Source organism: Lissotriton helveticus, chromosome 9, assembly GCF_964261635.1.
Source record: "Lissotriton helveticus chromosome 9, aLisHel1.1, whole genome shotgun sequence".
NCBI classification, from domain to species: Eukaryota; Metazoa; Chordata; class Amphibia; order Caudata; family Salamandridae; genus Lissotriton; species Lissotriton helveticus.
Genome location: NC_136070.1, coordinates 1086981580 through 1087053668, shown reverse-complemented (window position 1 = coordinate 1087053668; position 72089 = coordinate 1086981580).

Below are 72089 nucleotides of genomic sequence, written 5' to 3'. Positions count from 1 at the left end.
TTCTTTCCCCTGTTGATTCCTCTTGTCCTCACTCATGTATGGGCCTTTACCTTATTTGTGCTCATTCAACATTTTATTGTTTTTTTGATCTCTCCACTCATTTTCTGTTTACAGTATTGATAATAGAGATTGACAGAGCTGTCGGCAACCCAACTGGTTTTCATACTTTATCCTGGACATTGACTTATCTCTTGGTAGGTGCACTTTCTTTATTTTGGGCCCCGTATATGAAGGTACCAGGAGATTTAGAAAAGATTAGATTGTCCACCCTCTTAATCATACATCAATAAATGTGTTATACCCATCCCACAACAAACTGCATACAACAATGCATGAATTACTAAAACTGTATGTTCTCATCCTTCAACAAAGAGTTAGAATGGTCTTACAAAATATAAAGATTATATAGTTGCCCCTTTTTTATTCTGTTTTTGTTAACTTGGGGCGTCACTTACTGGTTAAATTCCAGGAATGTATCTATGTTAGGATGATTGTCTTGGAAGTGTGGATTCATTGTTTTTAATGCATGGGACTATTGTATACTCGGCTGAGTTTTGCAATGTTCCAGCTTTTAATTGTATGTGTATTTCTTTTGTCTTTTGTAAAACAGCCCTGAAGAAGTCCCGGCAGGGACGAAACGCGTCGGCTGTCCTATTCTCACTTTATTGAAAAATAAATCATCTAAACAAAACGGATTTTCTGGACATTCACATTTGTAATAATTCTTATGGATAAACCTGTTTACTTTATGGTGCACCTGTGCTTTTAATTAACTCATGTTGTAGTTCTCTTTTGAACTGACATTGTGTTGGCGGGTGTCGTTTCGGTGTGCACATGATCCCCACCCAAGGGTTGAGATAAGGGGAATTTTCTCACATAAGTGGCAAAAAAATATTTTGTATCAGGTGCATTAGTGTCAAGGTTCCGCCAGCTATCATGCTATCTAAACCAAAATGTAACCTAAATTGTGGAAACATGACTAATCCTTCGATAAATGTATTGGAAGCATCAAAGGAAGTTCATGATATCCTACTCCAAAATGAAATATCTGCAGTTAGTCCTGAGTAGAAGCATCAATCATTTAATCAATAAATCAATCAGTCAAATCATGGCAAATCACTTGTGAGGGTCTCAAGGGACTGGAGTGCTGGCTGCTGTGTGGTGATTTCCTCATTTGGACAGCCAAGTCTTCAGTTCTTTCCTGAATTGCTGTAGTGATGGGGAGGTTCTGAGGTGCAGGGGGACGTTGTTTCAGGCTTTAGCCACCAGACGAGAGAAGGAGCACCCTCTGTTGTTTGCTCCGTGGATCCGGGGGGGGTTTGCGTGGAAGAGGGAGGCAGATAGTAGGTGTCTGGTTGGTTGGTGGGAGGTCATGCGCTTGTTGATGTATGTTTGTCCAATGCTGTGCAGGACTTTGTATGCATGAGTCAACATCTTAAACTGATGTCTTGTCTTGATTGAGAGCGAGCGTAGCTTTTTAAGGTGGGGTGTGATGTTGGTTCATCTGGGGAGGTCCAGGAAGAGTCTTTCTGCTGAGTTCTGTATTGTTTGCAGTCACTTCGCTAGACATATGTGAGTCCTACATAGAGAATGTTCCCGTATACCAACCTGCTGGTCCCAAGGGCCTGTGTGACGGTCTTTCTGGTGTCATGTGGGAGCCACCTAAAAATCTTACGGAGCATGTCTAGGCTGTGGAAGCAAGCAGATGAGAAACTTTACTTGCAAGTTCAAAGATAACTCTCTGTCCAAGATGATGCCGAGGTTTTACAGAGCACCATTTGTTGTTCCATGGTGAGGTGGTTTTCCCAAAGATTAGGACTTCTATCTTGTCTGTGTTCATTTTGAGGCAGTTCTCCTTCATCCAGTCGGTGACGTTCATCATAGAGTTGTAGAAGTTGGTTCTGGTGATGGTAGGGTCCTCTGTCAGCGAGAGGATGAGCTGGGTGTTGTCATCATAGGAAATTATGTTGAGCCCGTGCGATCTGATAATGTTGGTCAGTGGCGTTATGTATGTTTTGAAGAGTGTCAGGCTGAGTGATGATCCTTGGGGGATGCCGCAGATGATCTTCTTGGGTTCAGAGGAGAGTGGTAGAGCATGTCCCTGGTTTCCGATGTGGTGGAGTCTGTTTATCAAGATGTTGTGGGAGACAGTGTTGACGAAGGTGGCAAAAAAAGGTCCAGTAGAATGAGAGCTGCTGTTTCGCTGTTCCAGGAGGCCCCTGATGTTGTCAGTGGCTGTGATCAATGCTGTCTCAGTCCTGTGGTTTGCTCAGAATACAGATTGAGAGGGGTCCAGGAGGTTGTTGTTTTACAGGTATTTGGTGAGTTGCTGGTTGATTGCCTTCTAGAGGACCTCTGCTCGAAAAGGGGGCAGGGAAATGGGTTGGTAGTTCTTGGAGTCTGCTGGGTTCGCGGATAGTTTCTTCAGGAGGGGCCTTACTTCAGCATGTTTCCAATTCTCAGTGAAAAGGATGAGTTGATGGAGGTGTTCAGGATTTTCTTGAGCTTGCTGCCAATCCTCTTGCTACCAAGGTTTAGGATGTGATGTGGGCAGGGATCAGTGGGTGCTTGTGAGTCAACAGAATTCATGGTGGCAATTGTGACTTGGTATGTGAGGAATATATGAAGTTACGATGCAAACAATTACAACGCATGCTTTTACAACACAGTTTTTACGTCGCAACTACCATTACATCACATGATTTTACAACGCATGCCATTACAATGCATTTTAAAAAACTACCATTACAACGGATTCCATTACAACGCATACCATTACAACGCATAATACTTTTATGGCAAAAGTAGGGTAAGTGTTGTATAGTGTAACGGTAAAAATTACTATTCCCACTCCAGTGAGTGCAACAGTAGGGTAAGTGTTGGATAGTGTAGGGGTGAAAATTACCATTCCTACTCCAGTGAATGCAACAGTAGGGAAAGTGTTGGGTAGTGTAGGGGTAAAATGACTATTCCCATCTACCCCAAAACCCATACCCACCCTAAAACAAAAAAATATCCATTACTTACCTTATAATGTGTTGTAATGGCATGTGTTGTAATGGTATGCATTGTAATGGCATGCGTTGTAGTGACATGCGTTGTAATGGCATACGTTGTAATGGCATGCGATGTAAAGGCAGTTGCGTGTGGGAGGCGAAGATGGCGGCTGTGTGAGACGGCCGGGACGCAGCTCGAGTGAGGAGCGGTGTGATGTAGGAACAGGGAACTAAGAAATCCCCTACCTATCTATCTATGACTCTGCCGGGTTGAAAGGAGCAAAACAAATTAATGGCAGTCTGAACCATCAAACACGAGGAGGAGAGGAAAACGCGAGTATTGCGGCGAGAAACACTAAATGAAACTGACCTGCCGTCAGCCGCTGAAGCGGCTGCTACTGGACGCGGTACAGCTGACGCGGAGGCTCAGAGGCGGTGTGGCCATTGGACTGCAGGCGGAGCTGGAGGCAACGGAGTTCGTAGAGTCAGCCCTCAGGAGTGAAACGGTGCGGGGCTTGCTGCTAAGGAGGCGCTCTCGGTCGAAACTCGATCCCCGCTTGGGTGCGAGCAGGCAAGGTCAGAGACATAAACATCGGGGGATAAGCCTCTCAAGCGGCAGGCAGGAGGAGAAGCATCACGATCTGGACGGGGCAGTGGAGCGGAAGGCGGAGGACACGGATACTGACAACAAGAGTATCCTCGGCGGTAAGGTGCTATTTGGGTCGGTGGAAAGGAGGAGGGAGATTATGGCCCCCAAGATGAATGCCAATGCCAAAGCAGCGGCCAGGAGGAGGGCTGCAGCAGAGTTAGCGGAGTCATTATTGGACACAGAAGGGAATAAGAGGAAGAAGCAAGGCTCCCCGTCGGGTAAAAAAACGGCACAGCAAGCTGCTAGTAAAGGGAATCCTGATATTTTGGGCACCACCCCAATCTCAGACATCTTTCAAAAAATGAGCAAAAATAAGGGCTCTAATGACATGAAAGTAGATAATTTCCAGGCTACTTCAGAGACAGATGAGGCGATCCCCGACCGCATAGAAGAGGGTCCTGCGGTGTTGTTGTTGAATCCCACTGCAATTGCCGAGGGAGGAGGGCAGCAAACTGAGAATTCAGTGGAGAATTCAGTGGGGGATCAGGCGGTGGATCAGGTGGTGGATCAGGCGGTGGATCAGGCGGTCAATATAAAGGAAGCCTCAACTGAGGCATTCTTCTCTGTATCTGAAGGGGGAGAATGGTCGGAGGAGGAAGGAGAGGATAGTGTGAGTCAAGATATCAGCGATCTAGACACTGACAGTGATGTGGAACCTGAGGAGAACAGTCCTCCGAGCACAGCAGTAAAAATGGTGGTGAGAACAAAAGAACATAGCCAGAAAAAAGAGCAACAAACTAATGCTACCCTAGACAGCCCAGATGGGGGGTCAGCACAGATGTCCCTCCTGGAGGTAATTCACCAGGAGATACTGGCGCACAGGGAAGAAGCGAGACAGGAGAGCCGTAAATCTCAGGCGGCCGTCAGAAAAATCCAAGGTGCGGTCAGAAAGCTGACTAAGGCTTGTGGGAATCTGGGAGAGCGAGTTACCAATTTGGAAGACAGAGTGGTTTCTACAGAAGCTGAATCAGCAGCCACGACCAGTAAAGTCGATACACAACAAAAACAGCTCATCGATATTCAGTGGAAACTCGAATCATTAGAAAATAGATCGCGTCAGAACAATCTACGCATTCTTGGAATTCCCGAAGGGGCAGAGGGGTCAGATATGAAACCTTTTGTTGTTAAGCTTTTTGAGTCTGCCTTCACGGATCTGAAAGATTGGGATTTTGGTAGGGAGATCCAGAGGGCACATCGTACCCCAGCCACCGTCTACAAAAATGCGAAAGAGGGAGACAGGCCCAGAGCTATTTTAATTTTTCTGGGCAATTTCACTCTGAGACAAGCAATCTCCGAGAGGGCAAGACCTGATAAAAAGAAAACAGTTGATGGTTATACCTTTTTTGTTCGCCCTGACTTCTGTCATATTACGGTGGAGAGGCGCTGGAGATTACGGCAGATGATTAAACCGTTTCAGGACAAGGGCATGCAGGCTTACTTGATTAACCCCGCTCAACTCAAGATAATTAAAGAGGGAAAAGCATATTACTTCTCCTCGGAGATTAAAGCTAAGGAATTCTTGATGGGGTAGATAGAGTAAAGTAGAAGTGTGCTGATCCATTAATTCTAGTTGGGAATAGGGGTCTCGAAGATATGTTGGTATTTAATTCGTATGGGGCATAAGGTTGGCACGGGTAAATATTATTCTGCTGTGAACGGATAACGATTGATATAGAATGCGTTTGAAGGTAGATAGGTGCTAAGGTGGAGGGTAATTGAAATGGAAGGGGGTTACAGTGTGTGAACTCTGGTGATAAAAGAAGAAAAGGGAAAACAATATTTTTCTAGTCTAACTGGTGAATGGGTTAAGTTTCAAGGATTCTATCTCCTCACACTGAGCTGCAACCATCACGTGCACAGACCAGTGGTCTGAGCGCCTCCAGACAAGGGGGGTGGATGAGGGTGTGCTCCACTCTGGAGCATGACAGGGGGAGGGTGAGAGGGCAAAGGGAGGAGAGGGAGGGGGAGGGGGGGGAAAGGGGGTTGAAAATTTTGAAAAATAATGAGATGGAATGGAATAGGCTCTGGATTGATATCAGCTGTTTGGTTAATAGTCAATGTAGGAAAGGTCAATACTCTAAATATGTCAGACATTAGGATTTGCACTATCAATGCAGGCGGCTTAAATGATTGGAAGAAGCGGCAGAGATTGAGTCATCTGGTTAGAATGAATAATATAGATATAGCCTGTATTCAGGAAACCCACATTCCCTGGAATAAAAGGAAAGTTCTGGAAATGTATGGGTACACCCTGATTGGATGTTCCACTCAATCATCAATGATCAGAGGAGTGGCCATATTAGCTAAAAATCATCTGGGCGGAGTGAAATGTATTAGAACAGATGGCTCAGGAAGATGGATATTAGCGGAAATGAATAGGGGGTTCACGCTGTGTGTAATATATGGTCCTAATGAGGATGACCCAAGGATCTACGATAAATTAGAAGAAGAACTGGCTAACTGGGCCACCCCTCTAATAGTATGTGGCGATATGAATATTTCTGCAGACTGGCAACAGGGTAACAAGTATACAGGTCGTAAACGTAAGGTTAATGCAGCAATATGTTCCCTGATTCAATCACATGACTTGGTAGAGGTTTGGGGAGAAAAGATGCCCGGTGATCAAGGCTATACATATTTCTCCCATCCAGCGCAAAAGTATTCTAGGTTGGATTATTTTTTTGTTACAAAGGGGGAAATTGGTAAAGTTGATATTCGTAAACTACCAAGAACAATTTCCGATCATAATCCTCTGATACTTTCGTATAATGTTCCCAATGCTCAAAGGAAAATATCTAGATGGACATTCGATAGGAAATTATTACAGGATGAAAGATTTTTAAAACACATTAAAAGTTGGACAAGGGAATTTTTCGAATGTAACAGATACAGTGCCTCCAGAAATGGAGTTTGGGAGTCTTTTAAAGCCGCATTGAGGGGCGAGACGATTAGCTGTGCAGCAAGACTCAGGAAAGAGGATAAAGGCAGGATTGACAAACTTATGGAAGATCTTGCAGAAATAGAGAGACGCCATATTGATGAAATAACATCTGGCAAAGATAGTGGGGAGACCATTAGAAATATGGCCCGGGTTAAAGGCGATGTCTTAAAAATAATTACTCAGAAAGAGATTAATGAATATCAGTCACAAAGAGCAAGGAGATATGAGACTGGGGACCAGGCGGGGAGAGCATTAGCACTCCGTATCAGGCAAGAATCGAATCGAAATAAAATAAGCAAGATTAAATATAATGGGAGAGAATATATTGACCCGAAAGATATAATAAATGTGTTCCAGGAATTTTTTCAAATACTCTATGACCAGGAGCCAGGTGTGGTACCGCTCATACAAGATCAGTTTCCTATAACACCAAGCGTGGAGGAGGGAGATAGAGCTCGATTGGAATTAGATATAACAACCGAGGAGATAAAGATTGCTCTGGATGAATTGGCATTAGGGAAGGCGGCGGGTCCAGACGGAATCCCTATAGAGGTGTACAGGGCTCTGAGTGATGAGATTCTTCCTATGTTTGAAGATCTCTTCAATGGTGTTATCTGCTCAGGTATCATTCCCGATACGTGGAAACAGACCAATATCGTGATATTTCACAAAAAGGGAAAGCCAGAGGAGAACCCGGGCTCATATCGGCCGATATCCCTAATAAACACAGACGCTAAACTTTACTCCAAAATATGGGCGAAGAGACTAGGAGGGATTATAGGTCAACTTGTTTCACCCTGGCAGCATGGGTTTGTACCAGGGCGAGGAACTACTGAACATACAGCTAGGGCTATATCATTATTCGATGCTGTCACTGCTACAGGAGGAGACATGGCTATGATTTTACTGGATGCCGAGAAGGCGTTTGACCGGGTGGTCTGGGACTTCATGTGGGAGGTGCTGGATAAAAGGGGCTTCGGTGAAAAATGTATGAAAGGTATCAAGGCAATGTATACGGATCCAGTAGCCAGAATTACTACAATGGGGATTCAATCGGAGGAGGTAGCGATTAGAAGAGGTACACGCCAGGGCTGTCCGTGTTCTCCTATACTTTTTTCATTATATATTGATCCGCTAATTCGGAAGATTCTAGCTTCAGATAGAATATCCCCTGTTATTTCTCACGGGCATACCACTAAGCTTTTGGCATATGCGGACGATCTGGCGATTGTAACAGATAGTCCGAATATGGCATTACAGGAACTAAATACTTTGGCACGGCAGTTTGGGACCTATTCAGGATATAAGCTTAATACTGAAAAAACTATAGTAATCTGCACAAAGAATATTCAGAAAAGGGATCAAAGATATGTTGACTCTGCAGTCTATTTGGGAGTAAAAATCAATGCCGATGTGGGTAAAATCATTCAGGAAAATTACATGCCGTTACTCGCATCAATGGATAAGGATTTGAGAAGAATTGATGTATTGCATCTAACTCTGATCGGCCGAGTGAACGTTCTTAAAATGACAATGTTCCCAAAATTGTTATATCTATTCCGTGCTATTCCCTTATTAATTAATGAAGGGCTGATGAAGAAAATGGAAGCAGTGTTTTCACAGTTCCTATGGCAATATGGCAAAGTGAGAAGATCGCTAGCTAGACTCTCAATATCAGTAGAGGGAGGAGGGTTATCGGCTCCTAACATAAGACTGTATCATTGGGTCTGCTTATTGTTGCACATGAAACATTTACTGTGTTATGATACCCCCGTACTGTCGCCTGGTATTCTTAGAATGCCCACAATATATGAATTAATAATTGGCGAAAGAGCAATGGGGATTTTAACTCGTGAAATTAACGTGCGGTTTTATAGGAGGAGTAAAAGCAAAGTGATGTTAAGTGTTTGGGGTGTATGGAAGTTGATGCTGAAATTTTTTAAGATCCCTAAGATCAATGGCACTACAGATCTTTGGAACTCAAGTCCATTCTTACATCTTGGACAGAACAGGAACAGCGCCCTTTGGAAGAGTCTGGGTATCCGATGTTTGGGTGACGTTATGTGTAAGGATAATCTGTTAGGGTTTGAGGTCCTGCAACAAAGATATGGGGTCCCTATGAACCACTGGATGTTGTATAAACAGTTAGAACAAACAGTTAAATCTTTAAGACCTAGGATCTCTATCCAGGAGTTAAACCCGATTCTCCAATATATAAGGAATGGAGGCAGAAAGATCAAAATTGGATATGCTCATCTCTTACAGGGCATAGAGGAGGATGTTGTACAAACAGAAAATGCTTGGGCTCTTAGAATAGGTGATCCAAATGTAGACCTGGACTACGCCCTGGCATTAAATAAGAAAGTATTAAGAGCATCCAACTTAAAAGTACAACACTACAAGACGATCTTTAATCTCTATTATACCCCCGCGAAGCTGTTTCAATGGGGTAAAAGGGATACGGATAGATGTCCAAGATGTAACCAAGGTCCGGCAGATTTATCTCATATGTTTTATTCCTGTCAAAATCTTAAACCTGTTTTAACTGAAATGGAGAAATTCTTATCGGGGCTGCTAGAGTGCCAAATCGCTCTATCCCCAACCACTATTTTAATTGGCAGGGATGAAAATCTTAAAGTCACACATGAAGCCGAAGCTTTTATCTTTTTGTGTGTTGCGGTGTTAAGAATTCTTATAGCGGCAGCTTGGAAGGATATGGTAGCCCCTTCATTTCAGATGTGGTTAGCGAGACTGCTTGGCATTCATAACATTGAGGAGTGTCTATACAATTTTAAGGGTAAAAAGAAGAAAGAATATGGTAAAAAAATTTGGGCACCACTCAGTAACTGGAGGAAAACAAGATGTTGAAAGTGAAATGTCTTTGTCCTGCATGTTTCTCCCTTTAAATTTATATGTCTGCATTTCGGTATGATATTTTCATTCAGCTGATATCTTAATTGTATTTATGATCCCAGTTTGTTTTTTGTATTCTGATCCATCTCAATAAAAAGGAAAAAAAAAAAAAAGTAAAGGCAGTTGCGTTGTAACAGTTGCGTTGTAAAAGCAGTGCGATGTAATGATTGTGTTGTGATGGATGTTTCAGGTTGTGGGAGGGTCCCAGTGGTTGAGCTTGTGATCAGGTTTTGTATTTCTGGGTGGTAACCGGCTGACACTGATGGCGGCTGTGGGTTTGAAGTTTTCATAGATGACAGAAATCTTGTCATGGAAGACATTTGCCAGGATGTCGCACAGTTCTTGGGAGGGTGTGATGTTGTTTACAGTTGCCGTGGGGTTGGAGTACTTCTTCACAAAAGGCGAAGTTCTTCCGTGTTGCGGTGGGTGTTGGCTGCTATGCAGTCTGTGAGTGCGTTCTTCTTTGTTTTTTTTATCAGGCGGTGGTACTGGTTGAGTGCTGTTTTGAAGGTGTGAAATCTCCTGATTCTTTGCTGGTGCACCACTTCCTTTCCAGTTGCCTGAATTTACATTTGGTGGATCGCAGTTCTTTGGTGAACCAGTTGGCTCTTATGGTAGGTCTTTTGGACTTGGTTGGCTAGGCGGGTGCGATTTTATTTTGTCAGCGCATTTAGAGATCTACTGGGAGAAATTCTTTGCAGCCTTGTTCGGGTCATATGTTACATCTGGGAGTTGAGAGCGTTGTACCACTGGTTTTCTGTAACCTTTTTCCAGTCTCTGTGCGTGGAGTTGGGAGGCACGACGCCTGTGTGGTAGGCCCTGAGATGGTGAAGTGAACGCTATAGTGGTTGGTCCAGGTTAGCTTTGTGACGTATTTTTAAATGACTTTGTCGCTAGATGTAAAGATGGGGTTGAGCGTGTATCCTGTGGGTGGGGTCCGTAACCAGTTATTTGAGGCCGATGCTGTTCATGCTTTCTAGGAGGTCGGTTGTGTTGGTGTTGCTGGGGTCATTGAGGTGGAGGTTGAGGTCCCCTAAAAGGATGTAGTGCTTGGAATTAATGGTGATCGGGCGGCAATGTTTGTGATGGTGTTGTAGAAGCTCGGCCACGGTCCTAGGGGTCTGTAGGCAAGGGTGCCTCTGATGGTGCTTTTTACGTGAAGTTGGAAGTTGGAAGTTGAGGTGCTCCAATATCGGGGTTGGTGTGTCCTACGAGGTTTTGCAGCGTATAGTGTCCTTTTAAATGAAAGCAATACCTCCTCTGTGTTTGTTTGTTCAGTCCATGTGTTTTATCTTGTAGCCTTCAGGGGTGGCGATGTCCGATGTGGAGCAGGGGCTTAGTCAGCTTTTTATGAGGAAGATGACCTCCAGGTGAAGGATACGATCAAGTCCCAGATCTCTGTGGCGTGCTTTCCAAGAGATCCTGCTTTGAGTAGAATGCAATGGAGTTGCGGCGTGGCGATCGTGGTCAGTGAGGTGGATTTCTTCATGTATACAGTGTCTCAGGAGTTGTTGGTTGCATCCGTACTGAAGGTGAAGCTGCAGTACTGACAGGAGATCAGTCCTTTGGTGGTGCATGGAGATGTGCGACAGCAGTGGTGGTTGTCGATGCGTCTGGGATCCAGTGCTTGGAGCTCATCGACATTAAAATTGTGGGGGGTGTAAGAACCAGGGTTCCTGGTGCTGGGCACAGTCCAAGAATGGACGGGTGCAGACCGGCTTGCCTTAGGCGCACCTTTGGCACGTCAGAGACATGACTACTGTGCATCCATGCATCAACCTCCATAAGTAGCCCTGGGAGGTAGAAGGGGCTGGCAGAGAGGCGGGAGGGCAGGGAGTGGGAAAACAGCGGGAGCAGAGCAGCAAAAACCAGCAGGTAATCAAAACAGAAATATGAAGGTAGGCAAATTCCAATGGAGTGGAAAAATAATAAGCAAACAGAAGGATACATTGCATGCAAATTACAATGGGATGGAAATAAACTGATCAGACAAAGTACAATGCAGGAAAACAAACAATGCAATCACCCGAACAGCTGATCTGATCTAGTGGGCTACAGGGCTGTGGCAGAGTCATAGTACGCATGAGCTATCGCAACAGTAGCGGGTGAGCAGCACACTCGACCCTAGAAATTAAGGGCTGCTCACTGGTGCAGCGCAGTGGCCCCCATAAGTAGTCCTGGGAGGTGGGAGGGGCTGACAGGGAGACTGGAGGCGGGAGGGCAGGGAACGGGAAAACAGCGTGAGCGGGGTGGCAAAAAGCAGCAGTCAATAAAAACAGAAATACGAATGTAGGCACATTCCAATGGCATGCAAAAAGAACAAACAAACAGAAACAGAAATAAATTGTAGGCAACTTACAATGGGGTGGAAATAAAATGAACATACAATGTACAATGCAGAAAAACCAAAAATGCAATCTCCTGAGCAGCTGGTCCGATCTAATGGGCTAGAGGATTATGGTGGAGTCACAGTACTGGTGAGCTAATGCAGCAGCAGCGGGGGAGCAACACGCTTGACCCTAGAGATCAAGGGCTACTTGAAGTAGGTTGAAGCATAAGAACGAGGAAGAGGTTAAACACAGCAAGGAAGAAGAAGAAGATATGAAAGTTTGTCACAGCCACAAATATCACTGACCTCTGACCAGTTACCAATATTATCGATACAGAGGAAAAGCCCTATAAATCCAGAGGGTTACCTCAGGGCCATCAGAAGAAGGACACAGGGTTTATTACTCCCAGGCACTGTGTTTTTGTAGGGCCATTTGCTCCTGCTGGAATATCTATTTCCGGGTTTTGAAGCGAGCTTGCCCAGCTTACTGATGACATGGCATCTAATGCAGCTAAAACACTCTGTGGTTCCAAATGCTAAGCTGCTGTGTTCTCTCTTTTCCCGGAGGATATTTATTAACTTTGCAACAGGTACCTACTCGATGTGGGCTTGAAGAAAACAGGGGCTGACCTTCTCAAAAAGCACCTGAAACCAGGGGCAATCCACACATCAAGTGCAAAGGTTCCATATGGAAAATAAATATGTCAATATTTGAAGTACATTCATTGTTTTCATTAGAACTCATTCTGCATCTGTCAAAGGAAGACGAACCACACTCATTGCACATATACAATATTTACAGCTTCAAAAGAAGGTAAGAAGGTGCTTGGTGCTCATATGTGCTCAGTGTGCATAAAAACAATACGACGAAGGAGCCAAACTAGCAGACAGTCAGTGACACTGTATATTAAGTATTTGAGGTCATTGGGTGGAGAAGATCCATGACAAGTTCAATTTCTGATATGCATCTATGGCGTTTGACCCTTTGTAATCATTGGGTTTTCATTAGGACTCCACGTTAATGGAGTAAGCAAGGAGCTGTGTACATTGGCAACTTGCTTGAATTTGAGGAGTGCTAATTAAAAGGATGGCACTAGATTGCAGGATGATTCTGAAACATGAGTCGAAGCCTATGGACTACACTTAATTGATAGTGTTAGCAATTAGGTCTCTGGACAGAGGAATGCACCCTGTCCAAATAGGGACTACAATCCTAATCAGGGTAAGCGAGATACACGCTAAAAGATATTTGTCGTATATAAAATGCTGGATAGTCATGTAGTTTGTTGATGTTCCTTTATTCAAGTAGAATAGTAATAAGATATACAGGATAAAACCCCACCAGGAACAGGATGGTCACTGCTCAGCCCACTCTCTTCAACTGTCATTCCACATACACACCAGGCACACTATCATTCTATTCACTCTGTCATCCAACATTCAACATTCTACACTGACATCACATTCATACAGGCTGAGCAGCTACAAGGAGATAATCCAATGTACAACAATATTCATACATCAAAGATCTGGCATTAGTAGGCACTTTCTCAATTATTTATTGTCTAAAGGATTAGAGTGAGGAAGATATTCTTTTCTTTAGTAGCCTGTGGCCCCATGATATCACTGCTGTTGTGCACGTGTGCGTGTGGATATCCACTCTGGTTGACATTTATGGTGGCTGATGTGTTTATAATAAGTTGGATAGTCTGTGCCCTATGCACGCGTGCGTGTTGATAGCCACATAGGATGACATTTATGATGGCTGATGTGTTAAAACTTACTGGAAGTTTGAGTCCTTTGATTGTGCCGGTTTTTGTCATGTACCGGGACATGCATCTCCACAGTAGTATTATTCTGGCGCTGTGTATTTAACTTGTATCTAACTTTTCTCCACTCTAAGATGGCGCCTGCGCTTGCTATAATGCTGAGGAGCATGCAACGGGGGTCATGTGATTAGGATACGGCAAGACACGCTTTGAGATAGAAAAATAGAAAAAAAGAAACAGATAAAGCGAAGCCTGAAAGAACCATAATATCAGAGAAAATCTTGTACAATGTATAAATAATTTCAATCATATGCAAAAAAACATATTAAGACAGTTACACTCCTACAAATTACACAACACAAGACGGCGTTTTAACCCCAGATGGTTTACGGGGTCATCATGAGGACTAGAAGCTTCAGGAGTGGGAAGCAACCACTTAGCACAAATTTCTAAACAAATTTCTAAACAATCATTGAGGACATTAATACTTTGATTATTTTCTGTGTTGATTGTCTTAGATATATTTTTCTCTGCCATTGTTCGTTTGATTGATTTTCCGATATGTCTTGTGTTGTGTCATTTGTAGGAGTGTAACTGTCTTAATATGTTTTTTTGCGTATGATTAAAATTATTTATACATTGTACAAGATTTTCTCTGATATTATGGTTCTTTCAGGCTTCGCTTTATCTGTTTCTTTTTTTCTATTTTTCTTGAATGCATAATGCACTTTTATGGGTCTTTAATCTAAGGTGTGTTTGGGTACTGTTCAAGAGCCATTGTTTGGATAATTGTTACTACAGCCCCTGGCTCTTGTACTAGGGTTGCCCCTGTGTGTTGAAAACGCTTTGAGATAGAGCGCGGTGCATTTAAATAGACGAGATCTGCCCGCGAATGGCGTGCCGGGTTGAACTACCGCTTGGAGTCCCTGGGGAGAGCAGTAAGAGTGTATTGGTTGAGAACGATGGCGGCACTAGCGCTGCAGCCCCTTCGAACAGTTATGTGGCTGTGAATGAGGGCGAAGTAGTATAAGTGCTATATCACTCGGTTACCACGTTCAGGGAATCTACAGCGGCTGGGCCATGGCTGAAGTTTAAAGTACTTAATGCCGCACAGCGAGGGTGTTGAGTGTTGTTGTAAACTAGAGTGTGTCCGCGCCTTGCGTGTTCAGCAGGCTAAACATTCGGGCATGGTTGGAAATCAAAATACCTAGAGTCGCTTAGCGAGGATGTCGAGTGTGGTTTTAAACTGAAGTATGTTCGCACCTTGTGTCCTTGGCAGACTGAACGCTGGGGCATACCTATCAGGAAGACTGAGGGCGAGTATGTTGGTGAATGCATGGCACTGATGTTGTGCTAATTTTGATGGTACAATGTAGACACACCAAATGTCTATTTCCACAGATAAAATTGTAAGCAATGATAGTCCTATATGAAGATACAGAAAGTATATGTGATATACATCCCTACGACTCGGTGGAAACTGGTATGTGGGCCCATGGCTCCCACTAGATAAATACCATGAATTTGAATACAGGACTAGTCGCTAATACCTAGCTTCTCATCCGTTTTTAATCCATACCTGTACTGAAAGTAGCCTGAAGTTGGGGGTGTTTTCTCTAACCAAAACCTTTTTTCTTCGTGTTTCTGTCAGTCACTCTTTTTGTTGTTAAATGTCCAGGGAGGTGATTGTTGACCTCGGTTGCCCTGATGAAATTGCCAATAATATATAACTGGCAATGAAACATGTTGGCCGTCCTTGAAGTGGTCTACAACATGCTTTCTTTTCAACCTTGTGCAGACTCGCAGTTCGGAATAAAAGTGATAAGGTTGTGTGTGAGTCTAGCCCAATTTTAATAGAGGCTTCTTGAGTCTCATTTTTTCACGGGGTCTTGGTTCTTCCTTTTACACTTTTTTCCTTCACTGGACACATCACACTTGTTTTCATTTGAGAAAGTTATCGAGGATGACAACAACGTGGGCAAGCTGGTGAGAACCTACCAGTAGCTCCTCTGGTGGTGCGCACGTGAGATACTTTCTCTTTTCCCTACACATTTTTTGTAGCACACATACACTTAGAGGGGGTATGTTATGTTTTTGAGTAAATTGACTGACCACGTCTCTTTCCTTTCTTTTTCTGCAAATGTTTCAAAATATTGTGGGCATGGAGGATTCGGTCGTACTGTGCTATTGAATAGCTAGCCGTGGGTAAAGATAAGAATATATTCCTCACTCTAATCCTTTAGACAATAAATAATTGAGAAACTGCCTACTAATGCCAGGTCTTTGATGTATAAATAGATGTTGATTGGAAGGTGATCTTGCCCTCTACTGCTCCTCGTTGAAAGCACATGCTAAAATATAACCTGTACTCACTCTCTGGTAGCTTGGCAGTGAGCAGTCAGGCTATAAAGTATTTGTGCAACACACACAGTAACACAAGGAAAAAAACACAAAAATACTCCACACAGCTTTAGAAAAATAGAGAACAATTTTATGAGAAAAACAAGACCAAAATGGCAAACATCTGATAAGTAGATCAAGAGTTTTAAATTTGTAAGGAAACAAACTAAAATAGTGCTTAGAACTCAATAGAGCTAAAAGGTAACTTGAGGTTGCACTAGGCCAGGGTGAGTCCAAAATTCAAGTGAACCATGATGGAGGGCAGACTGGCTACAGAACTCAGAGAGGCCCCGCTGAAAAAGTACTTTGGATGGAGCAAGCGTCGATGTTGAAGACTCGATGCAAGGAGTAGAGGATGGCACCATGCCGTTGTTGATCCTGTGGATGGAGGTAAACCATTGACCCTCACTTGATGAAGCCTTCAGCATCGACCTCCTTTGCGATGCAGGTGTTGTGTCGTCATTGAGCTGCGCTCTCTGTCATGGTTGAGCAGTGCAGTCCGTCAAAGCAATTTCGTTAATCAGCTCCTGCATCAGTGTTGAAGGACACTGTGTCGGTTCTGAACAACACAAAGTCATCACTGCGTCTATTTTGATGGTTCTCACCAGCAGAAATCATCTTTCAAGTGACCAGGACTGGAATAGCACCACTTGGCAGGACTCACATATGGCAAAGTCCAGGTGCTGTTGCAGAGTGAAGGAGGTCTTTGATGGCCCTTGGACATCAGAACAGGGGGCAAGTCAGCAAAAAATTTGGAGTCACTCTGGGTTCAAATGAAATGGGTCTAGTCCTTGTACTCAGCAGAGTAGAGATCAACAGGCAGCAGGGCAGTTCAGCAAGGCAAGCAGAATGTAGTTCCTTCAGAGCAGCAGTCAGGCAAAGTAGCAATCCTTGTGGCACAGTAGTCTTTACTCTTGGCAGAGTTCTTCACAGGTCCAGTAGTGTACTGTCTTGGTGTGGTCAGAGCCTCAGTACTTATACCCAAATGTGCCTTTGAAGTGGGGGTGACTTCAAAGCAGGTCCTTGAAGTGCACAAGTCCCCTTTCCCCCCTATCTGTGGGTGGTAATCAGGTATTTGTGTGGGAAATAGGACACTACTTCTTGAGGTGTAAGTGTCATCACCCCTCCGTCTTCCTGCCCAGGAAGAGCTTTCAGGATGCAGATAGATGCAGATGAGTTCCCTGTCACACTAACCCTTCAGGTGCTTGTGGCAGTCTAGAGGGAAAGCATAGAGTGTAGCTGTCACCCCCACCCACCCCCACCCAGACATGAATTGGAGACAGGCTGCAAGGCACACTGAGCAGTAAGAGCAGACAAAAAATAGTAACTTTAAATCCAACCTTACTTGTAAAGAGGGTTATCATTACTATTCAAAGGATATGAAAAGTGCTGAAGCTACTCCTGTCTAATCAGGAATTACAGCTTTAAAGAAATTCCCACTGCTAGCTCATGAGGGGAGTAGGCCTCACAGCACCCTGCCCTTAGGTCTACTAATGGCCTACCTTAGGGGTGGCATATGTGTAGTATGAGGGGAGTTTAAGACTTGGCAAGTGGTTTTACATGCCAAGTCACAATGGCAGTAAACTGCACTCACAGGCCTTGTAATGGCAGTACTGAGACAGGTTTGAAAAGCTATTTGTGTGGGTGGCACAACCAGTGCTGCAGACGTTCTAGTAGTATTTAGATTACAGGCCCTTGGCATATGGTACACCACTGTACAATGGACCTATAAATAAACAAAATACACCAATCAGGTATACACCAATGTCACCATGTTTAGGGAAGAAGCACATGCACTTTAGCACTGGACAGGAGTGGTAAAGTGCTCAGAGTCCTAAGATCAACAAATGTATACATCAAAAAGTGGAGGTGAGCAGACAAAACGTTTGAGGGAAGACCACCCTAAGTATGACTGGTCTAGTAGGCAGTTTTCTTGACTTTCAACTTGTGTTTCAGAATCATCCTGCAATCCAGAGTGTCCCTTTAGTTAGACATCCTCACATTCAAGCAATTTGTCAGGACGAGTTCTAATGCATGCATTGCATGTATATCATATATTGACTTATGTGTTATTTTTCCACATGCTATGTGGGGCCCACAGGAAAGTTTTCGCCCAGGTCCTGCAAGAAATGTCACACATGCCTAGGTTTGAATCCCAATTAAATTGTACAATTTTTATTTTTTTTATTATAGTGCTGGCTACGATTAGCCTCAATACCTAATTAATTTTTGTTCTGAAGAAAGCAGCAATATAGCCCAACATGACTTCATGGGGGACTCAGAATCAATTCCTGTGTCAGCAAAGAATATAGATTGCCGAATTCACTTTTCTAGTGAAAAGAGCCATTGACTTGAACATTAAAACAGTTGCTGTACTCTAGTTATGGATTTCTTGTTGTTATGTGGTGATAAAGCATTACTATCTACTTCATAAATCCATAATGACTGCAGACAGAGACTTCATACATGAATAACTCAAACAAAGTGTGTCGCTCAAAGTGGGTATTCTGCAGGCCTTTTTCAATGTGGATAGAATGACTAAGGTGATGTTGTACATTGTCTGACATGAGATCTACATGAATGAGGTAAACATTCACCTGTAAGGTACTCTCCGAAATGATGTTGTTTGTGAAAGAGGCAAGAGTGGGAAAAAGGGGTCAGGGGACATCAAGATTTGAGAACCTCCCTCGCTGTTACAGCTGTAGCCATTTAAAAGAGATGCGCAAGAAACTGCCACCTGCGTCAAAATTAAATAATGTTATACAAAGTGGCAGCAGGAATACGTGGTAAGGAGAACCTGTGGCAAAGTGAGGATCAGGAGAAATGTAAGCACATGTGCATTTCAAGTCTATAACATATATGGTGAGATTAGAGAGGAAGCAATGTTGTTCATTTTTAAGATTGAGTGTGCTAATTTGTAAAACTCAACTTCATTTACTGTTCCTCGAATGTAACAAATTTAAAAAAAATCATGCTTTTTGTAACTATGGAGACAGAGGCAGCACAATTTTTGTTTACCTTTTTCCTAGCCATGTAATTAATTCATATAAATGGTATCAAGCCTAATTGATTATTCAAAAATATTACAAGGGAAACTTTAGGAGTAATGCCAACATCGAATGAAATAATACAGCCGGGTTCTAAAGAAAGAAAAGTATCTTATAACTTGCAGAGTAGTGATTCTACATGTTAGAGAAAATGGACGTCAGTAAGCAAGCCTGACAAGGAATGACATGTCCCTATCCCAGTGTGTTCCTGTAACAGTCTAAGCTTTGAGGCATATTACCCATGTTCATCATAACAAGTGGTGCAAGGAAAAGGCAGATCTAAATTATGAACCTAAGAACAATCAGCATGCCTAGAAAAATTTGTGCCTAACGCCCAGAGCTGACATCTTTGGAGCTGGGGAACCAGTTTTGAATCTCAGTGTCTGCTCAGCATCCTGTGATTCGGGGCAAATCACTTAATCTCCTTGTGCCTACCGAAAAATGAATGTATCCTTGTGTAAGATAACTGGTGCTCATGTAAAGTGCCCCAATATCTTCCATGGTCGAGTTTGCGCTGTATAAAACTGCAACAACAAAAAAGAGTGTCTTTTGGGTCAAAGTTTTGAAGCTAATGAATGGTGTGCTCATCCGTCCGCTTCTTCCATCAGAAGATGTGTGTTTATGTATTTAGTAGAATTTACAGCAGAACGTCATACAGAACTATTTAAAGGCTTGGGTCTTTTGAGTATGACCTAATGAAACTATACTACCACAGGGATCTGTGCTCAGTCCGACCCTGTTCAATGTGTGTGTAACCCCATTGGCCGACATCATCAGGGGCCATGGCTTTCAGACAATCTCATATGTGGACGACACACAGCTAATCGTCCCCATTGGGGAAGACATCATATCCACCCAATTGAGGTTCAGAAACTGCATGTCTAGCATTGCTACTTGGATGAGGAGGAATTTCTTACAGCTTAACTCCTCAAAAACTGAAATTTTGCTGTTTGGGAAGGCAGAAGCCATTTGGTCCCGGGAGTGGTGGCCTACCGAGTTGGGCGAGGCCCCTGCACCTAGGAGCTGTGCGAAGAACCTGGGCATCAAGATAGATAACAAACTGTTCATGGAGGAACAGGTCAAGACGGTTTCAGGTTCGTGTTTTGGCACCATGAGGATGCTTAGGAAGTCGTTCCCTGGATCCCTTTGTCAGCGAGGAAGACTCTCATCCAGTCACTCTTGGTGAGTTGGCTGGATTATTGAAACTCGCTACTGGTGGGAGCATGGGAAGATCTCTGATCTCGACTCCACTTAGTGCAGAATATGGCGGCACGCCTTGCCCTCAACAAGCCGGCAAGGACACCATCAGCACCGCTGCTGCATCAGTTATCTTTAAGATGCTCTGTGTAGTCTTTAGATCACTACAGGGGAAAGGCCCGGCCTACCTGAGGAATAAACTCAGGTGGTATCAACCGGCCCGACAATTGAGATCCAGCAATTCCAACTTTCTGTGCACCCAGAAAATACGGAGGGCACGCAATGGCGGTAGAGCCTTTTCCTATTTGGCAGCTAGCCATTGGAATATGCTCCCACAGAACATCAGGTCCTGAGGTGAACTAACCAACTTTAAGAGACTGTTAAAGACATGACTCTTTTAGATATACATCCTCACATATCTCCCTCTTTGTACAGCGCTGAGAGATCCCCTTGGGGATAATTCGTATGCGCTCAATAAATCCACAAAGTAAAGTAAAGTATAGTAAACTAAAATGGAAGAGTCGGATTCTCAAGTGATCATGTTGAATTTAGTCATGTGCTATTACTGGGACAATATCATAGAAATTCACTACTTTTGCAAAGCCTATACGTATAGCCCGACAGAAATATTACCTTAAATATTATCCTGCACAAGTAAAAATGGTCCAATGTGAGTTTATTTCACAATATACGCATTCGTCTGTACAGATCATGCAAACGATCCATTGACAAAAAGGCTAGTCTAAACATTCTAGTAACAGTATTACAAGACAGCTCATTTTAGCCATGTATACATCTCAGCAAAAATCCCTTAACATACATTGCACCTTAAACATAATTTTTGGTCATCACCTTATCAAACTATGGTTTATATGTTTCAAAACATTCCTTTATTCATTTGCCTCCAAGTTTTCTTAGAGTCCAGGATGAAAGCTCTGGAACTCATGCAAATTCTAAAAGAAATGATATAAGTCAGAGGAAAAAAAGGTTACATCTGAAGTTACAGGCACATTTAAATATGGAGAGCACATCTCCCAGGTTAGTAAACAGCCTGATCACTGTAGGGGTAAAAAATTGCCTTCTCTTGTGTGCTGAGTAAACACATCCGGCCTCATTTATGAAAAGTGTGAAGAACTGGGTTATTTAAGACCCAGCGGCGCCAGGGGGAACGCCCTAGTCTCCGGGTTCACCTGTCTTAGAGTACAGAGACACGGGTGATTCTTGGTGACGTCAAAGATCAATTTTATTAGCTGCAGCCTGTAACAGAGATCCTAGAAGTACAACACGGCGTATGTTCTCAGGAGACTGCTCGCTTACAAAAAACAGTCATCCCTTTTTATACCAAATATTATGCTTCAGGCAAATATCCCTAATTTACAGTTGACCACTCACATGTTTTCACAGAAAGAAAAGGCAGGATCATGATGACAAGCCCATTTTTCAGTTTGTCCAGCCCACAATCAATTATTGGTCAAACCCAACATTCTTGATCAGACAGGTCGATCGAACCCACCATAAAAACGGGCACATCCCCATCGTAAACGGATCATAAAGAAAAGAGTAGAGACAGGTGTGAGCAAGATAAGACATAGTTGTGCGCAATAAAAGGTTTGATGGTGTTTCGTGTCTCGAGCCGTATTCTTGATCAGCTACCGGGAAAGGGACCGGTTTAACAAGTTTGGCTTCAGGCAAGAGGGTCGCTCGCTCAGGTCATTCAGAAGACAGCTAAAGTGTACGTGTGTTTGGAGACTCGTTCGGCCACTGTCACCGGCCTATGTGAGGGCAACCACAAAATGGCTGCTGTACGCAAGATGGAACCCGAGGGTTCAGAACGGACTCCCTGATTTCATGGTGATCTCGTCACTCGAATAGGACGAAAATACTCACACATCTTGCACTCGCCATATTCGGTCTGCTGATACCAAAATTGTCATGATACGACGACTTTTATAACAAGGTTCAGAATTTCAATACATCAGACCCTCCTTTTGCCCTTACATAGGCAATAACCTAAACCCATGTCAGTCTGAGTCCAGGTCTATACTCATCAGATCATCAAGATGTTGCTGTAGCATCATCCTATTACTTAGCACGTCTCTTGATAGGGGTTTCCTTACACACGATGTAGCACTGGTGGGCAAAAAACCCAGACTGGTGGGCAAAATTCTTCACGGATATGTTTCAAATAATCCTCGAAACCGGGAGAATCCCTGACTCCTGGAAAGGGGCCATAATACGGCCCATACATAAGAAAGGGGATATGCATAGTCCAAAAAACTATAGACTAATCAATTTACTTGACATTGGGGAGAAGATCTTTGCCAAAATAGTCCTAGGCAAATTAAAAAACTGGGTAGAAGTAAACCTAATCATCCCTGTGGAACAGGGTGGATTTAAGGAAGGCTATTCCACAATGGACCACTGCTATGCACTTTGGGCGTTGGCCCGGAAGTCAATAGAGCAAAGGGGAAACTTGTTCTGCTGCTTTGTCGACTTCCCGGCAGCCTTCGACTCAGTGGACCGCGGGAAACTTTGGGAGTGCCTGATTAAAAACAATATCCCAACTGACCTATTAGCAATACTAAAAGAACTACATAGAGGAAACTGGGCCCAAGTAATAAAAGATACACTGGGAGCTCTCACAAGGAAAATAGCTATAAACAATGGACTCCGACAGGGCTGCGTGTTAGCTCCTCTACTCTTTTCAATCTTCCTAGCAGACTTGCCGGTAGTATTGGAGGTGGAAAAGAGTGCTAGCCCCAGAATGAGTGGCAAGAAAGTATCATGCTTATTGTATGCAGACGATCTTGTCATAACTGACCAAACAGAGTTGGGGCTACAGAGGAAATTAAATGCTTTTAATGATTACTGCAAGAGTAAACTGCTAATAGTAAATATGGACAAGACAAAGGTTATGTGCTTTGGAAAAAAGCCAAAAAGCTTTTGCTGGTACCTAGATAAAATTAAATTGGAAACAGTAAAAGAATATAAATATCTGGGCCTATGGTTTGAATCATCCTTAAAATGGAACAATCATGTAAAAAATTAAAATGCAAAAGCTTCTTCCTCCATCTGCGGCCTGAAAAAATTCAATAAAATGTACGGAGATATGTCACATAAACCGATGATAAAAGCTTTTTCAGCTATGGTCCCCCCACAAGTACTATATGGGGCAGAGGTCCTATTCCTTAGTGGTAAAGGGGATTGGAATCGGGAGGAGGGTAAAGCTATAAAAACACTACTGTCCTTGCCAAAGTCAGCCATACTACAGGCAATTAGACTTGAAACAGGATTGGTAGGGTGGAATACCCAGGCCAGAATGGCGGTGGCTAGATTTTGGAAACACCAAACTCTAGAGGAAGCTCAAAAAGTGTCACATTGGTGTAGTAAGGAAATACAACACAGCAACCTAAGATGGGCAGTGGTGGCAAAAAAGAAGATAAAAGAGACAATTTATGGCCTAGATGTGGCTACAACCCAAAACCCCCTAGAAGTAGCCTTCACAAAAGTGACACTTAGAGCAAAAGGAAGGGAGCAATCGAGAATGCAGGACCTAGGTTATTTAAGAAACAAAAAATTGGTAAAAAACATGATAGAAATATGGGAAACCGATAGGGGATATCCATACCTAGAAGCACTCCCGAACTATGGATTTAGATGGGATATTTTAAAAATGAGAATTGGCATTAACCCCTGGCGAGTGGAGGAGAAAGTCACGGCAGAAATGATGTACCCAGATGGTTTATGCAAATGCGGTATGGGGACTAAATGTGAGATCATGCACATTCTTCTTGATTGTCTCATGTGTGCTGAAGTGAGAAAACGGATCCTACGACCTATATTCATAAAATATGACACAAGAGTGAGAGCCCAAGCAATCGATTTAATGCTAAGACTGGAATATTTAGAAATAGCTATAGCTTTGGGATACTACCTGAAAGAAATAAATCTAATGGTCAGGGGAAAACCCAAAGATGTGCTGTGAGAAACCCCAGTTACCCTGCGTACAATAAAAGAAGAAGAGTAACTCAGATGGGACAAGTCCTATGGGCATTAATATCTTTTTAATCTCCATACTATAGTGGTGCACTGCTGAAGATAACGAATTGCCTTGATTTTAAATGTCTAAGACGATTTAGCTTTTAAGTAGAATGTTTTGTACATTTGTATATCTTTTTAAAGATTTTAACAAAAGCTGTATATTGTTTTACTAATAATTAACTATGTACAATACCCTGAATTTTACTCAATTGGTTTTAAAGACTACGGTCTAAATAAACAGAGTTTTTCTCTCTCACACGATGTAGCACAGAGACCACATATAGCAGAAGTACACTGTACACAAAGACAAAGCAGGAAAAGGATGGCTAAGATCACCCCAATTACCATCAGAGTCTTCCATCCCCACGTGGATAACAGTTCCCAGAACCATCCCATCAACGACCAATCTCCTTTATCCTCGTGTATAGATTCGGAGATTTTATGCAGTTTGGAAATGGCCTGGTACACTGTCGGAGCATTGTCTGGAATGAAAACACAGCAACTTGATTGGATCACTTTACATACCCCACCTCGATCTGAGAGTATGACATCTAGCGCAACTCTGTTCTGGAGAGTCATAAGACGATCCGACTGGAGCTCAGCAGTCAAGTTACTAAGGGCACCGGCAGTTTCAACTACGGTGGACTCAACCACTCTCGTCAGTTGTCGTATGTTCCTGCTGTTCACCATAGGTCCCCAAAACGGCAGAAAACCCTTCAAGAAATCTCCCAATTCTTGTCCTGCAGTATCTTCCTGACTGAAGACACCTCTGACTACTCTTGTCTTGTGGTAATCTGCCGCGGCTGTGTAGGTGGGAGGCAACAGGAACGAGACAAAACATGTGCCCGAGAAATCAGGGGGCAGCCATGTGTATGCTCTATCATAACAGATGAAATAGGTACCCTTAGCTGCTAGGAACGATGGGGAAGTCTGGGACGAAAAAAACATATGTCTCTGTGCAGATACTACTCCCTAACTGAGCTCTCGGATTCTTGCCATTACCATGCAGACAAAGATGACCCTGGTGGGGTACAATCCAAATGGGAGAGGATCTTTTCGCTTGCTGGTTCTTTCTCAGACTAGCTCGATATCCGGTCACGTTCCATCCAATATACGCTAGTGTCTCATCTCTCGGGATAGTCTCATAGGAACTAGCTCCTTTAATCATATCGACTATTCCCTTAACTAGAGCACTATTCTTTGGATTATCCTTCACAGAACGTAGGGGGTGGACTTCGCGAGCGTAGATGAACATCGTTCGGTACGCCCATACAGAACCATTGTAGCTAAATGGCAGGACTAGATAAGGAATACCTTTATCAGTAGTATGAGGCATAAGACCACACACCCAACAGTTAGTCGTGTTCACGACTAATTGGTGTTGGTGCAGAAGCTGAACGAAAGAGTTATTAACGAACTCCAATCTTCTAACGGTCTCATGTTCAGGCAGAGGATGAAAAGAATGCGAAGAAACAGTAGAAGAAGGTATGGGTTGTGTAGTGGATGCAAACGTCACTTGAAAAGAGAATATAACATATCCCATTAAAAACATCATTAAGCTAAGCAACATGAAAACGCACAATATTAAAAAACATTTTCTACTAATTATTTCACATATTTTGGCTCTAAAGTTTGTTTCTTCAACAGGTCTCTCCATCTCGAAAAACTCCATCCTCTAACCTTGCTACTCGCGGAGGTAGGGTGGTCCGTGCTAAGGAATGCGTCTGTCAGTCCAGGGAACGCCCTAGGACCAACCAGAACCGTCGACCTTGTGTCTTCGGCTTGCACTCCAAAGACTTGGCGCCGTGAGCCTACAGCTGAACCCGGATGGCTGTTCGAAAAACAAAAATCGGTCAAAACAGTTTCTCAGATGGGAGAGCTGATCTTTCAAAAATAGTAAAGAAAAGGATTTTTATTTTATTAGTCCCATGACTCTTGGTCGCAAATTATAACGTTTTTTTCCGGGCGTTGTGGGATCGCAGAATAAGAGTTCAGGTTCGGTAGTGTCCAGCTGCACTGATGGTGGCACGGCTTCTTGCAAAAGATCGTCACTTTCACGCTCAGAACTTGTCCCAATTAAACGTGCATCGCTAAAAGGCAGAAAACGAGGCACAGTTTCGGTCTCAGAATCAGGAATGCCCTCCTGGACCCACCGGTCGTACGGTAGAGGCAGAGGAACCCTCTTACAATGTACGCCGTGGATCCAGTTTTTCTTCCCTTGCACTCGTACTGCAGTTCTCGTCGATAAAAGCACCAAGTATGGACCGGTCCAGCGGGGCTGATCGTTCTTTGTCCGTTGAAAGTTCTTGATCAGCACCCACGATCCGGGATCGATTGCATGCCCTGGATCTTCAGAAGCCTGAGGCAGTGTATCATGAACTTGTTGTTGTAAGACACGCAATTTAGCCGTCAAATCATGCAGATAGTCAAGCAATACAGGGTGTTCAATCTCGCTAAATTTCGTCGGCCTCGGTACTCCCCATATGTTTGCCGGGCGACCAAAAATTATTTCATAAGGACTAAGTCGCACTCGTGAATGCACAGTCATCCTAGTCGACAAGAGTGCTAATGGCAAAGCATCAGACCATTTAAGACCAGAGCTCGCTTGTATCTTGGCCAGCTTCAATTTGAGGGTGCCATTATAGCACTCCACTAGACCAGCTGATTGGGGGTGATTTGCAGGGTGGAATTTTTGGCGGATTCCTAACCCTTCACACACTCTCTTCATCACTTGACCCACAAATTCACTCCCATTATCACTCCAGACCATTCTCGGCAAACCATACCTAGGGAAAAACTCCTTGACAAGTGCTTTAGCTGTGGACAAGGCAGTATTATCTTTTAGGGGGTATGCTTCTACCCATCTTGAGAAGGCACAAACAACCACAAGTACGTATTTTAGGTTGTTGCATCTCTCCATGTAGATGAAATCTAGCTGCAAAACCTCAAACGGATACGTCGGAGGCGCAAACTGACCAGCTGGAGTTGGAGTTCCCTTGCCAGGATTGTATTTCAAATATAAGTATCACACAAAATGCCAATACTGCCAAATCACTTCAATGTGCTCTTTTGTGTACTGCATCTGATTTTAAACAGAATGCAACCGAGATTTTTATCATAGAATTAATCCATTCAAGATTTGCATTTTATTTACAAATATTTTTCTTTTTCATATTTTTCAAACAAACGTATTTTTCTTTACAAAAACTTTGTTGAAGCACAAAACAACACAAAACATGAACATTAATTATGAGACATTCCTTTCATACTTCATTCATACTGGGGGGCATGATCCATCATACTCAACACGCACTCAACCAATTATCAGTCTAAAAGAACATACAGTTTTTACAATTTATATACACTTTGTTTCATGAAGCCATAGATTCTCATTTATAGTTTGACTTCCTATTTTTAGAGAGAGTACATTCAAAATATCTTGTGGCTTCCACGTATAAAACGTGATGTGTAAGGGTCTACGCGTTTCGAATTCCTGGGTTCTGGAATTCTCTTCAGGACCGTAAGCTGTGAATGATAAACAGGGGACCTGTATTAATGTTGATTCTAATGAAACTGCCTTTAGTTCAACACCCATTTCTTTTTGTCTTACCTTTCTAAGTTGCAGCTAAATGTGCCTCAGTGAATTCATCATTATCCGCGGAGCGGGACCACCTACGTGACATATACATGAACATTGTTTAAAATCAGGTAAAAGCGCCTCTCAGTGTAACAGACACATGCGTGATGGCATACTCACTATTGCACAGGTGTCTTGTTGTCCCTGGTTCTGAAAAAGAGTTCGTATCGACTGTTAACGGTATGTTCAAAGGATAGGGGAGCGTGCTACTCTCACTGAATTGGGTGACTGGCAGGGGGAAGTTTCTTACCGGTAGTTTGATTCGCGTTCGCCGTCAAGACTCAGTTTCTGTCTGGAGATCGGCGGGCGGTTCACAGCGTATCTGTGAAAAATAATTAACGGTGTCTAAAGGTGGTGCTGCTTCATAGGAATGGCATTTTGTCGACTCCTTGGAGTCTCTTTTGGGTACATACCTTAGTGTACCGGAGTGTTCCACTGGGGTCCCGTCTCTCAAGTTGACAGCCGGCTTGTGGGATATGTTTGCTTCCTGGTTGTAGGTCACATGACGCTCCTGTGTTTCATGGCGGCCATTTTAGCCTAGTCATTCAGTGCAAGTGAATTGTGATGTATGTGTTTCTTGTCCTCAGTTTAGGCGATGATCACGTTAAAGTCATATTGTTCCATGTTTTTGGTCCCACGGATATGGATAATATGCGTGAGGGGCGATCTTTATTGCTGCAGTGTTATTAGTGACGGAGTTGTTCCTTGGGCGCTTTTATGTCATGCTGGGTATTGGTTAGAGTTTAAACATTTCTGAAAGTTCATTTAATCCGTCAATCGCTGTATTAAACCTGACGATCATTGAGGCCTCTGTTTTTGACAATTTGGCATCTATATCGCCCCCTCTGGGGTCTTTCTCCACTTTTGTGATGATTGTCCATCGCAAGTCTCTTTCTTCATGATTGCTTGTTTGCCAATGATTGACTAGAGGGGCATTAGGTACTTTCCTTTTAATCCTGGATTCCTGGACTCGCAGCATGCAATTGCTGCGAGTCAACAGAAGAGGGACCAATTTTCACACATAGTGGGATGTCATGGAAACACGAGTCATTTACAAATTGTAAGACAAAATGTGTTATTTATGGCATAAGGAGTCCATGTAACCTCTTATACATTGGCAAAACAAGCCAAGAAATCCGCGTCAGAATTCAGCAGCACAAATCCAGGATTAAAAGGAAAGTACCTAATGCCCCTCTAGTCAATCATTGGCAAACAAGCAATCATGAAGAAAGAGACTTGCGATGGACAATCATCACAAAAGTGGAGAAAGACCCCAGAGGGGGCGATATAGATGCCAAATTGTCAAAAACAGAGGCCTCAATGATCGTCAGGTTTAATACAGCGATTGACGGATTAAATGAACTTTCAGAAATGTTTAAACTCTAACCAATACCCAGCATGACATAAAAGCGCCCAAGGAACAACTCCGTCACTAATAACACTGCAGCAATAAAGATCGCCCCTCACGCATATTATCCATATCCGTGGGACCAAAAACATGGAACAATATGACTTTAACGTGATCATCGCCTAAACTGAGGACAAGAAACACATACATCACAATTCACTTGCACTGAATGACTAGGCTAAAATGGCCGCCATGAAACACAGGAGCGTCATGTGACCTACAACCAGGAAGCAAACATATCCCACAAGCCGGCTGTCAACTTGAGAGACGGGACCCCAGTGGAACACTCCGGTACACTAAGGTATGTACCCAAAAGAGACTCCAAGGAGTCGACAAAATGCCATTCCTACGAAGCAGCACCACCTTTAGACACCGTTAATTATTTTTCACAGATACGCTGTGAACCGCCCGCCGATCTCCAGACAGAAACTGAGTCTTGACGGCGAACGCGAATCAAACTACCGGTAAGAAACTTCCCCCTGCCAGTCACCCAATTCAGTGAGAGTAGCACGCTCCCCTATCCTTTGAACATACCGTTAACAGTCGATACAAACTCTTTTTCAGAACCAGGGACAACAAGACACCTGGGCAATAGTGAGTATGCCATCACGCATGTGTCTGTTACACTGAGAGGCGCTTTTACCTGATTTTAAACAATGTTCATGTATATGTCACGTAGGTGGTCCCGCTCCGCGGATAATGATGAATTCACTGAGGCACATTTAGCTGCAACTTAGAAAGGTAAGACAAAAAGAAATGGGTGTTGAACTAAAGGCAGTTTCATTAGAATCAACATTAATACAGGTCCCCTGTTTATCATTCACAGCTTACGGTCCTGAAGAGAATTCCAGAACCCAGGAATTCGAAACGCGTAGACCCTTACACATCACGTTTTATACGTGGAAGCCACAAGATATTTTGAATGTACTCTCTCTAAAAATAGGAAGTCAAACTATAAATGAGAATCTATGGCTTCATGAAACAAAGTGTATATAAATTGTAAAAACTGTATGTTCTTTTAGACTGATAATTGGTTGAGTGCGTGTTGAGTATGATGGATCATGCCCCCCAGTATGAATGAAGTATGAAAGGAATGTCTCATAATTAATGTTCATGTTTTGTGTTGTTTTGTGCTTCAACAAAGTTTTTGTAAAGAAAAATACGTTTGTTTGAAAAATATGAAAAAGAAAAATATTTGTAAATAAAATGCAAATCTTGAATGGATTAATTCTATGATAAAAATCTCGGTTGCATTCTGTTTAAAATCAGATGCAGTACACAAAAGAGCACATTGAAGTGATTTGGCAGTATTGGCATTTTGTGTGATACTTATAGTTAAGGCAGGGTTTGGCCTTACTGCGTGGGAACCCATACCCAGTGGTGATTACAGATTGTGATAGCAGGCAGCAGCCTGTGTGGTAGCCCCTTTGTGAGAAGTTAGGCAACTTGGCACGTATACAGAGTCTATTCTCAGTGGAGAATCAGGGACTCATTGTCCTGCGTCGGTGTATTTGTTCATTGTGGAAAGAACGTTAGAGTGTGAGTGATTGAATGAGCACAGAGAAGTATGTCAGAAAATGAAACATTTGCGTACAGCGAAGATCATATAAAGAAACTGCTAGCGGATCCACCCCTCTTTGCGTCCGCCGCTTTAAGTGTACCTGCTCAAAACCAAAACCAAACGGACAAACTCCTAAGACTCAAGAAAAAACAAATTAGGACGGACTTACACGGTCATTTCTTACTCCAACACCTGAGATCAGGCACCATTCCTGGAGGCCTACAGATAAAAAATATACCGGTCGTTTTCACGGAGGACCCTATTTACAAGAAGGGATTTAGTTTCATCGAAACGAAATGTAGCCGGGACCTAATGGTCCTGACTATAGAAACGGCCCAAAGACTATCCAAAGCCCAATTGGAAGAAATTGAGAAATTACAACTGAGTATCACCACCAACGATCTTATATCAGACGCCAAAGGACTCTTGGAAAAAGTTGAAAAAGAAATTAGTGAATTTAAAGACTACACTGTCAACCAAAAAACAAATCAATACGAAAAAGACCAAAAAAACTTTAATATAGAAAAGGTGTATCCATATCTCCAACAAGATTTCTACTCACGGCCGGACTCTCGAAGATACGTACAAGACAATCAAGGTAGATCATCCCAAAAATATCTCACCTTCTCCGACACCTCCTCATCAAGTAGCAATAACGAAGAAGAGAACATTGAGACAAGAAGAACAAACAACAGAAGAGGATCTTTCCAACAAAACCAACAGGGTCCTCCTTCTTTTTTAGGGAGAGGCCAAACAAAGCAAAGAGGCAAACCGAGATACACTCAACCGTGGGAGATGTCAACAAGACGCCAGAATTACAAAAACTGACGCCATCATTAATCTTCAACATTTCCAATAAAGTCCTGACGAAGGAAGAAGAAAATATATTACAAAAAGGACTCACTTTTGTTCCATCAAAAACCGACTTTGTGAAATTAAAAACCGAAACCATAGAGTTCTTTCGCAAAATCAGATTAAAAACGTATTTCTCTGAGAACCCCACCAATACTAATATGGAAATCACTGGATTACATAAAAAATCTTCATTCTGCCCTCCAAACTTCAAAACACCTAAGGAAGTGCTAACCTTTGAACAAACTATACTGTCAGCTATTGGAGAAATGGAGAAAAAGACAAAGTGGGTGAAGTATAACACCACCAAATCGGAATCCATAGCATTAACAAATCTAGCAAAGGATACATCCGTAATAATTAAACAAGCAGACAAAGGGGGCTCAATTGTCATATGGGACCGCCAACTATACATCGACGAAGTCAAAAGACAACTTAATGACATCAATTGTTACCGCAAGCTCACAAAAGACCCTACAATGGAATTAAAGCAACAGTTGTATTCTATAATCGATGAAGCCTTTGAAAAGGGTTTTCTCGGTAAAAAAGAATTTGAATACCTAAAAATTAAACATCCAAGAATTCCGCTTTTTTATATACTTCCTAAAGTACATAAAGATGCCAACTCTCCTCCCGGACGACCGATAGTATCCGGTTGTGAGTCTTTGATGGAACCAATCTCCAAATTCATTGACTTCTTTTTGAAGCCTTTCATTCCTGAGGTTAAATCCTATATCCGAGATACAACGGATTTCATTAATAAATTACAGAATGTGAAATTTGATGACAAAAATGACTGGCTGGTTACAATGGATATAACTTCTTTGTATACCCAAATACCCCAAGACGACGGATTACAGGTTCTAAAACATTTTTTAGAAACACGAGACAAACCTGAACAGGTTCCAACAGAGTTTATCGTACAGTTGGCTAAATTTGCCTTAAAAAATAACTACTTCTTATTTGATGGTGATTTCTATCTACAAATAAGCGGAGTGGCGATGGGTTGTCCCTTCGCCCCGGAATTGGCTGTAGTTTTCATGTCCATCTATGAAGACAAATTCATCTACCAAGATAACCCTTTCAAACATGCAATAAACAATTGGAGTCGTTTCATTGACGATGTGTTCTTTGTATGGTCTGGCTCTGAAGAGGAATTAAAAACATTTCAGCAATGGCTCAACAATAAGACACAAGAAATAAAGTTCAGCCTCGTATACTCAAAAAAGACAATTGCTTTTCTGGATGTGGAGATATACCCTTCGGACGAAGGAGCTTTGAAAACCACTTTACATAAGAAAGCAACTGATCGCAACAGACTATTGCATTTCACAAGCAACCACCCCCGCAGTCTCAAGGAGAATTTGCCTTATGGGCAGTACCTTAGGATTAGGAGAAACTGCCAAGACAGACAAGAATATGAGAAACATGCAGATAAACTCACCAGTAACCTAATCGAGCGCGGATACCCTAAAAAACTATTGCGTCGTTCTAAAAAAAGAGCATGGTGGACACCTCGAGAACACCTATTGACCAAAAAGACTAAAAAGAAACTGGATCGCATAGTCCTAGTAACTACCTTCTGTCCAAACTCCAACCTCCTAAAGAAAGCAGTAAACACCAACTGGCACTTAGTGAAAAATACTTGCAAAGAACTGGAGAACCCGCCACTATTCGCCTTCAAAAAAGAATCAAATCTGGCTAACAAATTAGTAAGAGCGGCGCTCCCCACAAAACCACCCACCAATTTGCGAAATATGATGGGCCTCCCGCCCATCATAGGACATCATAAATGTGGAGGATGCAATTGCTGCGAGTCAACAGAAGAGGGACCAATTTTCACACATAGTGGGATGTCATGGAAACAGGAGTCATTTACAAATTGTAAGACAAAATGTGTTATTTATGGCATAAGGTGTCCATGTAACCTCTTATACATTGGCAAAACAAGCCAAGAAATCCGCGTCAGAATTCAGCAGCACAAATCCAGGATTAAAAGGAAAGTACCTAATGCCCCTCTAGTCAATCATTGGCAAACAAGCAATCATGAAGAAAGAGACTTGCGATGGACAATCATCACAAAAGTGGAGAAAGACCCCAGAGGGGGCGATATAGATGCCAAATTGTCAAAAACAGAGGCCTCAATGATCGTCAGGTTTAATACAGCGATTGACGGATTAAATGAACTTTCAGAAATGTTTAAACTCTAACCAATACCCAGCATGACATAAAAGCGCCCAAGGAACAACTCCGTCACTAATAACACTGCAGCAATAAAGATCGCCCCTCACGCATATTATCCATATCCGTGGGACCAAAAACATGGAACAATATGACTTTAACGTGATCATCGCCTAAACTGAGGACAAGAAACACATACATCACAATTCACTTGCACTGAATGACTAGGCTAAAATGGCCGCCATGAAACACAGGAGCGTCATGTGACCTACAACCAGGAAGCAAACATATCCCACAAGCCGGCTGTCAACTTGAGAGACGGGACCCCAGTGGAACACTCCGGTACACTAAGGTATGTACCCAAAAGAGACTCCAAGGAGTCGACAAAATGCCATTCCTACGAAGCAGCACCACCTTTAGACACCGTTAATTATTTTTCACAGATACGCTGTGAACCGCCCGCCGATCTCCAGACAGAAACTGAGTCTTGACGGCGAACGCGAATCAAACTACCGGTAAGAAACTTCCCCCTGCCAGTCACCCAATTCAGTGAGAGTAGCACGCTCCCCTATCCTTTGAACATACCGTTAACAGTCGATACAAACTCTTTTTCAGAACCAGGGACAACAAGACACCTGGGCAATAGTGAGTATGCCATCACACATGTGTCTGTTACACTGAGAGGCGCTTTTACCTGATTTTAAACAATGTTCATGTATATGTCACGTAGGTGGTCCCGCTCCGCGGATAATGATGAATTCACTGAGGCACATTTAGCTGCAACTTAGAAAGGTAAGACAAAAAGAAATGGGTGTTGAACTAAAGGCAGTTTCATTAGAATCAACATTAATACAGGTCCCCTGTTTATCATTCACAGCTTACGGTCCTGAAGAGAATTCCAGAACCCAGGAATTCGAAACGCGTAGACCCTTACACATCACGTTTTATACGTGGAAGCCACAAGATATTTTGAATGTACTCTCTCTAAAAATAGGAAGTCAAACTATAAATGAGAATCTATGGCTTCATGAAACAAAGTGTATATAAATTGTAAAAACTGTATGTTCTTTTAGACTGATAATTGGTTGAGTGCGTGTTGAGTATGATGGATCATGCCCCCCAGTATGAATGAAGTATGAAAGGAATGTCTCATAATTAATGTTCATGTTTTGTGTTGTTTTGTGCTTCAACAAAGTTTTTGTAAAGAAAAATACGTTTGTTTGAAAAATATGAAAAAGAAAAATATTTGTAAATAAAATGCAAATCTTGAATGGATTAATTCTATGATAAAAATCTCGGTTGCATTCTGTTTAAAATCAGATGCAGTACACAAAAGAGCACATTGAAGTGATTTGGCAGTATTGGCATTTTGTGTGATACTTATAGTTAAGGCAGGGTTTGGCCTTACTGCGTGGGAACCCATACCCAGTGGTGATTAAGGATTGTATTTCAGGCAAACCATACAATTCTTGACCACATTCTCTGCACACTTAGGAATTCCAGTATTTTGCCATACTGGAGCCAACAACTTACAGATCCCTTTCACACTGATATGAGCCATTCCATGCGCCATTGTAACCACTGCAAGCACGTACGCATCGGGTAACAACCATCGCTGATGCTCCGACAACTCAACCCAACAACCATTCGTGTCTAATTTACCCGTACTCTCTCTCCACATACTCAACTCTTTCTCTGTAGCTTCAGCTTGGATAGACTTCACACTCTCTATTGTATCTTCACACATTCCAACGTCACCAATCCATCTTGCAGGGCCCGCAACATACATTCGACTCATCACATCCCTCGCTGTTTCTTTTGCAACTTCGTCAGCAAACGCATTACTGCGACCAACGTCGTCAGTAACCTTCTTATGTGCACTGCATTTCACAATCGCAACTTGCAACGGCAAGGTGAGTGACCCAAGAAGCTCATTCACCAACTGACCATGCTGAATTTTGGTTCCATGAGAAGTGAGGAACCCACGTTCCTTCCACAATCGTCCAAAACTATGAGCCACACCAAACGCATACTGGCTGTCAGTATATATGGTCACTTTCTTTCCTTTTGATAATACACACGCTCTCGTAAGTGCAATCAACTCTGCTGCTTGAGCTGAATTATGTGGGATAGGTGCAGCTTCAACAACCGTCTGTAAAGTCGTGACAGCATATGCCGCAGTCGTATCACCATTTGGAAGCTTGAAGCATGAACCATCCACCCATAAGGTACCATCACACTTCTCAAGAGGAGTGTCCCTAAGATCCACTCTCCCTTTCGTTTCCTCCTCTGTCCTGAGAAAGCAATCATGCTCTTCAGAAACATCTGTCTCTGCTACAATCGGCAACAACGTAGCTGGATTCAACGTATTGCATCTCTTTATGTGCACATGACTCGCTAAAAGTGTCAACTCATAACCGGACAATCGAGCACTAGTTAAGTGCTGAGTCTTAGTCTTATTTAACAAGGTATCCACTGCATGTGGAACCATTACAATCAACATATTATTCATCACTAACCCAGCAGACTGTCGAATAGAAACAGCTGCTGCCGCTGTGGCTCTCAAACAACTCGGCAATGCTCTAGCTCCCGGATCCAAGGTGGATGAGAAATACGAGCATGGACGTTGCTTGTCCCCAAAAGACTGTGTCAACACTGACAACGCGCATCCCTCTCTCTCGTGGACATAAAGAGTAAAAGGCTTACTGTAGTCGGGAGTACCCAACACAGGAGCCGAACACAATGCATCGCGCAATTCAGAAAAACTTTTCTGACAGTCGTCAGACCACGGGAGGGGATTCGGTGTATTTTTACAAGTCAATGCCACCAGAGGTTTGGCCAGCAAAGAAAAATTTGGTATCCATTGTCTGCAATATGACGTAATACCCAAGAAAGCACGCACTTCTCTTTGTGTAGTAGGCACACTCATTTTCGCAATTGCTTAAATTCGTTTTGGAGTCAGTCTTCTTCCCTCCTTCGATAAGAGATGACCTAAGTAGGTCACTTCTGGTCGACAATACTGCAACTTCGAAAGAGACACTTTGTGATGGAAATCAGACAAATAACGCAACAACAGCAAGGTAGCTTCCTTACAAATCTCCTCAGTATCGGCAGCGACTAATAAATCGTCAACGTACTGGAGAAGAGCAGCACCATTAGGTAAAGCAATCGTATCAAGCTGTGTTTTTAAAGCCTGACTATAGATAGAAGGACTCTCGCAATAGCCTTGAGGAGCTCTCTTAAACCGGAAGCTTCGGCCTCCTAAAGAGAAGCCAAAGATATCCCTACTCTCCTCGGCAATCGGGATGCTGAAGAAAGCATTCTTCAAATCAATCACCGAAAACCAAGTGGCTGAAGCTGGAATCATAGTCAGTAAGGCAGAAATGTCTGGAACAACAGGAAATTGCGGAACTACAATCTTATTCACCTCGCGAAGATTGATCACAAACCTCTATATAGGTGGTTGTGAGGAATCAGTCCTTTTTAGAACAGGCAAAACCGGACTATTGCACACATTACCTCTCGTTTCTTCAATTACATCTTTCTTAATCAGGTCATGAATGATCGCTAGCAACGCTCTTTCACCTTCACTAGAGATCTTGTATTGGGGAATACGTGGCATTTTAACATTTGCTTTCAACGACACAACATATGGCGGTATCTCCAACAGACCCACATCATTAGGACCAGTAGCCCAAAGAATATTAGGAAGAGAAGACAATTCTGTCGGAAGTTTATCCTTTGACAAATACATCGGGGAGACCACTTTCTTACCTAATGTAAGTTGTACTCCCGAAGGAGAGCAACACAATGTTGCGTACAATCTTTTCAACAGATCCAGTCCCAACAAGTTCTCACCACAACCTGTCGTCAGAATAAGGGGTGCTTCGAATTCACAAGGTCCAACAGAAAGAGATATAGGACTAGAAATCGGGTTCCTAACCGGGGCGCCAGAAAAACCTACTGAAACATTCGTCTCGCCAGACAAAGGTGCGCCAGGGAGTTTAGAGTGCATAATAGAACTCTTTGTAGCACCAGTATCCAACAGAAAAGGCTCTGACACACCTGATGTAATGACCTGAACATAAGGTCCACTCTGATCTACTGGAACTGAAACGACTCCCTCTCTTTGTCTATGGCTGTCCTAGCAATCATTACCTTCCATATTCCCATCTTCGACATAGTAGTCCTCAGCATAGTACTGAGTCGTCCTACCAGATGTGTGATTCTGCTGATCAAAACTATTCATTGAATTTTGTGGAGGAAAGGGACGTGCGTTCTGGGGGAACCCTCCACGTCCTCTACCTCTAGGAGCTTGTGGAACATTCCGACCTCTTACGCTAGTAACACCATTCATACGCTGCGACAAAACAGGGCAACTACTCTTAAAATGACCCTCTTCTCTGCAATATGCACACTGATTAGGGCCTACAGGAAAACGTTGTTGGAGAGGCTTGAACCTTTGCGAGTTTCGCCGAAACTGCGGAGGCTGCTGATAGTCACGCTGGTTACTACGGGGCGGATACGCTTGCTGTAAAAGAACCTTCGTCTTTAGCTCTTTAGTCTTTTTGTCTGCCCTATCCTTCTCATCCTTATCCCTATTTTCATAGTATTGTGCAGTAGCCAATATCTGTGCCGATGAGGAAACAGCCCACGAACTCTCGGAAACCTTCAACTTGGTACATAACTCGGGAAGCAAATTATGCACGAACTTATCAACAAACAACCGTTGACCACCTTCAGTACTCATGTCTTGACCACTGTGGTCAATAAATGTTTCTTCAAACCTAGTGAAGAAATCGGACACAGTTTCATCTTTCTTTTGTTCACATGCAGACAATTTGTCCCAGTTTACTCGCATAGCAGGCATTAAAGTCTTCATGTAAGTAATGATCCTACCAGGAAGTTCTGCAACTACAGGCTCCGGTTTAGCACCACCAACTTGTCGCGCATCCGCAGCCCTAATATTAACCCATGTTTCACCTAACTCCGGCGCATGATCGGTGTGACGAATCAATCCCCACAAAGGTTGTGGGACCACATTTCCAAACAACATGTCTATATCAGCTAAATTCATAACACATGAGTCTGCCGTCTGTGATAATTCCTTATAATATCCTGCAGGATTTTTACGGGGGTCAGGCAAGGTCTGCTTAAGGGCCAAGACTTCAGCTCGTTTCCACGGAACATGCACCCAAACACGTTGAAAATGAGCCGGTACAGCTGGGGGGTTATTATTTGCACCAGCAGGTACTTCTTCCTTCCATACCGGAGGAACCTCTCTCATTGGATACTGTCTCGCTTTTCTCTTAACAGAAGGATCAGGCTCAAACAATGACTGAGAAGGAGACTCGTTCCTAAACGAAAGTAGCGTCGCTACCGCTCTTTCAACGTCGGGACCCACAATCGTGCCTTTTGCAAACTCGAACCGTACACGGCACAACTCAGGCGGAGTTTGTCCCAGATCACCATCTTCCAATTCTTCATAAAGAAAATCACACATTCTGTCAAAAACATACCTCTGCTTCGGTGCTTCCCATTGGCGGAAGACATCCATAACAGACTCTAACTCATATCTCGTAGGGTCAGTAACCCATTTACGCTCCAAATGATCCAATACTCCCTTCTCTCTAGAATCAGGCAGTTGGCTACGCAACTGTTTACACTCTGAATTGGGGGTCGTGCTAAATGACCCAAAGAAAGAAGAAAAGAGACTAGTAACAGTATCCGTCATTCTCTGTCGGACAGAAGGAGAAGTTGACAGAACAGGAGATAGAGCGGACTGAGTAAGAGCTAATGTAGGAGCAGTAGTAGAAGAGGCAGTAAGAACAGGCGGAAGAGTCGTAGGAATTAAAGACGGAACAGGTGGCAAAGTCGGCGGCCCTTGGGGAGGCTGCACCAGAGGAGTAGGAGCCAACTGAAGAGGAGCTGGTGGCTGTGCAATAGCAAGAGGCAAAGCAGCCAGAGGTTGCTGCGCAACTAAAGGTTGCGGAGGTGCTGTAGCACTCTACGCATAAGGGGGTGGCGTGCTCAGCAAATGTGACATTAAAGGGTTTTTCTCAAGCTCCTTCGCTGCATCTTGCTGAAGAAGCGGCAAAACTGGATAGCATTTATCGATTGCCATTTTACGTTGCCTGTGCAACTGCTCACTCGCTTGTTCTTCTTCATTATCTTTATACTGCATTGCAGCTTGCATTATCGAGATACCCCTGTCTCTTTTATTTTTATTTGCTAATTTAATTTCTTTCTGTTTGGCTTCTTTTCGCCATAGGCGGAAAGAGTCAAACATCGCCGGTCGGGCTTTCTTCTTAAAAAGTCTAACCTCTAGATTATCTAAAATTTCCGTGTCAAAACTACCATATCGGGGCCATTGTAGGACACCGTCCTTTCTTGTGTAACAAATCCATACTTCATTATACGTGATGGGGCCCACGCCATGCTTCACATAGAGCTCATAGGTTGGAGTTCCAATCGGAGGAACCGGACACGAGTCCTCTAATCGGGAATCCCTATTTCGACCACAACAAAATATTCTTCCAAGTCTGCTAAGACCAGGCATCCTCGCTCACTAGTCTAGCTTCAAACTTCAAGGGAATATCGAATACGATAGTCTCGTGAATACACAAGTCCCTCGGCTTTGGTACTTGCAAGTCCCAAATCAAAGATCCCAAGGGGATACCCAAAAACTAAGGACTGGGAGACGCTCCACTCATACTTAACTGAGGTATCGATGCCGGCACCAGGAGACCCGTCTATCGTCTCGCTTTACAAATCATCGAAGGCTCCAAGACAGGGCGACAGTCAGGGCAGCAGTCCTTCGTAGCCGTTGGAATGCGGGGAACCTCGCAGCAAAGACTTTCGGACCACGACGACATACAGGGGTCGATGAAGTGGTTGGCCTTCCTCCAGAATTTTCACACAAAGCTCCTCACGAACCTCAGGCTTGGACCGGTACCGCTGATGTCGCCCCGCGTTGGGCGCCAAATGAAGAACCGGGTTATTTAAGACTCAGCGGCGCCAGGGGAAACGCCCTAGTCTCCGGGTTCACCTGTCTTAGAGTACAGAGACACGGGTGATTCTTGGTGACGTCAAAGATCAATTTTATTAGCTGCAGCCTGTAACAGAGATCCTAGAAGTACAACACGGTGTATGTTCTCAGGAGACTGCTCGCTTACAAAACCAGTCATCCCTTTTTATACCAAATATTATGCTTCAGGTAAATATCCCTAATTTACAGTTGACCACTCACATGTTTTCACAGAAAGAAAAGGCAGGATCATGATGACAAGCCCATTTTTCAGTTTGTCCAGCCCACAATCAAATATTGGTCAAACCCAACATTCTTGATCAGACAAGTTGATCGAACCCACCATAAAAACGGGCACATCCCCATCGTATACGGATCATAAAGAAAAGAGTAGAGACAGGTGTGAGCAAGATAAGACATAGTTGTGCGCAATAAAAGGTTTGATGGTGTTTCGTGTCTCGATCCGTAATCTTGATCAGCTACCGGGAAAGGGACTGGTTTAACAAGTTTGGCTTCAGGCAAGAGGGTCGCTCGCTCAGGTCATTCAGAAGACAGCTAAAGTGTACGTGTGTTTGGAGACTCGTTCGGCCACTGTCACCGGTCTATGTGAGGGCAACCACAAAATGGCTGCCGTACGCAAGATAGAACCCGAGGGTTCAGAACGGTCTCCCTGATTTCATGGTGATCTAGTCACTCGAATAGCACGAAAATACTCACACATCTTGCACTCACCATATTCGGTCTGCTGATACCAAAATCGTCATGATACGACGACTTTTATAACAAGGTTCAGAATTTCAATACCTCAAGTGTTGAATCGATGCGGGAAAACAGTGATGCAAGACTTTCCGTAGTGCCTTCATTGCAACACCATGGATGCGCTGTATTTACTGGACTGCGCTCCATGTCACAAGGATTTACACATACGTCAGTATTCCTGGCGTATCTGTAGGTGAAAAATTGGTTCATTGCTGGAGTGTGTCTGGAAACAGACGCAAATCCAGCAATATGTCACTTCACATGGGGCAAGCTCCATGTGAAAGGCACTGCATCACCCGTTACGCCTGCTTCAAGCAGGCGTAAGGATTTGACGCACTGATGCCGTAGAATTGTTGCAGTGAAATCTCATGGATTTCAACGTGTCACTTCTACGTGGCTTTTCTGCAACAGAACGCCCATCCTCCATACATTATACCTGTCCCAGGCATAATGTAGTGCAGGGGTTTACAAAGTGACGCATCTGCCTTGATGCGTCTCATTGTGAATATGGCACATTTTTACGCCGCCGCAGTATCACAAAAAGAAACGCAATGATGGCATAGGGGCCTCATAAATAAGGCCCACCGTGTTTACATCTGCCTAATGGTTACATTCCACTGGTACACAGTTGCAGAAATCCTCCTTCCTTTCAAAATGTTAGGATTCATGTTGCATTTACGTTTATGTGTCATAATATATATTTTTTTAGACAAACAGCTATTTAGCATTATTTAATTTGAACTGAGGCTTTCAAAACATATCATATTAACTAATTAGGAACATTCACATTTAAGGAACAGAAGACCCAAGGTTACATCATGTTCATATCGAATTTACTTTGCTAGTTTTATACTAGTGTGCAAGCTCTATGTTGTCCTGCTTCTATTCTTAGGCTACAATGGAATAGGGTCCTCTCACATGGTACCAAGAAAGCGAGCTACTATCAACAAACAGGTTACAATCACTTATAGGGCAAATGCATAAATAACTGGACCATTTACCCATTCACTACTGAATACAACTAAACATTTAACTAAAAAGTGGCTCTGCGTTAGTCATACTTTTATCCCCCTGAAATCACTTTCTGGAATTTCTGATTTACTTTTCATCAACCAACTTCAAACTCTTTTTAGGAGCCTTTATATGCAATTAAAAATGTCGGCTTTAAAATAATTTAGCACAAACACGATATACGCTCGGACAAAATGAAGACCCTGAATTTCTTAATAGGAAAATTAACATTTTGTGCACGTTGCGTTTATTGAGTTTCGGATTTTAAGAACATTATATTTGTAGCATGGTGGAAAATCCCTCAGGTAAATTCATAAGTGATTTACTGAAAAATGAATATATATATATTTTGGAGACATTCCGTTCTCTCTGCAAACGTTTAATTAGAGAAAGGTCCATGGTTGTTTTCCCATTATTTTGAGCTCTGACAAATTCCTTTTTACTGGTAACTTTTGAACATTCACAGAATTTATCGATTCGCGGGGCTGTGGGAAGAAAGGGGGAGAGGCTCGAGTTAGCACATTTACCCAGCCACAAATAAACAGCACGCTCACAAAAATAAAGGGCCTGATACGGAGCGGCAAAATACACCCACTGGACTCTGCTACACTGGATTGCAAAGGGCGAATCACAGTGGAAATAAGGGCAGACGGTGATGCGAGTTGTTCACATCAGCTGTTTGTGTAGAAAGAAAACAAGACAAAGGTCCCGCGGGGTACTATTTACTGCACCCTGGGATTTTCCGACATGAGAGGAATCCTCTGGAAGATGTTGGACGCACGATACACCAAGGGACCTTTATTTTGTCCAGATTAAGGGTCACGGTAGTATGAGTCTATGTACGCACCTGTTTTTTACTGTATTAATTGGGGGAATAACACAGTTTGCGCTAATTTAACGCGTTATGCTATGTCGACGGCAGTCTTCTTTGTTAATCTTACGAGAAAAGGCCTAAATCGGGGCTGTGTCTGTCTTGTTTGTAACTGGTATTCATGTAAAGCGCTCCAATACCTGCGATATATAAATAAATGAACCAAAAAACAGAAACACACACCCACAACTACAAAAACATAATGCAGTCAGTGAAAAGAACTTGAACTTGATTAAAAAGATAAAAGATAAAAGATAAACATTGAAATCAAATGACCTTGATTATAAAGACAAAAGTAGTTGCAGCAAAAAAAAAAGCGGATGAAGACTTCAAAAGGAAAGAGTACTTGGTCCCGGCTCACAGAAAACATAAACACATGAAAAGAAAGCAGAAACCACCTGAAACCGACAGGAAATGGCAAGCTAAAACAATAAAAAGCAAGGAAATCAGAGCGACCAGCAAGCCATCAAATGGTAAGTAATGGGCGGGCTAAAAGCTCCTGTTAAGATTTTTTTTTTAGTTGCAAGAGATTTTGCAGGCGAAACCTAAAAGCTTATCTCTCTCCAATCGATAAAATGGACAGGATGCACAAAAATAGAAAATCCTATGAATCAGAGATCTCCGAACATTATAGATCTACATCTGCTCTGCGGACTCTGCAATCTAATAGTCATAAGTTAGTTCATGTTTCAGAGCGGCATCAACAAAAGGCAATTGCAACGGTTCTCTGTCAAAGTAACTAGACCAAAGGCTGAAAAACAACTTATGTAACACTCCTTTACTTGCTAGGTGTATATTGAGGTCTGGATTCTATGTCAGGGCTGAAGACTCGGATTCCCATGTTTAGGATCACATATTTTCCACCAATCACAGCTCTTTCTGCTCTTCAAATATAATCTGCACCATCTTGACTGCCTCTTTCTTTGCTTCTGTATTAGTCAAGATGAGTGCTATCTTATTGGAATTGTGATTCATAATATGTGTTATAATTATTTGGTTATTTTTCTGCTGCTAATGCATTCTGATCTGCAAGAGCAGCCTCCTCTGCCCGATCATGCTCAAATTCTGTTACAACACCTGCGGCCCAGCTTGAAACACATGATTATTCGTTTGTTCAGGGGCACTCTGACCTATGTGTGAGTGTATTTTTTCTTAATGATGGGTTGTGCTTAATACCATCGCAGAGCGCATTTGTAGAGCGGGAGTCCTGTTGGGCTGCTCTCACTTGTTTGTAGGAGTGCAGTCCTCTTTCTATTACCAGCATTCAGTGTGCGCATACCAGAGTGCCAGCTCCATAATTAAAAATTTGCAAACATTCGTGACAAGAATTTTCAATTCTATTAAGGACACGGAGGCGAGGATTATGCTTTCTCTATTTCTTTACTAACAAACAGCAGCCAATAGGAATATAGTAAAGAAAAAACAAACTACAACTCCCATGAGCCCTTAGGCAACCATAGAGAGTACATACTATATAAACCACCATAGAGGACAACACTTCCTCTTTCTTTGTCCAGGAATCATAAACAGTCAAAAGTCATTGAAGAAAGTACCGCTGACCATCCAGAAGGAAAAATCCGAAGGTAACCACCAAAGGAGCCAACAGGAAACAGGCAACAATCCAAAAGCACAGAAGTCGCATCAGGAAATACAGCAAATCCAGCATCCAAGGGAGCGGAAAACAGTGCAGGAGAGACCATGACGAAGGATCACTTCTGGTCCGAGCCTGAAAGAAAAACAAAGCCGTAATACACATCCCCAAAAACCCTGAAAGGGAGCATCACATAGGGTGGGGAAAAAATCAATGCAAGAAACATTGCAGATCATAGCAAAGCAAAAATGCAATATAAACAATGCAGTAGAATACAAATGGGTGGGATAATCCTCGCCTCCGTGTCCTTAATAGAATTGAAAATTCTTGTCACGAATGTTTGCAAATTTTTAATTCTATGGCAGGACAGGAGGCTTAGATTATGCTTGTTTAAAGCTTGTCCACCACAACAGAGGCAATATCCACAATAGGTTTGAAATAATACGTCTTAAACACAGTATCAGAAGACCAATCAGCCGTCTTCACAATGTCTTGCAAACTTACACCAACATGAAAAGCCTTAGAGGCCATGGCACCCCTTGCGGAATGAGCTCCAAAAATGGAGACATCAATTCCTGCCTCGGACATAAGCCAACGTATCCAACGAGCCAGAGTAGCTGGCGCCACAGGCTTAAAAGGCTTTTGCAAAGCAATCAACAACTGTCCAGACAAATCCTGACGGAAAGGAGCAGTACTCACCTCATAATCTTTTATGCAGCGGACGACGCACAACTGTGGATGGTGAGGAAATGCTGGATAAGTGACAGTAGACAGATTAGCCTTTGTACGTTTGGAAACCGTAAAAGTAACGCCTTCGGGGGAAAAAGAACGACCCGCGAGATCTAATGCGCGTACATCCGAAACACGCTTACAGGATACCAAGCATAAAAGCATTGCCAATTTCGCAGACAATTGCTTACGAGACAGAGAAGCGTTGGGAGGCCAAGCTTCCAGAAAACGTAAGACAATGGAGACATCCCAAAGCGCAACATACTTCGGACATGGCGGTTTAGCCATCCGAACTCCACGCAGCAATGCAGAGATGAGACGATGTTCCCCAATAGGCTTCCCGTCGACCAGATCATGGCCCGCAGAGAGAGCGGAACGAAAAGAATTGACAGTTCTGTAAGCAGAACCAGAAGAAGCGATGGAAGCAAGAAAATTAACAACTAGAGAGACATCTGCTGAAGCGGGATCCAGATCTCGTTCAGAACACCAATCACACCACCGACGCCAAGCTGACGCATAACGCTTGCGCGTGTTGGGGGCCCAAGCTTCATTGATAAATCTCTCAGCGTCTCCAGATAAGCCAGGGACTTTCCAACGTTCCCCGAGAGACGCCACGCCACTAGACGGAGCTGGCCCGACAGAATTAGAGGATGTGGATGGAGCAGAGGATCCAACAGCAAGTTCCACTTCGTTGGAAGCAGGAACGGAGTCGAGCAACTCATTTCCAGAAGGTCCGGAAACCACGCTTGAGCCCTCCAAAGAGGAGTGATCAGAATGATCTCCGACAGAAACTGTTTCGTTCTGGCCAAGACTCGCGGGATCATCGCGAACGGGGGAAAAGCATAGCAAAGCTGAGGAGGCCAAGTCTGGAGAAAGGCATCCGTGGCAAGAGCCTCCGGATCCGGACGCCAGCTGTAAAACTTGGGCAGTTGAGCATTGAGGCGAGAAGCGAAGAGATCGATCCAAGGTCCACCCCAAAGGCGAGACAGGAAGCGAAAGACCCAGCAGATGGCGAGAGTTCCAGTCGGCCACCTGATTCTGGCGACCCGGGAGATACTCTGCAATAAGAGTGATCTTCCTCTGAAGGCAGAAATGCCAGAAATCCTTCGCAATCTCTGCTAACAATCTCGACCGTGTCCCCCCCAGTTTGTTCACATACCTCACCGCTGAGATGTTGTCCATGCGGAGCAAAATGCAACAGCTGGTGGCCTGTGGAGCAAGGCTGCGGATCGCAAAAGATCCCGCCAGAAGTTCCAGGCAATTGATGTGAAGGGCTAATTCGTCCTGAGACCAACGGCCACCCGTCGCCAAGTCTCCGCAACGGGCTCCCCAGCCCCATAGACTCGCATCCGACTCCAGCACTAAGTCCGGAGTTGAGCCGAACAGGGCTTTCCCGTTCCAGGCTTCCATGTGATGGAGCCACCACAACATCTCCGACTTCGCGTCCTGTGACAGAGGAACAAGGTCGGAATAACGAAGACCCTTCTGCAAGTGTCGGATCTTGAGACGCTGCAGGGCCCGATAATGTAAGGGACCCGGAAAGATCGCCTGAATGGAAGAGGCCAATAGTCCGACAATCCGAGCGATCGACCACAATGATACGTTCGGTGCAGACAACAGTGACCTCAATTCCCTCTTGATAGACCTGACCTTCTGGGCAGGCAAGAGAAGTTGGCAAGAGATCGAGTCCACAAGGAAACCCAGAAACTCTATCGACTGAGTGGGTTGTAAATGAGATTTCTGAGGATGCACTAGAAATCCTAGAGATTGAAGTAGATCGATTGTCCATGATAAATGGGAACGAAGTTGCAGCGGGCACTGAGCCATCAAAAGAATGTCGTCCAGATACACGATGAGGCGCACCCCCCGTGCTCGCAGCGATTCCATGACTGGTCTCAGGAGCTTCGTGAAGCACCATGGGGCGGACGATAGGCCGAACGGGAGAACCGTGTACTCGAACCACTCCCCCGACCACTGGAACTGCAGAAAGCGGCGATGAGGCGGAAAAATGGGAATGGACAAGTAAGCGTCCTTCAAATCCAGGCGAACCATCCAGTCGCCTTTGCGAAGAAGATCCCGGAGAAGATGGATGCCCTCCATCTTGAAGTGGCGATAGACCACTCCGTTGTTGAATTCCTTGAGATTGAGCACAAGGCGAGATCCTCCCCCTTTCTTCTCCACTAGAAACACATTGCTGACGAACCCCTGTGGATGTAAGGTCGTGCGCACAATGGCCCCTTTGAGAAGAAGAGAATCGATTTCCGCGGAAATCACCTCCCGATCTCGTTGGGAAAAAACAAGGGGAAAAGGGACGAGACCCTGAAGGGGCGGGTGATAAAACTCGATGTGGTACCCTTGAACTGTCTGCAAGATCCATGCATCGTTTGAGATCGTGCGCCAATTCTCTAGAAAAAATTGCACCCTGCCCCCCAGAACAACAGTGTCGTAAGGAATCAAGCTCACCTGCTGAGGAGAAATCCTGTCGACCTCCCTGGTTTCCACCGTAACCTCCTTTGTGGCCTTGACCACGACCTTTACGGGAGGGGTAGAAGGTCGCCTTAGAACCGGAATAGGAAGACTGTTGCTGATGACGCTGTCCACCTCCACCCTGGTGGGACTGCTGGCCACGCTGCTGACCAGAACCTCGGCCGAACGAACGTCCCCCTGAACGTCCGGCCCTGGCAAAAACCGGGCGGAACGCCCTGCGCAAAGAAGATTGTGCCTTGTCAAGGCCACTAAAGGTTGCAACGAACTGTGTCAACTCCTTCAAAAATGGCTGGCCAAACAAGAGACCCTGAGCCAAGGGGCCCGACTCAGACGTCGCTAGTTCAGACAACCGGGGATCCATTTTCAATAAGATGGAACGTCTACGTTCGGTGGACAGGGCACAGTTCGCGTTTCCCAGGAAACAGATAGCCCGTTGGGCCCATCCAATAAGTTCATCAGGGTCGATGCCAGATGCCGACCCCTGTGCCTGATAACCCAAATCCAGGATCTTCGTTAGGGGGCCAAGAAGATCAAGAAGCTTATCCTGACACAGGCGCCAAGAGCGATCAATCCCTTTCTTCGGATCTTTCGTGAACTTTTTGAGATATGTCAAAATAGTGGGATCTACCTCTGGGGTGTCAGCTAACTTATCCTCCAATTCAGGACGAGGGCACTCGGACCGTAACCGAGAGCGCACCTCCTGATCAAAGGAATCACGGATATGAGCCTGTATGTAATCAGCAACCTCTGGAGCAGGGGACCAAATCTTGGAATTTGGATGGATGATATCAGTTGGCTCAAATGTCAGGACCGGTGGATGGGAAGAGGCGTCAACAAAATGTTCTTTGCGTGACTTTTTAGCAGGGGGAACACCAGAGGGACCTGAAGAGGAAGAGGAGGAGGCATCCTCCGTGTCTGGGGAAGGAGGACGGGGTCTTTTAGAGACAGTAGGGGTAGACAAGGACTTAGCCAATTTCATAAAGTCCGACTTATGGGGGTTCTTAGGCGATTTAGAGGAGCGTTTGGTCGAAGAGGATGGAATCCAGCCTTGTTGCTGGGCGTAATCTGACAAATGGCGCTTCAAAGGCCCTATTGCGTGGACCAGTGCAGTATTGACTGAGTGTCGAACCCCTTGGTCAAGGGCATCGATCAAGTCGTACTCGAAGGACTCTTCTGGTTCCTCATCATAATAGTATTCATCTGCGTCCTCATACTCAGCCATGGTGAGAGTAAAAATGAAAAAACCACACACCACTGAGGAATATATATATATAAAGTTATATATATATGGACACCAAGAAGCCCACAAAACAATCACCAAACAGGGTCAAGGCGGAAACCAAGCGACCCAGTCAGGGGGAGTGACAGCCCCAAGCAAGCCTCACAGTCAGAGCAACTAACTCGACCAAAGATAGTGAAAATCAAAGTGGAGGGACAGGCTTGCAAATATAGTCACCCTAGGCAACGCCTCTATTTGTTATACAGCCCTAAACCCAATCCTGAGGGAAAAAGGCGTCTGAGGGGCTCTCCGGCAGGCAGTGGGCTGAGGCACAATAAGCAACGCCGCCTCCGAGCGTGTCCGGGCTCCGTGACACACACGGAACATAAACAAAGCCAACGCGCATGCGCGGAGGCGTGCCTGTCACTCCGGAAGAAGAGCGACGCGCGACACCAGTGCGCGAGCTCCTGAGCCCCGGTCCCGCTCCACAAACAGAAGACACACGGGCACAAGGCGCCCGCAGTACAAGAGAGGCATCACGCGCTCTCCAAAAACGGAAGTAAAACAAATGCACCAAACGCCGAGAAACGAGCGCCAGAGGCGAACCACACGGCAAAGCGGCAACAACGAAAGAGAGCAGCTGAAAAGCGGCACACAGCGCGTATGTAAACGCACAAGTAACCATACAAGTAATGCAAGCAAGCAAACATGCAAATTGTAATAAGAAAGAGAAATGGACTTAACTGGCTGCGAAGCAGCAAAGAAAGAGGAAGTGTTGTCCTCTATGGTGGTTTATATAGTATGTACTCTCTATGGTTGCCTAAGGGCTCATGGGAGTTGTAGTTTGTTTTTTCTTTACTATATTCCTATTGGCTGCTGTTTGTTAGTAAAGAAATAGAGAAAGCATAATCTAAGCCTCCTGTCCTGCCATAGAATTCTTGGAGTCCTACGTCTTGGTTCAGGACAGCAACAGTGCGACCTGAGGAACAGCGCCACCCAGTCTGCACCTCTATAGTGGGAGGAAGTGGTTAATTATATTAACTATTTTCAGAGTATGTGAGAGTTGTTGACTGACTCAGAAATTGCAGTTTGACTGCCTTGCCCCGTGGACACCCTTATGTTACTCAAGAAAGGGTTGCAATCATTCAGGTTAGGGCTTTTCCTAGAGTAGGGCCACTCCCTCCACACCTTGTTTACAGTAACTTATACTGATTGTCCCTTTTGGGGATTTGCTCTTCCGGTTAATCCTTAAGGGCTGGTACCTTTTCTTAGCAGGGATCACACTCCCTTTTATATAGATGGGTATCAGTACTACTATGAGGGTGAACAGATACTCTCTTTACTGTTCCCTTGTTGACTCCCTGGACGATTCTGTTCAGCAAAAAGTGGATAAGGCACTAGCAAAGGCCCTCCAACCTATTTCAATCCAACTGAGGGACTATGCATTGAGGCATAGAGAGACAATTGGTGGCTCTGGAGGTGCCGAAAAGGTTACTGGTGAACAGAGGCGACAGGTATCTCTGGACTGCTTAAGAAATGGGTGCATGTTGACACAATGAGCAAATTATCTAAAGCTTTCCAGAGAGGTCATGAATATATTACCCCTGGAAACCTCATTGAAGCACCAATGCCTAAACCAGTAGATAGACCTACTGACACAGATACTGACAGCTCACTTTCAAACTATTCACTGGATCCCTTTGGCTCCAGCAAAGGAAAATGCAAGAGTAAGTCATCCAAAGAGTCCCATAAGATCCAAGCGTCCGGGTACACCTTTACCCTGGATGACGTGCATCCATGATTTTCTGAATGGACTCCGATCAGAGAAGTGGCAGATTATGTGCAGGAATTATTGCACACATCCTTTGAGAAAGGAGGTACTCAATCCGATTGAGAGCTGAATGCCATCTCCAAGCACTACTTTGTAAAATGGCGGGCATGCTGGAAGTGGACTCTATAATATGCCCACATTTATGAGTACATTTGCAAGAGAGCTAAGAAGGGTCTTGACAGATCCTGAAAAGCAATTCACGATAAACTCCTGGACATTCCTGGCCCTCTAACAACATTTTAGAAATGGTGTATCAAGCCAAGAAATCTGGAGAGACCGTCGACCCAGACGTGCTTGTGGTTTGAGTGCCACAGGCTACAAGCCAGTTGGGCAACGTCAACTGCGCTATTTCTTCAGAACATCGGAAATCCATTCTGATAAAGATTGACTCAACGGTGACGGAATAAGCAGCAGAGGGCCTCAAGTTTGGAGACCCTTTTGTGAAAGATCTGGGAAGGTTTGTAAATACCTTCATACTTTGGATGAAGCCCAAATGTCTATGAAAATAGTATTTCAACCTGGCTTTTTGTTAGGGCCTGGCGCCATCAGGGATTATCTCCAGGCCGAGCCTCTTATGCAGGCCCCCAGAAAGGCTTTTATCCATGATGTTGTGATGCATGGACTGATGATGCCAAATGAGACACTTTCTTCCCCTCACACTATTGTGGAAGCAGAGGCAGAGCTTGTTACAGAGGTGGTGAAAGAGGAGGTAACCCAAAACAAGAGGTCACACCAGTGAAGCCAGTACTAACTTTACAGGAACAGGTAATTCCTTTATCTCAAGCTATACGGTGGGAAAAGTGAAATTGTTCTTTGCAATCGCACACTATTGTCTCCAAATGCATGGATCATAGATACCAAACAGGGTTACAAACTGAAATATTTCAATACTCCATTACAAATGGTCAAACCACGCCCTATCAATTTTTCCCAAGCAGAACAGAATATTATAGATACAGAAATTCGAGCTCTATTTGGAAAAACAGCTATCGCTCTCTGTCTCTCCATTCTAATTTTGCAATACCATTTTTCTCGTTCAAAAGGAGGGTGAAGGCTACCGCTTAGTCTAGAACCTGCAATAATTCAACATTTCAAGATGGAAGGAATAGACCTGTTAATGGATCGTCTGCAAGCCAGAGATTGAATGGTCAGACTAGATTTAAAAGATGCTTATCTTACCATTTGAATATTTGCCCCTCTTTGAAGATTCTTCGAGTTTCAATGGGGAGGCTTATTCTACAAGTTCACAGTTCTTCCGTTCTGACTCTCATTGGCCCCATTGTGCTTCAAGAAACTGATGAAGTCGATTGTGGAAGCCTTACGGGTGAAATGAGTGAGATTAATAGTATATCTCAATTGCATCAACATTTTAGATCAGGATAAGCAACTATGCTACTTCATTTGTCATATATGATTCTGCTGCTGCAGGTTCTGGGGTTTGTCATACACTCGGAGAAGTTGGAATTGATTCCAGTACAATCCATAGTTTCTGGGATTTTGAGTGGATTCCTTGATGATGCAAATCTATCTTCCCAGCCACAAAATGCAGTCTATCAAGAAGTAATGGTGGTCTGCCTTGGGCAGAGAGACTGTCTCTCTTCACCTACTGGCCAGGATAGTGGGCCTGCTGGCCTCTTTGATTCAGTCAATATTATTGATTTCTTTTTTGTATAGCGGGTTGCTGCCCAAAGGGTTTACGAGCACTGGGGACAGAACAGACCTATAGGGGAAAGGACCTAAAACAACTAGGTTTTGAGCTCCTTACTGAAAGTGGATACGGAGGGACATCATCTCATGGGCTCAGTGAGATCTTTCCAAAGCTTGGGGCCAAGGAAGGAGCGGCCACTCATCTGGGTGCATTTGACTCTGAGGGCTGAAAAAAGAGAGCGGTTGCTCAAATGCAGCAAGCAGGGAGGATGATACAGCACCATCAGATTTTGCAGGTGCGGATGTTCGGAACGTAAGCTGATTTTATGCATAAGGTATAGTGCCTTGAAGTTCATGCGTTTGTCAACTGTGAGCCATTGAAGGTCGCGAAGAAGACCAGATGCAGAGAAGTGTTTGAGAAGCCAGAACAAAAGCCTTGCAGCTGAGTTCTGGACTACTTGGATGCATCATGTCATGGCCTTATGGTCCTCCAGGTACAGGAAGTTGCCATAATCAAACCTTGAGAGAATCATGGCTGGGATAACTGTCATGTGTGCCAAGAAAGGGAGTATCCTTAAAATCCTTTTAAACCACTTCATGATGGTGAAGCATGTTGAGGTAACATTGGTCACTTGTGCCTTCGGGTACAAGGAGGAGTCCAGCCAGAAACTAAGGTTCTTCACCTTGTTGGTGGGATTGGGTAGAGCTCCTAGCATGATAGGCCAATGCTTGGGCCCCCAGATCTGGTGATTCTTGCCCAGTTTCATTACCCAGGCTGCCCCACTACAGGGCATTACAATGCCTGAAAAACCAATATCTTAACAACAGTCTGGCTCATGCATATAAGGTGCCATTGTCACTCAAAGCCTAGACGTATTTGTGGTGGTGGCAGGAGAACATGGAATTTTCACATTCTAGACCTGCTCTAGAACGTCAAGTAATGATACTTTTTCTCAGCATGAAAGAGCGGGGGGGGAGATAAACTGTTAGCCAGTCAATCATTTCAATTGCGATTCGCTTGGACCCTTAAGAATCACGGACTACTAAATGAGGTTAATTGGTTTATTACAAAGCCAAAAATAACGGAACATACATACAACTCAAGATAAGGGTGTAGAAAAACATTGGGACTAATACAAAGCCAAATGTACGAATAAAATAAAGGCGGTGCAACATGCACAAGATAATTAGCTCAAGAATCAGGTCACAGAAGATTAAGGAACACATGTCCAAGTACCCCTACATCGAAGGTTCGTGGAAATAAAGCATTAATCTGTCCCAACAGTAGCACTAACGTGACATCCCTACTTAAGCCTTTTGTGGGGCAGAATGAATTAGGTGGTCAGCGTGTCGAGTCTTCCTCAGACGTCTCCCCACATTGGGCAAAGCTGCATGAAGCTACTAAAACAGAGCTCATTTTAAGATGCTCGCTCTCTCTTGAGGCAGAGAAGAAGTGCTGGGGCTCTTTCCCTAGTCACCATACACCAATAGCACAGGTGACTTCCCAGGATCCTTTATGGTTCACGCCATCTGGTCAGGCCACATCCTCAGAGGTACCTTTCCACTAGACAGTGGTGCTCTCGAGCGGTGTTGAGATGACCTTGATTACTAGGCTCTCTCTGGTGAGAAAGTACAACAGTTTTCCATATCAGTATCAATGCTCAATGTATCCCCTTCTCTCCTTGCTTAACTCCTAAAACAAAGACATTATTCTAGCTAACAAGGATGCTTTTTAAACCTGTAACATAAACGTGAAAAATAACAGAATCCAATGTGCACATGGAATTTATCTATTCATTCTAATGTGAGAACTTCCTGGGAAAATGCATTTCAGGCCTACAAAATTCAGTTAACATAAGAGAACATCAACTTTACGAAATTATATAGAAATTGGATCATGTACAGTTAATAATTTCACCTACATATAAAATGACATGATTAATAAGCACATTCAATAATGGAATAATTGTCAATGGCACAAGATGTGTGTTTCAGTTAATATTCTCTGCTAGTTACATTCATTTTCCACATCAGTTGTTCTATTCTTCTGCATTTTTGCCTAAATACATAACGTTCATGTTATCATGTTACAAGATTCAAACAGTTAGGTTAACACAACAAAAGATTATATGCAGATGCTGTCTACACTTGTGATTATAATGCACCCCTAAAATTAAAAATGGATTTTGCGCTACATCGGTCCCCCCCTTTGGTGACATGTGTCATCACAACATCACAATTCCCTGTAGAGTAGACCAATCTAAACAGACATTGTATCAAGTCTCCCCTGTCTGAACTCCTCCAAGCTCTTAAGATTCTCCTAGTGATTGTCCTGCAATCTCTCCATTCTTCTGTCTCTCTATCTAATGGAATTATCCAATTGTCTACACTTGTGCCACCTGTAGGGCCTCACTATGTGCAACAAAACAATGACACAAACAATCACTATTGGTTTTAGGATATACCCAAGAATTCCTCTTCCAATATTCACAAATCAACTTTGAACCTTTCCAAAACCTTTCACAGCCTTGTCACAAATTCCCCCAGTTGCCAGATAATGTATTTCATGATAAATATCAGCAATTTTACTTATATATCTTCTCTGGTCCTTACCGTCGTCCAGTTTGTAGGTGCAACATTTTACAGACTCTGCCCTCTTTTGCCAGTAGCACATCTAAAGCAAGACGATTTTTTCTTAACATAGTTCTTATCGAAACCATCTCTCCATCTACAAGTAACAATGACTGAGCTGTGTTAACTGACAGCTGCATAAGAGGTACCATACCATTTGTAAGGAAGCCGAACATATGCATTTCCCTACATACAAAATACACACTTGGCACCACTTGAACATAATCTTGCAAGAATTTCTTCGAAGAAGCATCTATCAGAAATGTTTGTTCACATGCACTCTGTCCTACAAAAATGGTATCTGAACAGGTCTGTACTTGTCAAATGCAAAGCTTGTCTCGTTGTTCCAAATATAGAGCTATGGGACCATAACTTCCCTTAGCCTTGTGATATAATTCCTCTTTGGTCTAATGAAAGGCTTCCCCTCTACTTTCTAATTTAACTGCTAGTCCCCTATGTCTATCTTCTACTTGAGCCACAAACCTCTTCTCTACCTCTGTTAATGTACAAGTTAAGTTGTGTCTATGCACATAAACTGTTTCTAATGTAATTGTAGATACAAAATACTTTCCCATTCTCTTTTCTTGCTTATAGTAATCATGTTTTTTCAGATATTTGTAAACTGGAACTTCTGAAAGCACCAAATCATAATTCGAGAAATAGTACTCGTAGTGACCCGTTCCATAAAACATACTAAGAAGCAGACTATAACTAATACCACACGTTAAGGGAAAGTGATGGTACCTTATGCCCACTTCAACCGAGGCAGGCAATTGCATGCACACATAACAGTCTCTCACATCCATAATTTCCACATACTCGTACAACAATTTTACATAAGCGTTCAGCGTATAACCACCTTTAGATGAATCTACATGTAGCAAGCAACTGGTTTGCTCTATTAAGCCTCTATCAGATCTTTGTGTACCATCTTTTGTGCTAGAAGCGATAGCCGTGGACGTCCCATGTACTCCCACTCCCTTAACCTCAGCTTTGTCTGAGCGTATAATGGACGTAATAATAACTACAGCTATTACTATAATTACTTCTACAATAAGTGTACCTATTATACATTTGCGTCTACAATTCAGATTTCCAGACTCCGTTTTCAAATTGGATTGGATTGCAGCTGTAATCGGATTAACACAATGGGCCTCAGTACGATGTTGGTCGGAAAACATTCTGACCAACTCATTGTCAGAATGGTTTGCGACTGACTTGGTTTGCGGAGTCTGCCCGTCCTATTACGATGGTTCCAAACACTGTTTGGTTGGACTCCCATTGACTTCAAAGGAAGCCTGTGTTCTGACTGATAGCATAGACTCCCATAGAAGAAAGAGGTGGTTGATGAAAACCTTGCAAACTATGTGTGGCCCCGATGGTGCCTGCCACACTGTGCATGGTTGCAAAGGGGTGCCCCCTAGGTAACCCAACGGGGCCAAACCGGAGGGCTCCGGGTAAAGGGGGGCCTGCTATGTGCCCCCAAAGTCAGATTCCGACAGCCTCTAATGTCGGACAAACCGATTCGGAAAGGCTGTCCGAATCTGACATCGAATGCGTCGGTCAGAAATGCATTCCATTGAGCTGTACGACTCGGCTCTGGCTGACTCAAAATCTCCGAATGCTGGTCAGATCCGAGTCAGACAGACTAAACGGTTACCATCCATCATAATTGGTCGGTCAGAAACGTTTCCGAGTCAGTCAGAAACATGGCTTCCGACTCGTGTGTGGAAAATCTGAATGACGTTCGGAGCCTTTCTAACCAACATGGTAATGAGGCCCTATGTCTCTTTCTTTTGTCTCTTATTTCTTTACAAAAAAAAGTCTTTGAGCAGTTTCTTGAGGTCTTTGAAAACCTTTTATCAACCTCTGACACAATATTTACACAGCCTAAAAGACTTCCCTAGCCCACTTTCTTTTTCTATGGAAAGTCCCTATTTTTATCCTTCTTCTACTCGCACCTAGGTTATCTTCTTTAAGCAAGAGTTTTTATTTACAGACCAATGTTATGAGGTCAGAGCCAATTTTGTCGATGACTCATTGTAACAGTTCAATTCGGAATGCTGCAATCTCCTGAGGCGGTGGATGGTTTCCAAAAGTCGTGAATTCAAGGTCTTCTAAGATCAAATTCCATAAGCCACTCATGCTTTGGTGGATATGGTACAGTCAATGGCAAAACAGCATTACCCTCTATTCCAGGAACTCTCAACGTTATTTCATTTATCAGTATCGATGTCCCAGACCTCACTCTCTCCGGCACTTGTAGCAAGGTAAGTCCACTCAGGAGAGGTGTATCTCTGGCACAGCACTTTTGCCCTCCTCGATCTCCTCATACTCCTCTGCAATTGTACTGGGTAACTTTGATCAGATTTAGATGATTCAGTTATTGGAGCAAGATCCTTCTCAGATGAAAGTCTCAGGTTTTGCCATCTCTGTCTCACTGGCCACGGTTCCTTTGCGACCTCTCTACTCCTTGGCAGCACATGACCACTTTCCACACCAGTCTCTTCTGCTCAGTCAGATTCTATACCACTCGCAACATTACCGTCTCCCTCCGAGTCTATACGTGGGTCTTGTGTAGCTTGACACCCCTCAGCTCGACTTGGTTGGTATCCAGCCCCTTCAGCACCCCCCCACAGCTTGGCCTCTCCGGTGATTTTGCAACCAGGGCGAGAGTTACTTCTGGGTGAGGATCTGTTTCTTCCGAGGGTCCTCCAAGACTAAACGGGTGGGTGAGCCATGTATCCAGTTCCGTAGACCCCCACCCTTCACAGCAGTGTTCTTCACTAAGACCACCTGGTGTTGTTATATTCCATATAGGTACTATAATATAGGCCTCGGTAACTTCATTACCCTTCACCTATATTATTTCCTACATTACACTTTTCACGGTTTACAGGGATTGACCTTTTACCTAGATACAACACTACATTCAGGACGTGGGTTTTCCCTAGTTTGAAATCCAATACATTATGCATGAGGATTTTTGAAGGCACAGCAGGGAGACCATCTCCTGTATAAAATCTATGTATAAAGTTCATGGCCGACGTCATCCTTAGGCCGACACAGTAATACAGTGAGGTAGGATAACTGGGGAGACCTATGGATATAAATACATCACATCTTGCTAAGATAGATAGAGGTGATCAAGACTTCCCGGCCGACACACTGAACAGAGACGCGGAGGCTACTGTATGCAGACACTCCAGCTCGCAGTGATCTAAAACATCCCTTGTGGGGTGTCCAACTTGAGACCAGGAAGAGGTCCCACAGTCTTTCACTTCAGGTAATGGGGTTGACTAAATCCCTAGAGGGATTCTTGGCTTAACACCTACCTACATTCTAGGTACACTTAGGTACATCTAGTTGGGGAAGCATTGTAGGGGTACTCATCTTTTTATCATGGGTTTTGTATACTCAGATTGAAGGACTGGACTTTTAACAGTACCAGCGGTGCCAGGGAACAACACCTATAACCTTCATGGGATACCTGTTTCGGCGCACAAATTACAGAGACACGGGAAACTTCCTTCGGCGTCAAAGATCAGCGTTTATTACTGCAGGGAGGCAAAAGTCACAAGAAGTACAACAGTGTGTAGGTTCTGAGAGTCTGCTTCAAATTGAGGTTGTAGGTCGCTCTCTTTTATACAGAGTGTTACCATTGCATAACATGTGGACAAAAGATTATAATCCGGTTCCCACAGTAGGTTTCAAAAAGGGTCGCTTTCATGTGTTCAGAATCCCGGAACATCATTACAATAGCTATGCCGGTTCCCAACTGTAAAAGTACATCTTCCCACCATTAGGCACACCCATTAGAGTTGTAAATGACAAAGAAGAAGAGACAAGAACAGCTGCAAGGAAGTCAGACACGTGTAGAGAAAAGAGTGTGGGGGTAATATCGGAAGCATGATTGTAGGATCAAAGAGTTGGATCCATCGCCTGCAAGGCTGTCACAATAAGCCGGCACGACCAGATTACCCTCAAGCTGGGCCATTTGCCTTTGCTGTGTCATTCCTCCCGCCATAAAGACGCATGAAAGGAATATGCGTCTTCCGTAAGGCTTGGGAACTAGAGGGTCAGGGGGCGAACAGTTATCTGCTCGCTGACTACGTGAGGGCAAGAAACAAAATGGATGCCGTATCTAAAATGGAACCCGAGGGTTCAGATGAAGAACGCGTAATATTAGACGAACCCTGGCAGGTAGTGTAGCGAAATTTCGCACACTTGCCGAACTCGTCATTTGCGGTTCGTAGATACCAAACTTATCCATATTCGGCAATGCCCAGAACATCGTAATAATTTTTACGGAACCTCAGACGGTCCTTTTGCCCTCATGTAGGCAAGCACTAGTCGGAATCATAATCGATTTCGATACTCATCAGATCACTTAGATGTTGTTGATACATTATTCGATCCTTCAATGCCTCTTTGGTGACAACGGGCTGTCTTATACACGTCGTAGCACAAAGGCCACATAAGGCAGGACCACATTGCACACAAAGACAACATGAGAACAGAAATGTCACAACAATCCCTATGATCATCAGAATCTTCCAACCCCAAGTCGATATCAGACCCCAAAACCATCCCAGAAGCGTCCAATTTCCTTCGTCCACGTGTATGGACTCCGAAATTTTGTGCAACTTAGAGATGGATTGATAAACCGTTGGAGCGTTATCAGGTATGAATATGCAGCAGCTCGAATGGATGACTTTACAAACCCCACCTCTATCTGCTAGAACGATATCTAGAACCATACGGTTCTGCAACGTCATCAGTCTATCCGCTTGGAGCTCGGCTGTCAAATTACCAAGGGCATTTGCAGTTATGTTGGCAGTTGATTCTACTACACGAGTTAACTGTCTCAAGTTCCTGCTATTAACCATCGGTCCCCAGAACGGTAGGAAACCCTTAAAGAAGTCTCCCGCTTCTTGTCCGGAAGTATCTTCTTTGCTAACCACACCTCTTACAATTCTATTTCTGTGATAATCAGAGGCCACAGTGAAAGTGGGAGGCAATAGATTCGCAATATAGCAGGTACCCGAAAAGTCATGAGGTAACCACGTATAGGCTCGATCATAACATACAAAGTAGGTACCCTTGGCAGGCAGGAAAACAGGGGAGGAGAGTGTCGGTAAGACATATGTCTCGGTACAAGCACCCTCCCCAAACTGAGCTCTCGGATTTCGACCAAGACCTTTCAAGCAGAAATTACCAAGGTGAGGTACAATCCATATCGGTGGCGAGCTTTTAAGCTGCCTCTCACCCACTGATAAGCTGTACTCAGCTTCACTTAGTTCCTTATATGCTCGCACCTCTTCCTCTGGGATGAGTGATGCGTCAAAAATATCTCTATCTAAGTCTGCAATAGCTCTCGCCAGAGTCTTGTGGTACGGGCCAGGACCAGAGTTTGCTGAGCGTGGTTCTCGATGGGGGTAGGAATCTAGTGCGCTACGGAACATAGTTTGTAATGCTCGAGCTGACCCTTGTGCACTATAAGGCAGAACTAGGTACGGAATACCTTTATCCATAGTATGTGGCATTAACCCACACACCCAACAATTGGTAGTGTTTACCACTAACTGATGCTGATGCAGGAGTTGTATAAAAGAGTTGTTTCTGAATTCCGCACGTCTGATTTGTTCGTGTTGAGGCAGAGGATAAAAGGAATGTGGAGAAACAGTAGAAATGAAATATTGATCATGAGATGGAAGAGTAGGTGTAGCAGAAGACAATAAGAACTGAGACCCATAATATATTCCTCCTACCAATAGCATAGATATGGTGAGAAACAGTATGATTACTTGTGAGAAAAACCATTTTGTATGACATATTTTCTGCAATGTAGATCTTTGCGCCAACATTTCTTCTCTTTTCGACAGCTCAGACAATGATGATTCCATCCCCTAACGACCGTCCGCGACGTTCTTGACGCACTTCGTTCTGAGTAGCGGTTATCAATTCCCAGGAATTCCCAGAAATTGATAATAGAAACCAACCTTGTGTTGATAGCTGCTAAACAGAAGGAAGTACCCGCACGGCCTTACGGTCAACCTGGATGGTAGGTTCTAGCTAGATAATGTTCTTGGCTGTACGAAAAAGAAAAAGATACACAATATATATAATGTCCACTGTTTTCAGAGTAACGTAGAACCTATAAACAAAAAAAATCTTTTTATTTATGGCTTGTTCGTGGACGAAGAAAATATCGGCTACTTCCAGGGCGAGTCTGATCTTCAAACAATGGATTGGACGGCAAAGGAGTGTTCAATTGTTCAGGCAATTGTTCAACAGTCAAATTTTCCAAGGTTGACGTGGAGGAAATTGTTTGAGAGGAGTCAGCAACGGTGTCAGATACAAGCCGAGCCTCGCTGAATGGAACGAAACGTGGTGCAGTGTCGGTCTCAGATGAAGAAAGACCTCTTCTTATCCAGGTGTCCGATGGCAAAGGAAGCGGGACTCTCTTCGTGTGGGTAGCATGTACCCAGTTCCGACGTCCGTGTAGTCGAACCGCCGTTCTCGTAGCCAGCTGTACCTGAAACGGGCCCACAAATCTTGGTTCAAGGTTTCGTTTTCGTCCGTAGTTTCTGACGAGGACCCAGTCCCCTGGTTGAAGTCGATGACCAGGACCCTCTGTTTGTGATGGCAGAGACTCAAAGACCTGTTGATGAATCAAACTCAATTTAGCAGTCAGATCATAGAGATAATCAATCAACATAGGGTATTCAATTCTGTCAACTTCCTTAGGTCTTGGGACTCCCCATATATTAGCAGGACGACCGAACACAATCTCATATGGGCTGAGCCCTACTCGAGAGTGTACAGTTGCCCTGGTCGACAGGAGAGCCAGAGGCAAAGCGTCGGGCCAAGATAAACCAGTTGTTGCCTGAATTTTAGCCAATTTCAGTTTTAGAGTGCCATTATATCCCTCCACCAAGCCTGCTGATTGTGGATGGTTTGCACAATGAAATTTTTGTACTATCCCTAAACCGCGACACACACTCTTCATCACACTCCCAACAAACTCACTTCCGTTGTCCGACCATACGACCCGAGGCATTCCGTAGCGGGGAAAATACTCTTTGAGCAAAATTTTTGCCGTGGATAAAGCCGTATTATCCTTAAGGGGGTAGGCCTCAATCCACCTAGAGAATGCACACACCACAACCAACACATACTTCAAGTTATTACATCGGTCCATGTGGATAAAGTCCAACTGGATAACTTCGAAAGGGTACGTAGGAGGGGCAAAATGACCAGGTGGAGTGGGGGTGCCCTTACCAGGATTGTGCATCAAACACACCATACAATTTTTAACCACTCTCTCAGCACACTTAGTAATCCCATCATTCTTCCATACATGAGACAACAACTTGCATATACCTTTCGTGTTGATGTGCGCCATACCATGAGCCATTGTAACAACAGCGAGCACATACGCATCCGGTAACATCCATCTCTGTTTCTCTGATAGATCAACCCAACATCCATTCTCATCTAATCTTCCCGTGCTCTCTCTCCATTTAGTCCTTTCCGTCTCAGTGGCTTCATTCTGTATTCCTTTCACACTTTCAAATGTGTCTTCACACTTACCAGTCTCTGTTGGCCATCTCACTGAGCTCGTAACATACATTCTGTTCGTCAAATCTTTAGCCGTTTCTTTAGCCGTTTCATCCGCAAACGCATTTCCACGACCCACATCATCTGTTACTTTCTGATGTGCGCTACATTTGACTATGGCCACTTGTTTAGGCAATGTGAGTGCATCTAAAAGATCATTTACAAGCTGACCATGTTGAATCTTCGTGCCATGCGACGTAAGGAATCCTCTCTCTCTCCATAGTCGTCCAAAACTATGTGCCACACCAAACGCATACTGACTATCTGTAAACACATTCACCCGTTTATCTTTAGACAACACACACGCTCTCGTCAAAGCGATTAATTCGGCAGCCTGAGCCGAATTCTGACTTAGTCTTTCGCTTTCCACAATCGTTCTCAATGTAACTACAGCATATGCAGTCGTCACATCACCGTTCGGCAACTTGAAACAAGAACCATCCACATACAAAGTACCATCGGGATCTGTCAATGGAGTATCTTTTAGGTCAATACGACCCTTAGTTTCCTCCTCAGTTCTGAGATAGCAGTCATGTACTGCTTCACCACTTGATTCTGTGTCGATCGGCAGCAATGTTGCTGGATTCAACACATTACATCGTTTTATCCGTATGTGACTGGCCAGCAACGTCAACTCATATCCAGACAATCTTGCGCTCGTCAGATGTTGAGTTTTCGTTCGATTCAATAGAGTGTCAACTGCATGCGGAACCATTACCGTGAGCATATTATCCATAACTAAACCTGCGGACTCTCGAATGGACGCCGCAGCTGCCGCTGTTGCTCTTAAACAACTTGGCAAGGCTCTTGCTACTGGGTCTAAAGTCGAAGAAAAATAGGCACATGGGCGTTGCTTACCACCAAAAGGTTGTGTCAGAACACTCAACGCACAACCATCCCTCTCGTGAATGTATAGTGTAAACGGCTTACTGTAATCAGGAGTGCCCAACACAGGAGCCGAACACAACGCATCACGTAATTCAGAAAAACTTTTCTGACACTCTTCAGTCCAAGGCAATGGGGATGAAACATCCTTGCACGTAAGGGCTATCAATGGTTTCGCCAACAGTGAAAAATTTGGAATCCATTGTCTGCAATAGGACGTAATACCTAAAAAGGCACGAACTTCTCTCTGGGTTTTTGGCACAGTCATTCGGGTAATCGCTGCAATTCTCTCTGGGGTCAACCTTCTCCCTTCTTTTGACAATAAGTGACCTAGATAGGTTACTTCTTGACAACAATACTGTAGTTTTGAAGGCGATACCTTGTGGTGTAAGTTATGTAGATAATGTCACAATGATACTGTAGCCGTTTTGCAAATAGCTTCTGTATCAGCTGCCACTAAAAGATCGTCAACGTATTGAATCAAAGCTGCACCTTTAGGTACTACAAAGGCATCAAGTTGACCTTTAAGTGCTTGGCTGTAGATTGACGGACTCTCACAGTAGCCCTGTGGAGCGCGTTTTAGCCTAAAACTGCGACCACCTAATGAGAATCCGAATAGGTCTCTGCTTTCCTCTGCAATCGGGATGCTAAAGAAAGCATTCTTTAGATCGATCACTGTGAACCAGGAGGCAGATGCCGGAATCATTGTTAGTAAAGCCGTAATGTCAGGAACCACAGGAAATTGTGGAACCACTATTTTGTTCACCTCCCTTAAATCTATTACAAAACGATACACAGGAGGTTTAGTTGGGTCAGTTCGTTTCAGAATTGGCAATACAGGGCTATTACACACATTTCCACGAGTTTCTTCAACAACACCTTTTCCAATGAGATCATGAACGATTGCTAACAGCGCTCGTTCGCCCTCAAGAGAAATACGATATTGAGGTAAACGCGGTAATCGCGCATTTGGTTTCAATTGAATCACATAGGGTGGAATGTCTAACAGGCCCACATCATTAGGACCTGTGGCCCATAAGGACGCAGGGAGGGAACTCAATTCCGGTGGGAATTTATCGACCGACAAATACATGGGAGAGATCACTCTCCGTCCCAACGTAAGCTCCACTCCTTCGGGGGAACAATACAATGTTGCATATAATCGTTTCAACAAATCCAGGCCCAAAAGATTTTCACCACAACCTGTAGATAGAATCAGTGGAGCCGTTAGCTCACGAGGACCAATCATAAGAGGCAAAGGATTAGAGACTGGGTTGCTAACAGGGGCGCCAGAGAATCCAACGGAAACGTTCGTTAAGCCAGACAAAGGTGCGCCAGGGAGTTTCGAATGCATGATGGAACTTTTCGTCGCACCAGTGTCTAACAGAAAAGGCTCAACTACACCCGATGTAGCCACTGCAACGTAAGGCCCACTCTGATCGACCGGAACTGACACTACTCCCTCTCTTTGTCGTTGGCTGTCCTAGTAATGGTCATTTACAACAGTCTCATGCTCTACGTAATAATCGTCCACATTATACTGTGCAGATCGGACTGACCCTGCATTTCGCTGGTCAAAACAATTATTTGCATCTGATTGATTTTGATAACGATCACTCTGATTGTGGGATGAACCACGACCTCTACCTCGTGATGCCTGTTGGGGACCACTACCACGATTTCCTCGTGCTGACACACCATTTAGGCGGTCCCGTAAGGCAAGACAATCATATTTTAGGTGTCCCTCTTTCTTACAATATGCGCACTGATTATACCCAAGGGAAGATCTATAATCAAAGTTGTCAGAACGCGGCTGTGTCCTATCGGGCTGTGCTCGTGGTCGATACTGCTGTTGTGAATCAGTTTGGTTCGATCGTGGAGGGTATGCTTGCTGTAACAAAACCTTCGTTTTTAGCTCCTTCGTTTTCTTCTCTACACGATCACTTTCTTCCTTTTCCCTATTCTCATAATACTGGGCTGTTGCTAGTATTTGCGCAGGGGTTGAAACTGCCCACGCACTCTCTGAATTTTTCAGTTTGTTGCTTAATTCAGGCAACAAATTCAACACAAATTTGTCAACAAATAACCGCTGGCCTCCCTCAGCTCCCATGTCCTGACCGCTGTGGTCGACAAACGCTTCCTCAAACCTTGTAAAGAAATCCGAGACACTCTCGTCTTTCTTTTGCTTACAAGCTGATAACTTATCCCAGTTCACCTTCATCGCTGGCATGATAGTTTTCATGAGCGTAATGATTTTCTGCGGCAAGTCTAAGATTAGCTGGTCGGGCTTAGCCCCACCAACTTGTAATGCATCAGCCGCTAACAGTGCAGCCCAATCACCCCCTAATTCAACTTCGTGGTTGGCTTGACGAATTTTGGCCCAAACTGGTTGCGGTACAACATTGCCAAACAACATGTCGATGTCGGCAAGGTTCATAATAGAAGCTTCCACCAGTTGTGATAACTCCTTATAATAACCAGCCGGATTTTTACGCGGATCGGGTAAGGATTGCTTCACTTGCAAAACTTCCGATCGTTTCCATGGAAGATGTATCCATACCCTTCGAAAATGCGGTAGAACCACAGGGTTTGCATTAGGATCACCAGGCACCCACAGTGGCGGAACCTCTCTCATGGGATATTGACCAGGAACCGCTTTCCAATTCTCGGTGGTATCATCTGAGGACACCCGAGAATGTGCTGTGGATCTAAACGCTAATAAGCGTTCCACGGCACGCCGTACATCTTCACCTATGATCATACCGTTGGAAAAGTGACTCTGAAGTTCAATTATGTCGGACGGTACATTATCTACATCATCATTATACCATTCTTCCCTCAAAAAGTTACACATCTCCTCAAACACGAATCTCTGCGTAGGCTCATTAAACTGAGAAAATGTATCAAAGACCACACGAGGAGTGTAATTAGCAGGATGTCTTATCCACCTATGTGCCATGGTTATTAATGTCTCTTTCTCCCTACCACTAGGGATCTGACTCCGTCTCTGAGGAGTTTCAGATGAATCAGACGAAAATAACGGACCAGAAAGAGGTGAATAAAGGGTAGCAACAGAGTTAGGAACACGCTTACGAACAGAAGGGGAAAGAAAAACAGGGGCAACAACACTGGAGGTGAAAGAAGGCATAGTAGGAACTGACAAGATAGTTGGAGTAGCAGAGACAACAGTCTGCGAAGGTACAGGTACAGGAGCAGTAGGAACAAGGACAGGTGGTGAAACAAACGTAGGGTTAACAACGGGCTGGCCCGCAGCCACTGGAGCAACAAGGGGAACTACAAGAGGAATAACAGGAGCAGCTACAGGAGCAGTAGCACCCTGTACATAAGGAGGTGGTGATTTCATCAAATATGATAACAAGGAATCCTCCTTTAAATCTTCTTCTTTCTTTTCTAGATTATTCGGTAAAACCGGGTAACATTTATCTATTTTCATATGATGCAATCTAGTAGAGATTTCCATTTCCTTTTCTTCTTTGTCCTGTTTACATTCTTTTATAGTTTGCATTATCGGAACGAACCCTTGCTTTTGATCCTTTTTAAGTTGTTTGATTTCTTTCTGCTTGGCCTCTTTACGCCATATTCGAAAAGAATCAAACATAGCTGGCCTAGCTTTCTTTAAAAATAATTTAGCCTCAAGATTGTCTAAAATCGAAAGTTCAAAAGTTCCATGTGGTGGCCATCTAAGGTCACCGTCTTTCTTTGTATAGCGGACCCAGTAATCATTATATATTATAGGACCCACCCCATGTCGACTATAAAGATCATGTATCGGAGTTCCAACTGGAGGTATCGGACACGAATCCTCCAACCGGGAATCCATTGCGCAACATTGGAAAATATGAAACAAACCACTATGGCTAGGCATCGTGCACACTAACCTAGTATCAAACTTCAAGGATTACCGAAGTAATTAAACCTCGTGTAAGTCAAAACCCTCGGTTTTTGGCAATTGCAACTGTCAAATAATACTAAGGACCAATACTAAGAACCACAAATGCAATGGAACCATGCAATACAACAAAGCCTTAAGGCTATCACAAAGCTCGGAGAGCTAACCACAAAGCCTGAGGAGGCTATTACAAAGCTCGGTGAGCTATTACAACAAAGCCTTAAAGGCTAACAACAAAGCTTTCAAGAAGCTAGAACAACCACTAAGGACTGGGAGCGACCCACAAAATACTTAACTCAGAACTTCAATGGCGTCACCAGGAAGGCCCGTCTATCGTCTCGCTTGCACGTAAGGTCTACGCCGGGCGTCGAAGACAGGTCGACAGTCAGGGCATCGGTCCGTCGCAGCCGTCAGGAGGCGGGAATCTTCGCAGGGAAAAACTTCGGGCCACTTATTTCGACAACAGGATCGATGAAGCGGGGTGCACCTTCCCTCAAGGATTTCACACGAAGTTCCTCACGATCATCAGGCTTTGGACCGGTACCGCTGAAGTCGCCCCACGTAGGGCGCCAACTGAAGGACTGGACTTTTAACAGTACCAGCGGTGCCAGGGAACAACACCTATAACCTTCATGGGATACCTGTTTCGGCGCACAAATTACAGAGACACGGGAAACTTCCTTCGGCGTCAAAGATCAGCGTTTATTACTGCAGGGAGGCAAAAGTCACAAGAAGTACAACAGTGTGTAGGTTCTGAGAGTCTGCTTCAAATTGAGGTTGTAGGTCGCTCTCTTTTATACAGAGTGTTACCATTGCATAACATGTGGACAAAAGATTATAATCCGGTTCCCACAGTAGGTTTCAAAAAGGGTCGCTTTCATGTGTTCAGAATCCCGGAACATCATTACAATAGCTATGCCGGTTCCCAACTGTAAAAGTACATCTTCCCACCATTAGGCACACCCATTAGAGTTGTAAATGACAAAGAAGAAGAGACAAGAACAGCTGCAAGGAAGTCAGACACGTGTAGAGAAAAGAGTGTGGGGGTAATATCGGAAGCATGATCGTAGGATCAAAGAGTTGGATCCATCGCCTGCAAGGCTGTCACAATAAGCCGGCACGACCAGATTACCCTCAAGCTGGGCCATTTGCCTTTGCTGTGTCATTCCTCCCGCCATAAAGACGCATGAAAGGAATATGCGTCTTCCGTAAGGCTTGGGAACTAGAGGGTCAGGGGGCGAACAGTTATCTGCTCGCTGACTACGTGAGGGCAAGAAACAAAATGGATGCCGTATCTAAAATGGAACCCGAGGGTTCAGATGAAGAACGCGTAATATTAGACGAACCCTGGCAGGTAGTGTAGCGAAATTTCGCACACTTGCCGAACTCGTCATTTGCGGTTCGTAGATACCAAACTTATCCATATTCGGCAATGCCCAGAACATCGTAATAATTTTTACGGAACCTCAAGATGTGTTCATGATTATTGTAAGATGGTAGAGCTATACCATCCATTTACCTTTATAGTACTGCTGATCATTTATATCGTATACTGCCTAACGGTTGTTGCAGCTCATCTATTTTAAACCAGAATAACAACTGTTCAATAAATCCTTATTGAAAACGCCCAGCCTGTTTATTCTGTGTATTTCTCTGAGACAGACTAAGTAAGCATGAGTGACTGAGCGAAAGGTAGTACATTGTTTCCACGATCCTGAGGGATCAGGGTTGTCATGTTCGATGGTTGATTGATTGATTGATTGTGGGTTTCTAAAGCGCTAGAATCGACTCCCGAAGGAGTATCTCTGCGCTGTAGACCGCTGGGGAACCCGTCCTGGCTATCCCTGTGAGATGGTCCTTACTGGGTATCTCCAAGGTGAAACCAGGCATCCCCGGCGTATGTGGGGGGCCATTGTGGAGATGAGGCAAGTTAATGCCCAGAGTTGCCGAGTGTGATCCCTAGTTAGAGTAGGCACCGAGTCGAGAATTATCAAGTCCGTTGACCCTGGTCCAAGACCCTGCCGCGTCTGGAATTGAACCCTGGTCCCGGGCCGTCCTCTGCTCCCAGGTCTGCCTCCTCTAACCAGTGAGCCACACCACTCCACTGGTTGCCAGGAACTATTCTCTCCTTGGTGAGAGGAGATTCCAGTGGCACTGTGAGCTAGTTGGTACAAAATGCCAACACACCCGGTGGGGGTGATCAGAGTTTGTCTGAAACTAATCCTACAGTGCATGTTGTCTAAACGCTCAGATCCTGTATATGTTTTAAAGGAACTACATAACAATATGGACCACACCACTGTGAATCAAAACAGTTCTTTCTTACATGCTTTAGAACCAGGGCCCAATCACCCAGGTGTAGGTCGTGGCAGAGGTCTTTCAAGGTTGTTGCAGTACCAGCTTCAACCTGGTGAGACACAGTATGAACCACATCAGTCAATCCTTTGCAGCAATCAAGGACCAAATCATCACTGATCCTAATAAATGCTGTGGGTGGCCTGCAGATTAGCGCATTGCTCTTTCCATGATGATCTTGTGTGGAGGTAACTCAGTCCTCCTGTCAGGAATGCTGTGCAAACTCATTAAGACCAAAGGCAACACACAAGGCAATTTAGAAGATGTTGAGGCACACACCTTTGCTATTCTCATCTTCAAAGTCCCATTCATTTGTTGCACCATTCCTGATGCTTCTGGCCTGTAACTACAGTGCAGTCTGTGATCCACGTTTAAGGCAGTACACAGCAGCTTCATGATTTCACTATGGAAGTGAGTTCCTCTATCCAACTCCAATGTAGTTGGAAACTCGAAGAGTGGGATAAGCTCCCTCAACAATAACTTTGCTACTGTGAGGTTATCATACCTTCTAGTCATATAAGCTTCCACCCATTGTGAAAAGATGCACAAACAACAACCAAAATGTATCTCAATTCATTACACACAGGCATTTGAAAAAAGTCCAACTGTATTCGATTGAAAGGACCCCCCAACCTCCCGATGTGACTCAATGCAACCAGTTTTCTTTCCAGTATCCAGACACACCGATGGCACACTGCGTCAACAATCACACAGAATCTTGGGTTGAACCAAGGTTGCCTTAACAGCCTTCCCATTGCATCTATCCCTATGTGAACTGCTCCGCGAATCTGTCTCACCATAGGACACACAAGTAATCCAGTAACACTGCTCTACCATCTGTTGAAACTCAAATATCACCTACTCCTTTTTCACATCCTGCTCTGATTGTAGATGCTTGACCTTATTCCATGTATCTGCATTAGCTAGCATCATGCTCAGTTTGGTCTTCTCTGTGCTCTAGCCAGTGTATTACCCATTAAAGATGCATGCATGTATTGCACAAAAGCGGGTACATTTTTCCACATACCTGTTACCCACTGTCACAAAATCCTCCCCCTTCCCATGTGCACCACATTTCACAACAGCCACTTCTTTTGGTAATTGCAGTGCTTCCAGCAGTTGTCTCAAATACTCCCCATTTCGTACAGGAGATCATGATGATGTTAGGAAACCTCTATGTGACCATAGCTGTCCAAAGTCATGAAGTATGCTGAAACCGCACTGGCTATCAGTATAGATGGTGACTTGGATCTGCTCAGAAACAAGACATGCATGGGTCAAAGCAATGAGTTTAGACTTTTGTAGAATATACTCCCTGCAAACAAGCAACAGACAGCAAATGCTGCGCTCAGATAACCTTTGTTGTCCCTTGGGCATGAACCATCAACAAAAGCGGCTTAGTCAGGATCAGACAATGGTTCATCGACAATTTTGGGTCTTGGTTTGGTACAAAGTTCAGTAACATCCAGACAGTCATGGTCTTCACAATCTTCCCCATCAGCATTTGGAACAGATAACAAAGCAGCAGGATTTAACATAGAAACTCACTTCAATGTAATGTTCTCTGCTGCCAACAAGATTTGCTCATAACT